Source organism: Ammospiza nelsoni, chromosome 3 (genome assembly GCF_027579445.1).
Source record: "Ammospiza nelsoni isolate bAmmNel1 chromosome 3, bAmmNel1.pri, whole genome shotgun sequence".
Lineage (NCBI taxonomy): Eukaryota > Metazoa > Chordata > Aves > Passeriformes > Passerellidae > Ammospiza > Ammospiza nelsoni.
The window spans coordinates 76,617,918-76,690,006 of record NC_080635.1 but is presented as its reverse complement, the minus strand read 5'-3'; the positions used below and the strand labels follow the sequence as shown (position 1 = coordinate 76,690,006).

Genomic DNA, 72,089 nt, shown 5'->3' with positions numbered 1-72,089 from the left:
TGCACAAAACTAGTACAGCTAAAACCCATTCTGCAGGTTCTGTGTGTGTAGCTTTCCTGGCACAGATGAAGGTGCTGCTGATATCCAGGGGTCCCAATCAAAATAATTTCTAGAGTTGGTAGTTCTGTAGGTGCTGTGGAGTATTGGGTAAAAATTACATTTTATCCTCAGCTCACACTGAAATCTTCCCTGTCTTCTATTTTTGCCTTTTTTATACAGTTATATAACTGAAGACCAAAAATAGGAGCCTGTATTTCTACAGACAACATAGTTCCACAGGGTTCAAGCATAAACTGTCCATATTTTGCCTTAGAATGCAGTGCTAGGTAAGTTCACATCCTGTTCTTTGATTAATTAGAGATACTCATTAAATAGAGCTATTCTGACTTGTTCCAAATTAGGAGATGTTTTGATATGGAGAAAAACTTCCTAAAAATTAGACACAGCATCCTTGAAGACTGATGAAGCAATATATTCCTCACAGTTGGCAGGGACAGTTTTTTGATTTAACATCTCTGCACATATAAAGCTCCTGTCCAAGAATACCCTAGAAGTGCAAAACAATACTTGTCCTAGGAAATTACCAACTTAGCATGAACGTTGTTGCAGGCATATCTGCCTATAAAAATAATAAAAAAAAAAAACCCTCAACAAAATAAACAAAAAAATCCATATTAATCCAAAATAATTAGCTTAAATGAATCTCTTAATGGAAAAATCAGTAATCAGTAGTTCACTGCCAGAAGGAAGGTGTGTAACAAAAGATTTGTAGGTGTCAATTTCTTCTCCCAAGGAAAAAAAGTCATGGCAAGTGGACTAGAGAATATTTCCAACACATTTTTAAGTAACAGCAATGTAAGAATGACTGAGAATGCAAGAAAAAGGCTCAGGTACATCTTGCTACTAAAAATGGTGCTGTTTTCCTGTTTTGTCTCAGACACATTCATGCTGGAGTTGACATTGCACATGGTATATGGGGAAGTGACAGGACACCTGGCTCAGGACAGTGAGCCACAGACTTTGTAAAGGCACCTTGCAATTGCACCCCAATAAACACTGAAAAACAGAAACAGAGTTAAAAATCTTGACAAGTGGGATATTCACAGGAAATAGGATTAAATATGATAGGAGTAAAGTACTGTACTTAAGAAATACAGATGTCCATTGTAGGCAACTTACAGGATTGCAATTCATCCTTTGGAGTTGGGTTTTTGTTTTGGGATTTTGTTGTATTGTTTTGGGGTTTTTTTGGTTGGGGTTTTTTTTCTGTTTTGTTGTTGCTGTTTTTTGAGGGTTTTTTGTTAGGGTTTTTTTTGGGAGAGGGGGGGTTGGTTTTTTGGGTTTTTTTTATGCCCATGGTGACTTCTGATTGCACCATCTTGATCCTGTACTTCTGTGCTACCTGTGTGGGTTTTGGGTTGTCTTTCCAGTTTGGTTATGATTAAGTAGTAGGGCAAAATAGAGAGAAGGCTGTCCCACAAGTCAGTGAGCTGATACTGAACCTGCTGCCAATGCTTACTGCACATAACACCTGTAGCAATCCCTGTGTTCTATATAATTGTTTCACCTACAGCCTCCAGCTTCTGCCTTTTCAAACAAGGCAGGAGACAAAACAAGCAAAAAATCTCCTCTCCCAAGCAAAAATCACAACCTAAATGACATGGTTAGGTGGCTTCACATCTCTCCTACTGTTTATCCAGAATTAAAGCTGACACTGATCTCTCCTCTGTTTTCAAGGGGACCTTACTCAGGTATAAACCTTGTGGAAGGGTTCAATTCAGCAGACATCTCAGCTGCCTTGTCTAGATATCATTCTATCTTTATATGAATTTGCTTTCATAGACATATGAATTTGCTTTATATTTCATTTGCTTTCAAAAACTGTACCTTCTATGCTTCAACAGGATACAATGAATATATAATTTCCATACTGCACTGCCCATGTTACCTTCCCACCATGAATGGAGCAATATTATATGTATCTAACAGATGAGATTTATCTTCTTAGGCTTTTACCAGAGGGATAACAATTTATTTTCCTAACTTTTAGATGAAAGAAAATGCTTGGTGTCTTTTTATTTTGAGAATTGCCTTCTGATGGGATTTAAATTACATAAAAGCATAAACAATATGCAAAAGAAGAGACTTGGGCTCCTCAGCCATGTTTACACAGGCGTCTGAGTGAGGAAACCCTTGTTCTGAGCCACACACATCATTCTCCATGGAATGTGGTTTGTAAAAAGCTGTGTTTTTCCCTCTTCCAACTCACTCTGAGGCCTTTCTGTGGTTTTTTCTGCTTTCCTCTCCTCCAGTTCTGTACACAGCCCATTTTTCTCCTTTTATTCTTAGTGCTGCTGTGTTCTGCTTCTTTCTTTGGCCTCTTTGCAGGATGTATCAGAGCTCGGATTCCCGCCTTTCAGCAGGAAGAGCAGCCTGCAGAGCAGAGGAACACACTGCAAGGTCAGCCCTGCCGGGGACAGAGCTCCTCCAAGCAGGTCCTGAGACCTTTGGCTGCTGGCAGCAAAGGGAGCCACAGGGCGGGGAACTCCACGGCGCAGCGTTCAGCCAGGGTCAGCCGTAACTCACATGGCCCTGGTTTCACTCACATCCATACTGAGAAAAAAAAACCAAAAAAACCCAACAAACCAAACCTAACCAAAGGAAAGAAAAAAAAAAAAAAAAGGAAGAGATCATAAAACGTGTTAATACTTAAGTTTGCTGCCAAAACATTGTTCTCAACAGTTTATGCTGAAAAGAGAGGAGACTTTTCATCCCCAGGTAAGATCAAGCACAGATGGAAGTGAGATAAAGAATGGGTCACAAAATTTTGCTGTTGTTTGGCATCTATGTTTATTAAATCTGTCATTATAACAATTAGATTTTCATTTGTTCTTGTCTTACCTATTTTGACTATCTGCTGATAAATATTATACAGCAGGAATATAGGAATGAGAGTAACATTTTACCCATATTCAATTATGCTACACTTCACCTTTCTCAGATTATATTTAATTAAAATTCATGGCTTTCACAAACCACTCATAGTTAAAGGGCAGTCAAATAAGGAAGAAAAACAAATGTAATCTCTGACTCCAGGGTATTCATGCAAGCCCTGTTAACCCGCTGATTAAATTATCCAGCCTTGCATAATTATTCCTGTTCTATGAACTGGTAAATAAAAGCAAAATGGTGGCTTTCCTCATGAGTCCCAGCACAAGGAGATCTTACCCACTAATTTCTACTGAAGCTCTAAAAATATTATTGTTAGAATGTTAGTATTTTGCCTTAACATTCATAAAGGTCAGTCAGGACTATTACATTTTAAATCAATTATGGTGTTCTGGCAGGGTACAAGAGATAACATCTAAGTGCTTCACATTTTAGACTCCATGGGAGTGGCTGTATTTTTCATCAGCTAGCTACATTTTTATTAAATATCACCTAATAATTAACCACTTCATTGGACATTTTTCTTGATACAAAAGAACAGATTATGGTGTTTGCTTAAAGGAATAACTACATAAAAAGTATAATGAAATACAAAACCTGTTGGATGAACCATTTTTTCCCCCACCCAACAGCTCTGTCTCCTTGAACCACTGCTACCTGGAGTAAGATGCAAACTGTCTACAAAAAAAGGCATCATCACTACTAATAAATTGAACTTGTGCAGTCTCTGGCCAGTGGGCTGACTTGCAGGATGTGGCTACAGCCACGTCCTTGCTCCACCTCTGCCTCCAAAACAACCCAGTCCCAACAGACAGAGCAAAGGCTCAAGCTGTACATAGACCTTGGTGGGTTCTCAGGTCACAGGTTGGGAGCATGGCTGAAGAGGCTCTCAGTCCTCACCCTGTGTCCTGTAGAGCTGGAATGTCTGCATTCCAGAAAGGCTGTTTGTTTATCCTGTCTAGATTTATCTAGACCACATTGCTCTAGCTGCTTACAGGCCACCAGTGTGGGGTAGTATCCAAAGCCTCATGGAGGCAAATGAACTTGATATTGCTGCTTCTTCTGTGCTTCTTCCTTCTCTTAAGGAAACTACTGCTTGGACATGGTCTGGCACAGTCTGTTATCTATGCAGGCTTGTTTTCACACCCCCACCTGACTTCTAAGGGCAGGCACATGACACCTCTCATTTGGAAGTAACTACACACTGTGCTAACCCAACCCATCAAATTCCTTTCAATGAAGTTCACCAGGCCCAATCTACCTGAAGATATTGCAATTAGCTAAAGCTGGGAAGCATGGAATCAATATTTAAGGATATTACTTGCAGTGTATGAGATAGCTCAGCTGGTCAGTGCAGGGTGTTAATAATACCACAATTGTGGGTTTGATCCCCATATGGGCCTTTCGCTTAAGAGCTGGATTTGATGATCCTTGTGGGACCCTTCCAACTCCAAATATTCTGTGATTCTGTGATACCTCCTACTTGGTGTGGAATAACAGTGAATAAACCCTAGCTAATGGACTGAGCAGCAAGTAGCACTGCAAAGCTCTTCTGTTACCAGGGTTCTGTTTTCTCATCTCAGTATTGTGCCACTGGAAGCATAATTCCTTTCCTTTCTCCATCCATTTTAATGCTTCCACATTTTTAATATTTTATGTTGAGAAAGTTTATTTCTCTATAAATATCTCCACTACTATCAATGTAGAAGTAGAGTACCTCTACCAAGTCAATGGTTATAGGAAACAGTCTCTGTTTTTAAGCATTCCAAAGAGCTGAACTGCTCTGCAATGTCTCAAGTTCACTGCCTAGTTCTAGAGGCTTTTTGTGGATCTTAAATATTTCCAGATCTCCCTGTCTCTGGTTGTTTGCATTCACCTCTCACATTCTGATTTCACTGTTTAAAGGGCAAGGAAAGTTTACTGAATGGAAAGACCTTGGAGTCTACAATATCAAACAGCAGAGTGACCTCAAAGGAAAACATATTTCATTAAAAAGAAAAAAGAGTTTCCTTGCAAATCCAGCTTGTTTTACCCACCCAGATCTGCCTTTTTGCTGCCTCTGTGGTGACACATGTTTTATATGAATCTATATTAAGATGAATTTTAACCTACAAATAACTAGATACAGCTATGCAGTAGGAGGGAATTCCTACAAGATGATGTAAGGTTTTTTAAGCAGTAAAATTAAAAATAGCACGTAAAACCTGACCAGTAGATTTGGATTTGAACCAAGGCAACACATTTGGGAAATATTATCAAGTTTATCAGGGGTAACATATCACAGAAAATCTGCTTCTGTTTATATGCCATTTATTATTCATTTTTGACATTTCCCTTTTTTCCTCAACCTTTTTTACCCCTAAGCAAATATATGTTAGACTTAAATGAAACGTGAGATAACGGACCAGTCTCTTAGTTTTCTTTCTCTATAAGACAAAAGCAGATCTGAGTAGAAGTAAAATAAAAAAGTTCTATGAAATCTAAGTACAAGGGAAAAAAAGTTGCCAGAGTAGGACTGGCAATAAGGGAGAAATCTGTCTCACAATGAAACCTCAGAAAAGATAATTGCCTAATAAGATTAAACTCAGGGCCAAACTGTCCTTCCCTATGCTGTCTTGCATTTCATGATGTATAAATAGCACATGAAAGCCTTTGCTTCATGTAACACACCACATGTGTGATAAAGGCTGTTTTTTATGTCTAGGACACTTACATTAATGGGATTATGCCAGCAGAGAGTTCTTTGCCCAGGGTTGGCAGCATGTTTGCAGTTTATAGTAATCAAGTCCAACTCAGGGAAAAATACAAGCAATAAAAGCAATTTCACTCTTATTAAACAATCCAGTCCCCCAACTTTAGTTTAAAAAAATTCTCACTTACACCATCACAATGAATTTTGAGAATGAGCTGTATGTTTGATCAGCTGCACCTGATCTGATCAAAACAAAGGCAATCATTACAAGTCAGCTTAAAGCTGGTCCAAAGTCAGAGAAGATTCATGCAGTCTTTCTACTGAAAGCAAGTTGAAGCTCAATTTTGAATTCTTTAGTAATTTTTTTTTCCATCAGTCAGTAGTGTGTAAATTTCTTGGATTCCAATGCAAAATATCAATATTTTTTGAAAGCTGTTAGTGAACCATGGTTTGTTTCAATGCTGAAATCTCTAGCTGAGCTGAATATTTACTATTCTTTGTTAGGATGAGGAAAAGTTTTGGAGTGGTTTCAGGAGCAAATCTTTTCTCTGTGTGCTCTAGAATTCACACTTAGACTTTGCTCTATCAGTAAACACTCCTTATATCTCAAAGAAAACAAACACAGTAATGGGCATAAAATGGGGAATATATTTGTTTTAAAATGCAAGCAAATCCCCAGAATATAATAATATAAATAGATGTTATTTATATTTATTGTTTAGTTTTATTTTAGTAAGTGCTGTTGTTTCTAGAATCTATGTGATAAAAAAGCTCTGCCATTTTGAGTTGCTGCACAGTGGCTGATGTAAATGCTTTGATTATCTATTGAATAGTTCCATTTGAACAATTATTTGTAATTAGAATTAAAAATTACTTGTAATTACAATTAAGATACTTGTTATTAAGACATACAATGAGTGCAGAATTGCACCCAGACCTTACTAAAGAAATGCTGGGTAACTCTCCACTACTGCAGCAGAGCAAAAAACTTGTGTTTTGGCAAATGTAAGGTAACATGTCTTAAAACGTGGTATTTAGAGGACATTTATTCTAAGTGGATACAGATGGAAGAGACCAGAGAGAGTAAGTCAAAGGTGTTCCTAGTAACCCAGTAAGGTTGAACTGCTGACCCCTGTTGAGGAAATTAGCATTGCTGGTGATGCTGTCAGGTAGCTGAGTGCTACTAGACAGAGAAGATGATTTATAAGCGCACATGAAGAAAAAGGTACAACTTGTAAGAGTGAAGAAGTTTTGCTTGACCTTTTTAAGGTTTATTTTCAGCTTGGCAATTTGAAAGCTAATGACTCAAACAGACTTTGAATCAGATCCTCAAAGATAAACTAAATTAGAATGAAAACCATGTCATTTATTTTATAATGCTGCTTGTGTTGTCTCCCTCTTGCTGTTGCAGAAATCCCAGAACAGGATAGCAACAGATACTGCTCAAAGCAAAAAAACTTTCAGATACTGAGAACACTTAGATGCTTTGATGCCCCTCTTGAAGATGAGTGTAAGAGCTGGCATTTAATTTAAGGTAATAGCCCATGTTCTCCACAGGCGACAGCGGAGAGACAGAGAATGATGCCCATGGGAGTCTCATGAGCTGCAACAAGAGCAAGTGCTGGTGCTGCACCAGGGTTGGGGCAACCCCTGGTGTCACTCCAGGCTGGCGGATGAGCAAACAGATCGCAGCAGCCTGGCTGAGAAGGACTTGGGGGTGCTGTGGGTGAGAGGCTGGACATGACCCAGCCATGTGCCCCTGCAGCCCAGAAAGCCAAATGTGCCCTGGGCTGCATCCAGAGCAGCGTGGGCAGCAGGGGAGGGAGGGGATTCTGCCCCTCTGCTCTGCCCTGCCCTGGTGAGACCCCACCTGCAGCCAGCCCTGGGTTCCCAGTCCAGAGGAGGCCACTGAGATTATTTGAGGGATGGAGTATCTCTTTTGTGAGGAAAAGCTGAGAGAATTGGGATTGCTCAGCCTGGAAAAGAGTAGGCTCTGGGATCATCTAAATGTGACCTTCCAGCATTGGAAGGGAGCCACCAAAAAAGATGGAGTTTTTACAAGAGCCTGAAGTGACAGGACAGGCAGGAATGGCTTCAGAGTAGGTTCAGTTTAGGTATTAGGAAGAAATTCTTTAATGTGAAGGGGGTGACACAGGTTGTCCAAAGAAGCTGTGGATGCCCCAGCCCTGGAAGTGTTCAGGGCCAGGTTGGATGAGGCTCTTGAGCAATCTGGTCTAGCAGGAGGTGTCCCTGAGCACTGCAAGGGGGTCAGAATTGCATGAACATTAATGTCCCTTCCAACTCAAACCACTCTATGATTTCTGGGGACAAATTAGTCTTCCCTAACACAAAGAACAAGGGTCTTTAGAGGTCTTTCTCTCCATACCCTTTGGAGGACTGAAAATGTGGTATAATTTGCTACCTCAAATATTTAAAACCTATGGGTCTTCCAAGTGCTCTGCCTTGAAATATCACATGACTAAGTTTGTAACACCTGTCACATGTATTTTCAAGATATTTGTGTCAGGCAAGATAAAAAAATCCATGCTTCAAACAGCCTATCAGGTTAATATCTATATAAGCAAAGCTGTGGAAGAACTGATCTATTTCAAATGGAGGCAAAAATACATTTCTAATTTTGAAAAGAGAATTTTAAAAAAATAAAATTAGAAAAATAAAAATTACTGCCATTAAAAAGAAGGCAAGAGGATGACATTTTAGGAACTCTGCTATCAGTATTATAACCATGAATTAGTTTCACTTTGCTCTTAAGATCAGGGAGGTAAATGACCTGACACTGCCATGTCTAGAACACTATCTTTCACTTTTATGCTTTTTGACCCATAAAGTCAATAGAAGATGTCCCAAAATTATTCCAGCATTAGTTTCCAATACAGTTGGATACAACTGAATGAAAGCCCCAGGAGAATTAACTTTTCACATACATGCAAAACCCCACGCTGACTTTGGCAAGGCCAAATCTCTGCTGTTCCCTGGGCCTTTTGTTTCATGTGGTAATGTTCTCACTAGTACCTGGCATGAAAATAATCTGAGTTAAATGGAAGCCAGTGCCTTTCAAAGCTAAACCCCACAATGTTTGCTTGTTAGACTGGCTAAATTTTATTAAGTATGGCATTTCAAATTGTACTTGGGGTCAAAGACAAATGAATTTTTTTTTTTCTTCTAATTTAATCAGTATGAAAGAACTGAGAAATCTCTAACTTTCCAACATGAACAGAGATCAGTTTCTTGGGCACCTATATCAAACTCTAACAAAATTGTTGTCTTTTCTCAGCTCAGTTACACTGTACCTCTTGATTTAAACTACTCACATACTCAGGCAATACCTGTAACAGTAAACCCTCAGTTTCTATTTGAAAAAAATAAAATACAAAAATACTTTTACTTGTTTATAAAATAATCTTGTCTCAGAAGTAATATTTTTCAACAAAATAATGTAAAGTAATTTTCATGTAGTATACATTTACTTTTGCTGATTCTATTTAACCTAAACATGCATCATTTTAAACTCTGGTTAATTATATAGTAAATGACAAGAATAAAAGAAAAAAAATTTGGTCTTATCTGTGTATCTAAATTAATTACAATTGTACAACATATAATCAGAACAGTGGGTCTCAATGTGAATCTGAAACCACTGAACAAAAGGAATCTTAAGCTTCAAATTTAATAAAGCAAATACCAATCTGACAGGCTGTGTAAAACAAATGTGGTATTCACTCTGTAGTTTCAAAACACAGCTGCAAACAGGCTAAGTCAGTGGTTACAAAAAAACTTTCATGTATAAGTATCATAAATATTACTATGAATGTATACCTGAATATGGGGAATTCAAAATTAATCAGAATATGTTAATTTAATTTGATACACAAAAAAATCACCACAAAATGCTTTAATTAGGTTGGTTATATACCACAACTTTTCTTTTCCCAAACTAAAAATTTCCCCAGAGATGTAATACCTGCTTCAGTCTTGTATTGATATAATTCAGTATCTCAGCAACTAGAACCACACTTACCTGTTCAGTAAATTAATCCTAGACACCTAATTCAAGTCTCCTGGAAGGCATCTTGTTTGGGAAGGTTTCTATTAAAGAGCCTTTGAGCTCTGCTGCTGCACATTATTTAAGCCTAAGTTTAATAGTCAAAGTGCCTGTAGTTAAACACAGCTTCATATGTAATACAAAAAAAAATTGCCTAAACAAAACCAAAACCAAACAAAAAGAAAACAAAACCAAAACAATCTCCAACTTACATGAAATGGATCCTCACAGGATGAGAATTATCACAAGCTGTAATAGCACTTTTGATTCAAGCCACATACAAATAGTCTAACCTTAAAGTTCTGGGAGCAATTTTAAAATGTGAAAAGGTATGTCAAGTTCTTAATAACCAAGTCTACATATTTACTTGCCAACAGCCAAAATATGCAAGACAAGAAAGTGATATTAATTCCAGCTCGAACCCAAATTAATATGTGCTGGAAAATAATGTTTCTTCCTCTTAAACTAGGGAACAGTGCTTGGCTGGTCTGTATTTTAACTATATCCTTATTTTCTAGAACACCTACTACATTGTTCATTTTAGCTTTATTTTCAAAGCAGTTCAGCACAGGAGATCTCTGCAAGACTATCATGTTACGCCATTGATCCTCACAAGGAGAAGACTCAATTTGCTCAGTAATAAGCAACCTGGGTCAAAGGCCACGACTGAGAAAAGACAAAGGGCATTGTTTACACCTGTGTCAATCAGAAAAAGCTCTATTGAAGTCCATTGAGTTATATTTGACTCAAATCCATATGAAAAACTTCTGTGTTTGCTGAATCTGGATTATGTGGCAGCCAGGAATTCACATTTATTAGTCTGTACCAGGAAGCATTACAGACTGCTACATTAAAATACTGGTTTGCTACACTGGCTTTTTAATCAAAACTGGGTTTTATTCTCTTATTGGCAATTCAAATTCATGTCACTGCTTCAGCCTGCTCACTTGCACTGTGTTACCTAGTGTGCTGCACAGTACGAAGTTATAGATTCTGTAATTTTGGATAAGGGAATTCATCTGAGGCAAGGAAACAGTAATTAGTGTCCTACATTTTAAAGAAAAAGAGCCAAAATTCTACCTCTTCCAACTATTTGCAACTACAAGCAAACTTTGGATATGCAAGACTTTGTATTTCTTGACCTTTGATGTTCAAAGAACACTTCTAACAGTCCAAAAACATTAAAAGCTATTTCTGACTACACAGCCACAAGATGATTTACAAAAAAGGCTTGGGAATTTCAATTTAGCTTGTTCAGGGAGCTGGCTGGAAGCATTGCATGGAATACAACCCCAGAGAGATTTGTCCAGGAGAACTGGCTTATTTTCAAGGACCACCTCCTCCAACTTCAAAAAGGTCTTTCCTGACAAGCATGAAACCAAGCAAAGATGGCATGGTTGGACTTAGGAAAGCTAAGGCCCTTCTGAAGTGAAATTTGGTGAAGGACATGAAAGTCAATAAAAAAGGGATTCTATAGGTATATTGGCATCAACTGGAAAGCTACAGAAAATGCCTGCTGCTAAATGGGCTATGGGACCAGTGACAAAGAATACAGAAAAGATCAAGGAATTCAGTGTCCACTCTGCCTCAGTCTTTTAATGGTAGGATTTGCTTTCAGGAATCCCAGGCCTCTGAAACCAGGAAGTCTGAAGCAAGAGAGACTTAACTCTGGGCAGATCATAGATCAGGGTGGGAAGACTTAAACAAGCCAGACCTACACAATCAGTGAGACATGATAGGATGCACCATAAATGTGGAGTGAGCTGGCTGATATCTTGTTTATCTTGACTTCAAGGCTTCTGGCGCTTTAACTTCCTCATAGGCAAACTGGTGAACTCTGGATGAGATAAACTGGCAGTGGGGTGTACTGAGAACTGGCTGCACCCTAAGCTCAAAGGAGATGTCATCAGCAGCACAAAATGCATCTTGACAGTCACTAGTGGTGCTCCCCTGCGGTTGTTACTGGGATCAATACTATTTAACACCTTCATAAATGAGCCAGAGGATGGGGCAGAATGACCCTCAGGAATTTTGCAGCTGATACAAGACTGGGAGGAGCTGTTGAGACACCAGATGGCTGTGCTGCCATTCAGAGGGACCTTGACAGACTGAGAAATGGACATCTGTACTGCTTTGGTTCAGATGTGGCATGAAAATGTGATGCACCATTTCCCAAATGGGAATCTACTGAAATGACACTGTATTGTCATAGGAATATATTGATTGCACCTAACTGATCAAGAAATAAATGGGGGAGGGGGAGGACAGATCATTTAATATGAAGAATTTATGTCTGACATTGTTTAATTCAGTATGTAAGAATGCAAGCAATTGCATACATTTATGTTCTACTTCCAGTTCAGATTTAGCTGAAATACAACAGAGAAAGCAACAGAGAGAGGACTTCTTGTTGGTTTGTAAATTTTAGTACACATGGAAAATGTAAGAAAATTTATCTGAGTGATGTGGTCTACCAGAGACCTGTAAATGCAATTTCAGAAGCTATCTTTCATGACAGCCACTCAGTAGCAGCAGAAAGCTTAGAAGTCATAAATCATGTTTCAAACACATTCTATTGTTCAAAGTGACAAATCATAGTCTTTCAAATTCATACAACCTTAAAATAGTATTTTCTTCCACCACAAGACTAGTAAAATTTCTTCTGAATCAAACTATTCACACCTATTTATGAGCATTCTGAAGTTTGAATATTATGAAGCTTAAATGTTTATCATACCACAAACATTTATTCTTACATAACAATGAGACAAAATAAGAAGAAGCATTGACAAAATGGAGATCAATAACTTTGATCTCCATTAGTCTATATGGATCTTCTTCCAAAAGCTATTCATTTGAATTTATCTTACAATTAAATGAATAATCCTCTGGTAACCTTATTGATTATAAACATAACCTGAGCTGGCCCCCACAGGTCAGGATGACTAATGTGAAGATATAAAAGTCAGAGAAGGGATTCATGCCCTCAGCAGTATCAACAATTCCCCTTGGCCATGATGACAAACAAGTGCTAATATATGTCAGAAAAACAGGATTTTTTAGGTGATGTGAGGTTATACTGTTGTAGCACACAAGTGAAACAAGTGCTTTTAGGACACATAAAGGTGAACCTATGATCCAAAACTTTAAATGAGGTATTTCTCAACCTGTTTATGTTGTCACTAAATATAGGGAGTCCCAAAGCTTACTGTACCAAATTTTTTATTATTTCAAACAAACTTCTGTACAAAAACATCAAAGCAGGCCAAGAAATCCCGTGACTTCACAAACAGCACATGACAACTCACAGAATGCTTTAAGGTTTACATTTTTATTATACAAGTGACAAATAGTTTTTCTCTGGGCTACTTAAAGATAAGACTTCATTGTTTGACAAAAAATTGCAGGTAAGCATATATTAACTTCAGTTACCAAAGCTCAACAGAATGGCCTGTCATCCACCTAATTTACCTAACTGGAAGTGACTATGAACAAAGCAGGATTTTCCCTAACATACATTTTAAAATGTCCCCCCATTAAAAATGGAGCCTGTAAACAGTGGATTTGCTACTGTGAAAAAAAGTGTGGTCATTGCTTTCAGAAAAAGAAAAAGATCTAATGTGAGTGAGTTCTACCTCTCTCCCCAACAACATCATAGCAACCGGCTGCTGCACCTGCAGGGGTGTGACATGAATGCTGGAGTTGTGGTGCTGTCCAGCATCAGGACATGCATGACATTGGCACCTGTGGGTTCTGATTGGGTCTGAGAAACCTCACAGGGGTTGCTCTGCCCAGAAATAAGCTCTCAATCCCTACTCCAGAGAACTTGTGACATTAATACTGTTTAAGGACTGAGTTCAAAGACACAGTTTGTCACAGTGCAGCCGAGTTCCAGCAGACCAAATGCATCTTCAAAGTCTTAAGGTAATGTTTTTAGAAGAGATGTGCATGAAAATTCCAGTGAAAGCACACAAACCCTGATTTATCTATATGGGGATAAGCAAATGCAAATCTGAATCTGTGCACAAGCACTGGAGTTTCCACACATACATGCAAGCAAAGTACACAAAATCAAACACATTTTCTGAACGTGACCTCTGCAAGAATATGTACAGCAACTGCAGACCACCCAGTAGACACACATAACAGAGCATGAGCACTTTGCTGCTTTTGGCAAAGTATTTCTATTCCATTAACTGGAACATTTACCAGAAAGTAAGAACAAACAACTCAGCAAGGAAGTTAACTTTTTGAAGTATCAATCACATCTCAAAAGCCAGTGAAGAGCAGTAAGCTGATAAATATTTCTGTGTTGATTCTGAGTCATCTAATGAATAACACTACCAGGAACTTAATGGAGTTCCTAAGAAAAGATCAGCTCTTAATTCTAAACCATCCCTAGTCTGATGCAGCTGATATGACACCAGGAAGTTTGCTACAGAAGAGTGTACTAGTTTAGATCAGCCAAAAAATTACTGGCTAAAGCTGTCTGGTAGTTAATGTTCACTGTGATATATTTACACTGACAAACCTTTTCCAGTTAAGTCAAGGCATTAGTATTTTCCCTTTCCTTTCTAAATCTAATAAAATTATACAGAATTTTCAAAATCTATCAATGATCTTTAAGCATATTTTCTCTTCATTTATACTGCATCTGAAAAAGGATATTAATTTCCTAGGCTGTTGAAAGGTACAAGTTATACTTAATTAAAAAGGTAAAATTACCTGTTTGAAATACATTTTTGGATGCCAGACAGCACATAATCCATAAAATCCACTTATTACAGGAAAGACAATGCATTTTGTGAGTAATGAACATTCAGGTATTCTCCTATTCATACTAGTTTGACAAGATCCTAAAACTGACCGAAAAACTGTGCACATGTTCTTCAAAACACACGAAATGAATTTTGCTTTCTCTTATATTAACTTTCTTCTTCTTTAAAGTTCCTTTTCTGTGGTACCTTTGACATTTCAGTTTGATTTCCATTTTGTCTTCACTACAACTTCTCTGATAGAGAAGGTGTTTAAAGATTAAAATGCACAGGTAAATTGTCTTAACTGAAGTATCTAAGTAAAAAAGTATTTTAAAAGTCAAAAGATAAAGGCTGGAATAAGAACTTAGGTTGTACTATATAAAGTCAGTCAGGTTATGAACAGATTTATATATTTTAGCAATGTGAAGAAAATGGTTATGTAAATACACACAAGTATTAACATCAAACTGTATTAAATTATGTAAACATACACATCTTCTGTGATCAATACAAACATCTACTTGTCTGTGGGTACTACTGCAGCATAGCTCGAATTTGTTTTGAAGTAGATTCATCATTCAGGTGTTTTGTAGTGAACCTAGAAATTACAAGTTAAAACAATAATTTACAAAATGAACAGAGACAGGAAAAGTCTGAACACTTGAGCCTGTTTTTGAAATCAGCACAGTTCAGTTACACAAAGGAGAAATTTACATGTTCCTCTACTGATCACTGGAATTTAACTGGCAAGAATCTGGTGCTCTTTATCTTCTAAATACCCTATGCAATAAATTATTCCCTGCTAAAAGGTGGAGAACTGTGGCTAAATCTTGTCTGGTATCTGTCTATGACATTGTCATAATCTTGGGTCAAAATTATCTCTTATTTTTTCTAGTTAAAAGCTTCAAAATAAGCAAAATAATGAAAAGACATAAGAAATATGGTAAATACTAAAATCACTTAGGAATCTAGACTGAATTTTGGCATAATCTATGACTTTAAGCAGTTTTCTTAAATATTCTGAGAGGACTGAAGAGCCTTAGTATTGTTTTTTTCCATTTAAATCCAGGCATTCTCCACTGTTTATGCTAATAGGGAGACTGATTATAACATAAGCTTGAAACACACTTGATACCTGTACATTTAACTCCACATCAACTTTAATTCAAAAGATAGGATAAGCAAGTGTAGATATGATAAGGAAGTGCAGCTCTCACTCTATCCAAGCATTCAACAGCTAGAGAACTCAAAACAGCTCTGAAAAACTTGGGTTTGACAACATTCTCAGCTTCAGAGAAGTATCAGACCCCTCAGTGTCTTCCTTCCCAGGACAGCACCATGAACAGGACTGGGATTTAGGATGCTGTTTTTTTGAAGCTGAGTAATTTAGCAAGATTAAAAAAAAAAAAACAGTCTTACTGAGATGGAAAGGGAGAGGGAGAAGGGAAGTACTTAGAGTTTGAGAAATAGAAATGACACTTCATTTCTAAAATGTTCTATAGATTCTGGGGTATTTTATATAGTAAATCTTAGCTAGGATATACTGTTTAAAATATTAACATTTGTTGTTTATTCAAATGAAATGAAATGGGAAGAAATTAATATTTAAAAACCCAGGTGATGAAGAGGAAACCTGAGAGGATAATCTTATTAATGCAATGCTCTAAAGTGAAGAATCTTAAATATAAAGAGATTGGGAGAAAAACAAAGAGGAATTTTCTATGGCTGAATCACACATACCTGAGAGCATTCAGAAGTCCTTCCACAGAGTCAGGTGGTTGTTCCTTTAAAACTTTTATGCATCCCTTCATCTGGGAACAGAAGCATGCCACTATTGAACAATAATATATGAATTGCACTAGCAGAAAACAAGGAAAAAATTCACCATATACAGGCAGGTTTCTTTTCTTACTGAGTGTTAATGCTGCTTTACATGACACAATAAAAGCATTACAACTTATTAAAAATTATCTCGAAGTTAAAAACTTAACTTTGGAGAAAATATCTACTTTAATAAGTGTTTGTAGAGTGTAAATTATGTATCAAGGGTCTATATTTTAACTTGCACACTGCTTCTTCAAGCCAAGTAAAAAAACACAAAAATCAAAACTATCTGATACAAGCTGAAAAAAAAGAGATTTTCTGAGTTCTGTATCATTGCTGTTAACTCTAAGAAGAGATGTTTCAACTCTGACTTATTTTTATATTTGCATACAAGGAAGTAATTTTCAGTATTCAGTTTTTAGTTGTGAACCTAACCAGCGACAACTTATTGTTTCATAACTAGTGGTTAAAAATTTAATCTAAGAAGTCCATGGTGTTGATTTTAACACCACACTAAATGAACATCTTTGTGGAGACTGTAAAAAACAGGCTGAAACTCTGTTCAAATTTACAAAAGGGGAAATGAAGCAGAAAAAGCAGGAGCAGAACTCATTTGACCCATTGTACAGACTCCCTAGCTGGTCAATAGAGAAACAAGGAATTCTTCTAACCTTTTCAGAATATATCTTCCCTAGTAGTACTTTTTTCTTCCCACTGCTATGAAGACACCAAATCTAGCTATTCAGAAATTAACCTAGATTAATTCCATCTTATTCAAAATGACAGACAAAGACAGCTGAGTCAAGATTTGAATCCTTTAATTTTCCGAGTCACATTGGAGTGCTAAATCTACATGTAGACATTTCTTTGCAGCTGAAGAGCACCTCTGCCTTATTAAGGAAGCAGATGATGAAACACATAATTTAAGTCAGGGTCCCAGCAAAAAACAGTTAGAAAATGTAGCTCAGCATCCCTGACAGGGAGCAGCCCAACAAACACTGCTCACTGCTCAGCTGGTTCATTTCTACCTGGAAAATGTAACTAGCTTTGCAAATACCAGATCAGATGAGATTGTCAGGCTAGCACCATGTGTTCTGAAGTGACACAGTTATTTTTCCTAAATTAGAGAAGCTCAAGTCTATGTGCACATCACTCAGTACTGGTTTACATGCCCCAGCAGGTCTGATCAGACCAGACCAAGTCAAAGGGGATAAAAATTCAAACAATTATTTTTCATTTCTGTTACAATCAGAATACCTAAACCAAGTAGGATAATGCTGGGGTTTAGGATTCTTCCTTTTGTTTCTTTCTCTCATGGAATTTTTCTCCCCTATGTGTTGCTAGGAGACAATAACGACTGCATACTCAAGAGAGACAAAAGTTGCCACAGCTCAGGGGAGGAGTGCAGCTGGCTACTCTCTCTTTTTACCCCGGTGTTTCTCTGGGAAGAGCAGACACAACGAAAACTGGATTGGGAAAAAGGGGCTGGGTGCAGCCCCCAGCTCTCTTGTACTCTGGGCATTCAGAGGGGAGAGAGGCTGCAGTCGCTGTGGGGAGAATTCATCACCATTGCAGGGCTCCATCTCCTGCTGCCTTTATTCTACTGCGAGTGGAGCTCTGCTCTGAAGAGTGGCTGTTGCACTGGGACCTTACGAACACCTCACCTTATTAACACCCCACCTAAGCAAAAAAAGTACTCTTCCCCATCTGCTGTGGCTGCCCGGCCCCTCCGTTCTTTCGGCTGCACTGTAGCCCTGCACTCCCTGCCCTTCAGGACACGCTGCGGTTCCAGCTACAGCTGCAGAGTTTCTCATACAACTCCTCCCTCCACCATGCCAGGACTTGTGCTCCTTCCTGCCATTCCAGCTTGCCGCTCCCGAGGAGCTGCTGGGGCAGTGGGATCGCTGTCCCTGGGGCTTTGTACAGATCGCTTTTTACCCTCCCGCCATTGCCATGTGCTCCCGAGCCCGCCCCACAGCGCCCCCTGCAGCCGCGGGGGAATCACCGCGCCCGCCCCACAGCGCCCCCTGCAGCCGCGGGGGAATCACCACACCCGCCCTGCCCGCCGGGAGCCAGCAGCGCCCCTGCCGGCCGTGCCCGGAACTGCACCCAAGGGAACAGGGCTTGGAGAGCAGGAACTGTTTGTTGGGTTTTCTGGGATTTTTCTTTTGTTTGTTTTTGCTGCCATTGTTGTTGTTTGCTTGCCTTGTTATACACATTCATACTAGTAAAGAACTGTTATTGCTTTCCCCGTATCTTTGCCTTGCACTTAATTTCAAAGTTATAATAATTCAGAGAGAAGGGGTCATATTTTCCATTCCAAGGGAGGTTCCTGCCTTCCTTGGCAGACACCTGTCTTTCAAACCAAGACAGACGTCTAAGCTAGGAGACTGTCATTAAGAGCTTAAAATACAGCCTCCAATCTTGAAAGAGTAAGGAAAGGGTAATATATTCTACTGTCCCTGAAATTATCTTGAAATGGCTTGAATGGCTGAAGTGAATAGTTTGGAGAAAAGAATTGTTTACCACAGTAAAACAAACTCATAATCTGAAATGTTAGGAGATTTTTTGAATTAAAAAAAAATGATGGAGCTAATTACGCAAATCAAGATTTGGGACCATGTACTCATTTTTTAAAATTGAGTCGTATGTCTCCTGCCTCCCATTTACACCTACCTAACTTTCCTGCACGATGACGGGGCTTTAGGATAAACGTGAGAAACAAAGTACACCCAATGTACATTTGATCCTATCAGAATTTCATTTGTGTTGCCTCTGTAAGCAAGAGACTGAACCAGCATTCAAGAAATCTGCATTCAAGTCCCAGGCTCTATCTGTTTCATGACCTTGAGCAACTCTATTCACCTCTGTGAAAAATCTTTCCCTCTGTAGAGAGCCAAAGAGGAGATGTGGCAAAATTCTGGTATCCACAGATGCAAAATGCTAAGGAAGACCCAGTGTCATGGAGAGCAATAATATTTGGTTTTTTCCTTCTCTTTTGAAAAAGTCTCTCATGTAAATCGAAAGACTTGGCATCTTTTTCATTATTAAAAGCTTATTTCTGCTGAAAGAAGTGGTGTGTGAGATTTAGGTTTGTAAAAACATGTAGAAAAGACAAGAGTATTCTTTTCATGTGTGCCTGCAATTTCTAAAATGGAAAAATAAGACTGATGTCTCTGTGACTGGCCATGCCAAAGATAAAACTGAAGGGTCATTATCAACATTACAACAGTAACATTTCAGTTCTGTTACTTCAGATGTCAGACAAAGCAGAGACAACATTGAATATCTACTTTTTACAAGAGAACTACTGCCAAAGATGAGCATTTCAGCATCGATATACTACATGATTAAAAAAGAAATTATGACCACAGAACATATTCCACGCTAAGTGTAATATAAAATTATTTTAGCCTAACTATACAGTTGGCAAAAAAGCAGAGGTAACTGAGAAAAATTATTATCTGTGTCTGTAAAAAAATAAAAAGCTAAAAAGCTGGTCAAAACTGATGTATTGAAGAGCACAAGTGAAGACAAATTCTAAACTGCCATTCAAAAGTAATTAAAATTATTTCTACCAAGCATAAGCTTGTGCTGAAAAAGAGCTGCAGACTAGTACTCAAACCTACAGAGTATTAAAGAAAGACTTCTCTTACATCAATCTTTGATGTCTTTGAGAAAGCTCCCACAGGATGAACATGATCGTACAGGATAATAACTCCCACCATCACTCGCATGCAGAACATAAGGGTCTCTTCACTGGTGAATCTACTCCTGTACTCTCTGCAAGACAGAACAAAAGAAATAAACATTCCAGACCTTTTACTAGACAATTTAAAAAACTATACTGGGAGTGCGTGAAATCTGAACCAAAAGTATATTTTAAGGTTGTAGATGCACATTAGTAGGACACTGAATATCAGTGAATTCTGTAAGCCTGTGCCAATTTACAGGAATGGTTAGAGAGTAGATAGATGTAAATCTCTCGTCATACCCATGCACAGCTGAGATCCTCAAAATCTACATAGAAAACTTAATGAAATATAATGCAGACTGATCTGAAATACTCCAGTTTAATCACAGAAACACCACATGCCAGGACCTCAAAGGAAAGCCACTGCTTTTGCTTAAATTACTACTTTGGAATAGTCCAGTGGAACCCAAGTTCAGCAGCTGGAAAGTTCAGGGTTTCACCAAGATGGATTTTACCAGTCATGCTCTCTCTCTCTCTCTCTCTCTCTTTCTCTGTGTATGTATTGGAGTACCTCTCAGTCTACAATAACTTCAACTTTTATTCTTCCACAGCATTGTAACATGAACAGACTTAAAGGTGATAGAAGTTTTGATGTGAAAATGCCTCATTATCCCACAATTAGAATTAAATATCAGATAATCTTCTAGATGACTCACAACTTTTTTCTCTCCTTTTGCCAAAAAAAGAGCTGACTCGTAAGGCTACTTTTCAATTACCACTTCTATGATGTCTCAAGACTGTGAGATGAGTCCTACCCCTACAGACACTCCTCCAGAATCTTCATGAAAAAGCACAAACCTCAGGAGTTCTACCCTTTACATGGCTCCATGAACAAATGACTCATAGGCAGAAAGACTACCTTGACTCTATCTTATATGTGTTTTCCAGTTGAAGAGACATCTAACCTAAAATATACTCCACTAAATGCAGAGCAAAATAAAGAACCCTACTGGCTATTATTGCCTACACTAGCAGATATGAACACAATTGTACAGCTGAATACATTTATATGAATGAAAATTCATACAGCTGACTTTTTTCCTATCTAGAATAAGATGGCTGCATCAAAAAAAATTCTACTTAAATGATCCTTGAAATAGCCCCTGTGTATCTGCTAAAGTACTGCCTGGAAGAGGCAAAATCTTGCCCTCTGTGTGCTAATAACTGAGCAGCATGGGCAAGCAGGAGGCCTTTTGCCCTGGTTAGACAAGACACAGACACTGAAGCCTGAGAGTACATAAGATTATTACACTGTATTTTAACCTTTTGTGAAATGCAGGCTGACCATGTAAGCTCTCCCCAATAGAACTCAACACTGACTAATGAAAGATGTCATAAGGTGGTAAGAACACGAGGCATGGCTTTCTAACACCAGGCCATACTTTTTATACAAAAGAAGTAACAACTTAAGGCAAAGATACAGGAATTCACTTGGAAAAGAATGTATTATCCCAGGTGGCTAATTAAAATATAAGTTCTATCATACAAACCCCCCAAGATTTAAGATAAAACTTACGGCGTTTCCAACATGACTTTACAAACACTGGCCATAGTACTTAGACAGTCCGTTGTATTTTCAATTGGTAATGTTTTGTTCTGGAAGGGTAAGAAAAAGGCAGTGTTCAGTAAACTGTCTTGTAAAATTAAAATCAAGAATGTCTGTGTTAGACCTTTCTTCCCCTTTACATACTTCTGATACAAAATGTGTCGTTGCATTACTGAGGGTTTTCAGCATTGGTGTGGCCTCTGCATAGAACAGGGACATCCTATTGGCCATTTCATTGTTCACTTCATTCTCAATGTCTAGCTGATAAAAACAGGAGAAAAAATAGTCAGTAAAGCTCTTTAAAATCTTGCCAGCAGCAAGAAAAAGATGCACTACATGATCATGTCATAAAGCAGATTTTTACTTGAATAGTCCTCTTTAATCACTTCATCCGGACTGCTGATTAACACTCAGTGTGAAGGAAAGAACATGACAGCTACTGAATCAAAAGCAAAAACATTACCAAAAATGGCATAAATGCATCCTGATAGATAAATACCTCACTGCATGCAGCACACCAGAGTTTATTTACTTACATGCATGTTATTTATTCTGTTGCGACTTATTGTCCGCCTGTAATAACTGAAGTCATTCTGAATTGCAGGGTTTCTCATCTTCCAGGAAGAGAAACAGAAAATAATCAGTTTTGGTTCAAAATACACAGCAACAATCAACATATACAGAAAGACTTTATTAACCTTAAGTTCATCAAAACGAAGAGTAAAATGTAAGATTTCTGCAAACTCTTTTGCTAGAGCCTGTTCCCGTTCCAGGTGCTGAGTTGGAGTGTAGGGAGGGCATGTCAAGGATTCCAGTAAACTCTGCAGGGCTTTCTCTGAATAAAAATCAGAAGCACAAATTGTAGTCAGTCCACACCAAGTTTTAACAACATATCTAAAAATACTGCATTTGAAGGAAAGAAACCCTCCAAACATGCCAAGCCCTAAAGATTTTTTTTTTACTATTCTGAAGTGAGAAGCATTAATTAAAGACACCTGCCTCTTCAGGCTCTGCCATTTCTCTCCATTTTGTATGACTGAATTATTTTCCATTTTTGTCACCCTTTATCTGGGATCCTTATCAAAAATTCTAGAGGAGGCATTTTTCTTGCATTCAGATATTCAACACTTTCATCCTCCTCAATTAGCCATCAGCTCAGTATAAAGATTATTCTGGCATCTCTGTTACTAAAAGTGTACTCTTGGGCAGTGATAGCAATATAAATCAGCTTCTGTGCCTGTAATTACAAGCATAACTCAAAAAGTGAAAGACATAGTTAGAAGATGTTGTAGAAGAAACCCCCTGCACTAGGAGCCCTCTCTCTTCATACATGTATTTTCATTCCAGTGTCCTAATTCAAAGAGTAATTACATCACCTTCTGTGTTTGTTGGGATGACAAAGCCAGTGTACAACACATCCAACTTTGGATTTTCACCCTCTGAGAGAGTTTATTGATACACTTTCCCCATTATCCCTGCTCTTAAAAAGTCTCAAAATATGACTAGCTTACACTCCTTTAAAGCTCCAGGGGATCCAAATTACAAAAAATAAATTGCATTAATCCAACATGGACCGGAGAAGTGCAGAAAAGTGACAGGAAATAAGAGACAAACAGCATAGATTTATCATGTTTTTTTGCTTGTATGCTATTTAGGTAATATAGACAAACTAACAAAATATGAAATTAAGATTAAAGAGATGCCTTGATAAATGCAATTACTGTTAAATGTCCATTGATATCAAACAGAAATGATAATAACTCTGTAAGTCCTTTAAAAAGTTTGTGGAAAGACAAAATTTCCTCTTTCATTATATATAGAGAACATATAAAATGGAGATAATAAAACAGGGCTCACCTAATCTGAGTGAAAACTCATAAAAGCGCTTTAGCCTTACAACCAGGGGGCAGACTGAATTCCATGCTTTTTCTTGCAGCTGGATATCATTGGGATTTTGTATTGCCTGAAATGAAAATATTACTGTAAAGACCTGTGATAAATAAATAACAAGCAAGAGGTGGTTTGGAATTTTCTTACATTATTTTAAAAAGTATTGTAAAACATAGAAGGATTCTGAGAAATTACATTGCAAAGGATTAAAAAAAATACCATGTTTTTCACCTTCCCTCTCCCCCTGTAACGTACTGTTTCAAAATCATTCATTACAGCGAACCACTGACACATAGAAATATGTTCTAACATATTCTTTTGGGAGCGAAACTACTGTAAAAACATCAGGTAAAACCTTTTGTGTAACTAGTGGTTGCAAAAGTTGTCTTTTTTTTCAGGTTTTAATGCGTTTGAACACTTCAACATGTTGAGGTTTTTAAGTAAGCAACATGTCACACTAAGAGTACCCACAAATCTGATGCAGGAAAAGTTTTGGTCACCTGAGTAAAATTCTAAGTTACAGTTCAGAAGTGTACTTCAGGACCAGCTTCAGAGAATAAGATGCCTCTAAAGTCGATGGGAAGTTATAATTTCTGAGGTTCATTATTCCACGTACAGAACAGAACTATCTGTATCATGTATTTCTGACAGCTGAGTATTACTTCTTCCATGTCCTCAAATTTGACTTCTGCCATGAGATACATGAAACAAGGTATATGAAATGGTGTTTCTTGAAGTGAAAAATAGTTAACTAATTACTAACAGAAAACCAGAAAGAAGTTCCAACCACCACCATTTAATGATTTCAAGCTAGAGCTTCATACTGAAGGTTATGCATAATCTGGTATGTATTTTATAAATACATTTTAAGGAGATTTTCACTTCAGTTCATAGAATGTGCTTGGATAGAGAACAGAAGCAAGGAACACATCAAGTTTTGCCTGATTTTGCTTCTCAAGAATTGTCATTAACAAACATACATCTCTAATTTCTTGTCCAGCTCCTTTGTAAGCCTGAAGGTCTGCAAGCATGCTTTCTGAGTCCTGTAAAACTGCACTGATCTGGTTCCAGACCTCCCTTTCTCCATCCGTGGGCTGTGCATCTAAGAAAGAGAAAAGCAAAACGCACCAAGTCAAAAGGAAGCTGCAGTACAAATGGCAAGATTACACAGTTCTACTTAACAATACCATATGCAGCTTGAGTATGTGTAACTCCATTCTGATGTAGCTTTTTTCCAAATATACAATTATACAGCCATTCTGCTAACATCCAAGCTTCTGCTTTTTATAGCAAGGAAGGAAGAACAGTACAGTTTTTGTATGCTCTGGCTCATAATGCCTCTTCTCATAATGCAGCATTTTAAAGAGCAGCAGTATCATAAAGCAATGTTATTGGAAAATAGGATAATGCACCAGTCCCTCTCTTTCATGAGCTCCATGGCTCAATTACAAAGAATTGCTCACTTTTCTTGCAGCTTGGGGATAAAATCAGGCCTTTCAATAGATAGAGCAGTAGGATATTGCTCCACTTTGACTTCCCTCCAGGCTTCCTCAACCAGGGTAATTTATTTCTCCTTTTGTAGAACAGATACAGTACTATTAAAAATAATTTTTTCTTATGTATGTCAGGGATCATTCCTGCCACTAAAATAAATCCAGCTCTGCCAGTTATCAGTTTTCAGGGTGTGAGTGACCTGTAGACCTTTACTGTTGAGAGAAATGACATTTGAAATTAGATCAATTATCCTATTCAAATCTCTTCCTATGGGATTTACACAGCAGTATGACACCAGGGAGTTATGTTATCCCCGGAACACTGACACATTAGACAAGGTAGAGATTTTCTGTCTTCTTTTGCTTTAAAACATAAAGATGACAGGCACTGACCAAAGACTGGATGACCTACATATGGGATTGGAGTCTATATGTGAAGGGACAATGAGAGCTCTACGGAGACACAACTATTTCTTCCCTTAGATTCTTCTTAGCCTCTAAAGGTAGAATGTTAATTTTTATGAAAGAAAAAAATCACCTTGAAGTTGAATCTTAGAACTTAAAGACTATTTGTTTGAATTAAAAGCAGTGAGGTAAGTTCAGTTCAAAACTCACCAACTAGGATGAGCTACTGTATTAATGTCTACATTAATAGACAAGGAATATTAAAAACACCTATTCTATTTAGGTTGTCTCACTCTCCTTAAGAAAACTGACAGAATTTTCTACCCATGTATCAGTATGGGATTAATTTATCCAGTCCCCATTAGAAACAAATGAACTGGTTCACACTGGAGTATATGGAAAACAGGCATTCTCTCCATGGTGTTTCAGGATAATTTGTTTAAATGTATGAAGTTACCTATGGACCTCGCACAAACACGACACAAATGTAAACTAGATTTACATGTCTGTTGCTTCAAAGCAACTCATACTTAAAACCCTTCCCATACTCCTATGGTACCATGAGTTCCAAGAGACTGGGCACATAATACTGACTAGACTTTCCTTTTGTTCTGAAGTTTTCCTTTCTCTCATTTAAAAAGTTAAAATAAATATAAACTGAGTTTACTTAGCTGGGTTTTATAGTCAAAATATTTCATCTAGCTAAAAAATTCCACTATCCTTCAAAAAGTGAGGGAAAGGAGCACCAAAGGGAAAAACTCCCCACAGGAAGATCCCATCTGGGACGTGGCTGTTGAACTGACCCATCACTCACTTTAAATTTACAGTGTTCCAGACTGGTTCTTTCCTCAAGCTGCAAGAAATCTCAGGTACACACCGTAAGGGGTTTACCATCTTGTGATAAAGAAGCAAAACAGAGAACTCTTCTGACTTTAATGAGGAAAGCAGTGATCCTGAGAAACAGTTTCACACCATACAACAACAGAGCAGGGGAAGGTGGGAGTCACATAAAAATCAGTATCTATATTTTATTAGTTAAGATAATGAAAATAACATTTCAGCGAATACTAACACAAAAAAGAATAAATAACTTGTTAGTGCAGTTCATGAATGTCAAATTTGCATGTGCAGGTAACCTGAAGCATCTTGTTTAACCTTGTTGGTTAACAAGGTACTTCTATGTTAATTTTTACAACTTATTTGCTTTAAAAGTACTAGTGCTTAAGGGGGATGCAAATGCTATAGACTGCCCAGCACTTTAAGACTTCAAAAAGGCCTTTAGTAACATCTTTTATTGTAAGTCTTTTTCAAAAGTTCCCAATTCATCTTTTAGAAGTTGGTGGAAGGAGGAATATTTGAAACTCATTGAGCTTTCTGTAGTATCCCAGCACCTGGAGATAGAGTAGGAGCAAGAGCCAGGTAGGTGTGTGGAAGAGGGAAAGAAAGGGAAGGGAGAGGAAGAGGGCTGCAAAGGCTCCAGAGCAGCAGGCTTAGCTTGCACTTGCAGAAGCAGTTTACATTTATGTTGGAAGTATTTAGCTTAAAAAGAAAGGTACAGAGGATGATTCAGGCTTCTTTTTTTTTTTAAACATGCATTTATTTGTGAAATAGAAGTTATGCAAACAGATGTTCTGATAAGACCATGGCCATTTTTCAAAAGGGATTTTACAAGAAGATCCTGCCAAAAATGGTCCACTAAAATAACTGAAATGGATCACTTTGAAAACAATTTCATCTTACTGTCAACAACAACAATAATAATAGCAGCAGCAACAACTAAAAGGAATTGAGACTTCTTCATGACATATTTTGACTTTTAGAACTGACTTGCTATGTCAATGAAACCAAAGCTTGTTTCTCTGCTCTGAATTAAACAATGCCAGTCCTGAACCATGGTGTGGAATCACTGGTTGGCCGTGCTCACCTCTTATCCCCACACTGCCCGAGAAGCAGCAAGAGCTTCAGAAACCGGAGCCCATTTATAACTGAAACCACTCCCACTGGCCAACCCACGTGAATGCAAACCCCCTCAGTAGCAAGTTACCATAATGGCCAGACTCACTGCATTTCAAGGCTGAGTTTTTAGAATGCTCAGGATTAGCAATCAGAGCATTCTGTCTTTAGACAAAATAGAAAACCCTTTTACCTCCCTTTGGACAGATGTTTCTGATGTGAACCCTAAACCAAACACCTACATGAATCCTGTATCAAATTAATGCAAGAGTCAGATGAGGCCTGAATCTCCCATATACAGATTCTACCAGCAAAATTTGAAAATTATAAATCTGGAAAGAAATACACTTCCACTGGCTCATCAGAAATAACCAGGACATGGTAATTCATCCATTCCAATGAACACATGCTCTTTTTCACATTTACACATGGCCTATGCCATGTTTTGGATGGAACTTCAGACTTCAGAAAGAACAAGAGGAAACCTGGAGCGACTACAGTTCATTTGTGGATGCATTAAGAATTTCAGGTGAATGCTGGGGCATGAAAGTGGGGTCATGATTATTTTCTTAGCAAAATACTTGTCATTTGTTTCAGAAAAACCCTCCTAACAGAGTTAGTTAGGGTTAGTTATCTACCTCATCCTTCACCAGATGTGCATTAGAAACATAGAAACTTCTAGATAGGTAAAACATTAGTATTCATAGGATAAGACTAAATATAGAAAGGATGTGATGCCTTTACCAATACCAAATGAAGTACAAAAATACTTCAGTAATCAATTTTAATGAAGAAAGAACAGTACTATGAAGAGTACTAGCAACAGGACTACAAGAAGCACTTCCAACTCACACACCCTTTCTGAATCTGAGAACTTTATTCCACCCCTTTGGTGGTTAAGAAGATTCCTACTGAGGCTGGTTAGTTCTTCCATTACAGTGAATGTAGAATCATATTTGTTGTAAAAATACCATGCCCTTCTGGCCTCCACAGCATAGCAAAAGAAAGTGAGTTAAACAAGAGCTTTCATGGGTTCTGCTTTCAGCTTTCACTGCTGAGCATGGCAAATAATTCCTCAGTCAGCAAGTTAGAGTGCAGTATACATATTTAACTGCATAATGCTGAAGTCCTATTTCAGATTTTGTCACCATGACAATGACATTTCCATGCCAATCTGGGACAAAATTAAAAGAAAAGCTCAGAAATGAGCAAAGGCATTATAATTACAGTGAGTAATGCACTTTTGAGGGTACCAGAACCTGCTCCACTCCATACATTAACGAATCCCCAGCACTGGATAGAAACTGTACCCTATCCAGGCTACATGGGATTTTTGAATTTCGTTCTGTCTGTACTAGCTAGAATAAAGTGAAGCTCACAAAACTGTTAATTCTGGCTCCAGGCAGGGTGCTGTGCCAGGGAGATCAGTGCCTGGGTTCAGCTCTGTGGTGGATGGGGGATGGACACACAGCACCTCTCTGGCTGAGCAGCAGTTTCTGCCTCAGGGCATTCCACAGCTCAGGAACTGAGTGCAACCTCCCACAGGCTGGACCCAGATTATATCCTCAGCCTTGCTGCCTGAGCAACAAGAGTATTAATTAATAGCCTATTATGTGAAAAGTGGGCAGTTGCTCTGCTGCCAGACACATTCTAATAATAGACCATTTTAATGGTACATGAATAATAACTGAAAATTTCATTAATCTTTCTGGGGATATGGGGAATCCTAGAAAATAAGATTCTTGGAGGGGATGAGATAGATTTAACTAGGCTCAAGTGAAATCCACCTAGCTAAGAGTAAAAAAAAAAAAAAGAACCTGCTCACATTAAGGATAAAAAACATCTTATAAAAAGTATTTGAGGAGAGGATGGAACTGTAGGTGTCACTTAAGGACATCTTTGAATAATCTATAAGCATAGTCTTTTAGATTCAAGTTAAATTGTTGCCTCAACTTTCAAATTATTTCCAAGAATTCATGTGGAATTATTTGTTTACTTTGCCTGAAATGGCAGTGATTTGACAACAAATTTTCTGCAAAAAAGAGCAATTTTAAGATGGTAGAGAAAGAACTCAAATACCCAGAAATAATTTATCTGCAACTAATTTAAATAAGGTCAACATTTAAAGTACAAAACAGCTCTTGAACTGACAAAACTGACAAATCCATTTCAAGAGAATTTGATGTGAAATCCCGAAAGCCACAGACTCTCAAGACTTGCCACTGTCAAGATTTGCCAGGCACTCACTTTTCCTAACATGACTTTCAAGCTGAGCACTAAGAAGGAATTAAGGTAAAGTAAATGATATATAATCAAACCAAGAGATAGTAGCTTGATTAAAAATACTCCCATCAAGATCCAAGTGTAAAAAGCAAAATGGTGCACTTTCTAATAAGGATGAAATTATTTTTCTCTATTTAAACCTTTCAGTAGACCTTAAAAAAGAGTAATTTGGCTGAATGCATTAATTCTGCAATACCCCTTTAAAGAAAAGGTCTTTCCACCTGCATGGAGAATGTTATTCTCCACACAGACCCAGCATAACTGCCCAACTCTAAAATGAGTACTGGGGAGCAAACAGAACTGCATTTGCTATACAACATTAAGTGAAATTAATGCTGGATTCAAGTTTTTTCAAGTATGACCATGGAGTTGCAAAACTTGATTTCCAGTTTGAAGAATAATGTTAGGTGTCAAAAAGAATTGCAAGTGACAATGTGGACACCAGCATGAAAATAGGGGAAAAGAGACGATGTAAAACTTTTTCTTTTTTCTGTTTTTTTTTTAGTGGACAGCTAATGAAAAAACCCACAGAAATGAAAAAGCAAGATGCTGATGCAAATAATGAATACAGTAAACACATCAGCTCAGCACACCTGTCATCCTCTGAATGGCCAAGTGTAGTGACCATGTTCGCCCATGAGCTCAAAGCCACACGTCCAGCAAGGCCACACCAGACTCTGCTCCATGTCCACTCACTCAGAGTGTCCTTTTTCACTGTACAATAGCCAGCTACAGGAGACCAAAGCACAAAACTACAGCCCTTTTTTTAGTCACATCCCTTTGAGCCACAACAGATTTTTGTGCCACTAAAAACCTCTGGGACTGTACTTTGTGAGAAAAACTTTTAAACTTTCACTTACAAGCATGAAATTCTCTGAAATTTGGAGTTGACAGTTTTGTTCCTCTCCAGGTAGGTGTGCCTGACTAGTGTGCCCTAACCACTGGCACCTCCTGTGGGACAGGGTACTTCATTCAGTTCTTGGCCACGTGCTTTTGGAAATAAAAACAACCTTCACTGCCAAGGCAACAAATTTGGTATTTCCCCCTCTCACCACCCCCTCTACCAAGGCTCCCCACTGCCAGGGCAGCTGTTTCCTGCCAAGCCTGCAGCCTGGGTCAGGAACACTTGCTCGCCAACAAGGACACAATGGGGCTGATTAAACCTGTAAGCTCAGGGCAGCTGAAAGTTTTCACAATAGCTTGGCAAAGCCACAGAGCACTGCCAAGGCCCTCAAAAGTTTGGTCGAAAAAAATTAAGTGGTGATTTAGATAGAGGTTTGACATCCTGGGGTGACAGCAAAGTTTTACAAATTATATAGACAGAGAAGAAGGGATAGGGCTCCTCCTAAACCCAAACTAACCAATTAACTTTTTTTTCATATTTTAAAACTAATTTTTCATAATGAGGTAATTAAACTCTAGATGAGAAGATTAAGGTTTGTGCACAGTTCTAGTCATACATTCTAGCTCTCATCTAAGAATGCATGTTTGAACAATTTCATCAGATTTAAACATGCTTATAACATGCCAGTTACTTCTTTCAGAAAATAATTCAGGAATAAATTATTAAAGAACAAAACTATTTCAAGATGACAAAATATGTGTCTAATCACCTGAAATGCTCTTTTAAACCATGCTACAAAAGGAAAATATTTTAAAAACACTAGATTTTCTCAAAACTTTTTGGTTGGGTTATTTTTTTTTTCTTTTTAGAACGGAGGTATTAAGAGAGAAAACGTCACAAACTGTGTGTTTCAAATAAAATACATTTCATGTATGTGGTGAAGACAGATTTAACCCATATTAAAGGATTTGGTGACACTGTCTAGAAGTAGATGCAGGGAAACTGTAGTCAGCAAAAGCGAAAACAGCTTTGGATCAAATATGGATGTGACAAGAGAACTGGAATGGGAAACGCTGTTCTGCAACTGATAACCATGCCTGATAACTGATAATCATTTAGAGAGATGCAATCAAGCACATACACTTTGACCATTTCACTATTTTTTAGAAACTATAAACCCAGCTAAATCATCACCAAACCAAGCAAAAATAGTTCCACCTCCATTGCTTTTTTCCCCAGCTTTTTATTTCCACATGTATTTCTATTCAAGAAAGAATCATAATTTTTTTAACCCTGATTTGTTAAAGAAAGCTGAGGTTGAGTTCATTCATATGTAAGTTTAACAATGGTTCATAAATGTTTTGAATTTAATTCAAGATAGGGTTTTACTTGCATATCTGCCTCTCTGCCCTTTTCTCTGCTCAGAATAAAGTAATTTTGTATGGTTTTATAAATATCAGAAAGTAATATTCTACTGAAGTGTAATTTGATTTGTTTGCAAATCCCTTTTGAATTGCTTTATGATGCATAAGCACATGCAGTTTATTAGAAAATAAGCAAAGAAGGCAAGCCAGGCAAGAAGCTTTGCTCACTTTCAAAGTCAAGGAAAAAATTTGGCCCCTGATCAAGCTCTGTGCAAGTGAGAACTTTTAAAAGATTTCCCATTTGGTTCCTGAAAAATAGAAAAGGAAGAGAAAAGGAGTCCTGAGTGAACAAATTATTTTAGAGACAAGGACTTGGACAGACTGGTTGTGCTGGAAAATACACACTGTAAGCAATCAGATTTTAAAAGTTTTTCCTCAGTTTGCTGCTAAGTCAAGGAAAAGATTTTCTCATCGTCTTGTAATTGTTTGAACTTACTTTCAAAATCCAGGAAAAAATGTGGATAGTTTTCAATTTCCCTGGTAAGGACCTTAAGAAGATTACCCATCCCAGCAAACCTAGTAAATGCAACAAAATCATAAACAGTTATACATGTAAACTCAGAATACTACAGTTAAGAGCTTGACACAGTCTGCATCATAAAATCAACATTTTGGCAAGTTCTGGACCATGAGAAACATTTTGATGGTCAATTCTGTGATATTTATGCAGGAAGAGGAAGACCTCAGATAAACACAGAAATAATTCTGTTTGACAAATTGGAATTTAAACATCAGGATAACATCCTACTGTATAAACAGATATTTATGAATTTATTCACTTAGCAAGAGAAATAAACTCAGAGCTATATCTCTATTTGTTAATTCCCTAAATTGCTGGACTCCAGATTACTTAAAACCATTTCAAATTAAAAACTGACATCTTAACACTTGTCTTAGATCTTCAGCAAAAATCCATGTCATTTTAAGAAAATAACTCACTATAAGGAAAAAAAAAATCTAGTTGTTTCCAGTCAGTAAGATTTATAACAAGTTTACTACAAAATTCTATCAAAAAGGACAGCTAAAAAGCTTTTTAGCTTTTAAAAGTGTAAGCATGCATTTAAAAAAAAAAAAAAAAGAGAGTAAAAAGGGGAGGTTTGAACCTTTTTATCTGTTACTCCTATCTTTTATCATCTTGGAATTCTTTGCATTTCAAGTTATGAACAACTTCCAAAAGGAAAAGTGACTAGTTCTTAAAAAAGCAAGTCTCCACAGAAGATAAAAAGGAAAGAGATTTGAAAAAAGGTTCTTTTGCCAGTACAGTCTTTAGAAGGTAAGTTATTCTAACACCGTGTAGAAGAAGAGCTTTCTTGGTCAAACTTAAACTTGCTCTCAGAAGACAGAAAAATTAAACCATGAAAAGCACGTATCAGGATAAAGAGATCTGCCTGGAGGGATGTAGAAAAATGTAATTTTAGATTTAAAACACAGATTGAAAACTGATTTTTGCCTCAAAGAGAAATATTCTCATTACTTTAAACCACGGCTCTTGGGGATCACATCTGATGTTCATCTGTGATTCAGTTTAACTCTTTTCCCACTTAAGAAATCAGACCACAAAAAATTATTCTAAGCATGTACATGGCTGATACTCCACATAAGGACAAAAAGCTTTTTTCAAGTTTTCCCACAAGCATTTCAGTAGGAAAAGAATCATCAACCCCAATTTCTATGTGCATATAAAGGATGTATTTCTACATTAGTAAAACCTAGGAAAGTAATGTGAGGCTTGGAGATTTCAAAGCAGCCACAGTCATAACATAAAATGATATAAATTTAATCAATAGTCTGTTCAGAACATGCAGTTTCATGTAAGCAAGGCTTTTGTTAAATAAATGGCTTTGTTTTGCATTAAATACATCTTCAAAGTTTTCTCTCCAGAACAAATCCAGTGAGCAGACTGTCAAGCTCTTCCTAATTAGCAACATCTTGCATATACAAAATTGAAACACAAAGAAACATTTTCCATTATTCATAAAGTTACATTCATTACATGCAGGAAAAATATTTACACTTTTACTCTCAGAACAAAATCAGCACCTTATACACCGAGTTTGACTTTCTGATTAGCCTACAAAGGGGAAAAACATGCAAACAGAGCAAAATAAATTTTATACAGTGTTAAAAACTTCTATCTTCAATAATTTAATATTTTCATCACACTGGTATAATACATTTTATCAGCATCAGCTAGGAGAAACACGATAAAGTACACACATTTATTTTCCTTTTCATAACCTTGGAAAAAAAAATTATGTAATAGCATCACAATTGACATGACTGATTCAGCTTGGATTCTTCACCTTCAACTCTTTTTAAGCCATAACTTACCTCATCGCCTTCAATCTTCAGAGAGTACCCAAGCATTTCTTCTGCTGCCAAAGCTTGCACTGCATCCAGAACTGGTTTAGCTGATAGCATGCTTCGAACAGCGAGGAAGCCTTTGTGCCAAAAACCTGAGGATACGCTCCCTCATTTGCATGGAGTCGCTTGGGGTCATGTGCCCAAGATCTGCCTCTGATCCTTCTTAAACAAGTACAGCACATCTCGGCTTGGGAGATTTCTGAGTGCTTTTCCAGAACTTTTGTTACATTTCCTAGCTTGTTTTTTACATTATTCCCTCTCCTTCAATCCCTGTGTGGAAACTGATCCAGCTATTCAGGTCACAAGTATGGAACAGAAGCCTACCACTAACTTATTATACTCACACATGTTCATGCAGGTGACATTTTCCAGTGATCCTGGAGGCTCTGGTTTGACACCACCCATTTTCAAAGCACACCAACCCCAAAAATAGTCGTTTTCAACATCAACATCCAGAAAAACATGGTTGAGGCAGCTGCTAAACACGTTTTAATTATTTTTTATATTATTTCTTAATGGTTTCCTAAAAAACGAAACTAAAAGCAACATCTGGTTCCATGAAACTTACACTTTCAAGTGTAATTCATCATTCAACACTAAATTTTAGTTTCAAATTAAAAGGCAAAACTTAAAGGAAGTGCTAATAAAATGCAAATCTTTGCCTCAAACTGTATTATTTTATTCTGCATAGCCTGCTGCTTCCCAGTACTTGGCTCTTTCAAACTGTCTTTCCTCAAAAACTCTAATAACATATTCCAAACCTCAGGAACTGAAAGCCACCTCCAGGATAATTTTAATGAGATTTCAAAGTAACTAACAGCACACATTCTGAGCAGGTCTATATATATATCCTGTGATTGCAAGAGAAATGCAAATAACAGCTGATGTACAGAAGCAAATCATAAAGGTTTAACATAGTAGCATAAAACCCTATTTCATTAAACCGGAAAGCATTTTATTTTACTTACTGTAAAATCAGTTTAAATGTTGAACTGAGACTCAATGCATATATAAAAATATTGCTGATGCTGCACCACTAAATGCTAGCAGCTTCTCCTTAGTGTTTGAATCTCTTAAAATTCCAACTTGTAACTATGCTTTAAAAACTATGACATGTTGACAACGATGTCTGCATTTTTCCCTATTGTTTTCCAAACCATTAAAGCTTACCCTAAGATATTATGTAAGCATATAGAAAATAGTTTTTAAGCTATTGTTGACATTTTAAAGCTCATTGCTTAATTTTTGATGCTCAACATTTAATTAGTAGCACAGAGACATAAATAAACCATAATCCAGCAATGAACAGGAAGGTACATTTAGCATTTTGCATTTTATTTACCATTATCCAGTAGTGGGTTTTAAAACTTGAGCTTTGAACAAAATATCACAGGCTGCTTTTTCAACAAATAACTGTGTTCCTAAGATTCCACTGATTTAGTTTCCATGTTCTAGAGGTATTACCTTGTATGGGAAAATAAATTCCTTCTACCCCACTAAAGCAATCAGTTTATTTCTGAATTGTGATATATAAAATACTATCTCCCCCAAAAAAATCAGAATTCAACCCCACAAATCTGCCACGGATTTTACATACATGTACTGAAAGTATATTGAAATATATCTATTATATGCTTAAATCCACTTTTGAAAATACAGTAAGTGTTCCCAAACTGCGTATTACTAACTGAAGACTGAATATCATGTTATTCAACACTTCTTTAAAATTTTGGTTTACACTGTTTTAAGCAACTACCCAATTCTCAAGCGTGGAGTTTTGTACCCCTTTCAAGTAACAGCTACAGTACTATACAAACTGCTAGAGAAGTACTGATTGATTTCTTCTCTTACAGGACTAATTTAATCAGTATCAATCCAAAACCAGCAGCAGCACTGCAGCACACTGAAGATTTAACAGAGAGACAAAGCTTTAAAACTTTGTGTTAGTGAAAAAGGACACATTCACCAGCTCAAGCCTTTGCAGCTCATCAGTGCTCCTTTGCCAGATAATATTTCCTAAATCTGTCTGCTCACATAAACATGGTCTGAAAGGCTTTTGTCAAAATGAGCTGGATCAGCAAATACCTACTGCTTAACCCCATTTAGATCATCCTAACGAAAGCAAGGCTTCTGCATGTTTTCATGAGCAGCTCCACTGGGAGTTTCAGGAGAAAGGCTCTCAAGCTCAGGAGTGGCAATGGATGATTCAGAATGATGACTTCTAGTGGCACACCTAAGTGGGTAGAGACAGGAGGCATCCAGTCCACAGTCTGAGGGAAATGTACTAAGCACATCAGCATCATTAAGATACTGGAACTGACCTTACTGCATGAATAATTAATTGCGGCTTCAAAAATATACCAGAATCTGATAAAACTCAAGACCTCTCAGATCAAAAGTATGATTTCAAATCACTGTGATATTCACGCATACAGTTTGTCTAAGTGCTTGTAAGGAAACAGAAGTGCAAGATTCAAAAAATTATCTTGGGGAAACTGGCTGCTCATGGCCTGGACAGGTACACAGGGTGAAAAAAACATGGTGGTGAATGGAGTTTGATCCAAATGGTGGCTGGACACCAGTGGTGTTCCCCAGGGCTCAGTACTGGGGCCAGTCCCAGTCAATATATTTACCAGGGACCTGGATTTGTAGTTGTGAGGCCACACCTCAAGTGCTGCGTCCAGTTCTGAGCCCCTCACTACAAGAAAGGCATGAGGGGCTGGAGCGTGTCCAGAGCAGGGCAGGGAGCTGGGGAAGGCTCTGGGACACAAGTCTGATGAGGGGCGGCTGAGGGAGCTGGGGGTGTTTGCCTGGAGAAAAGGAGGCTCAGTGGAGACCTTAACGCTCTGAACAACCACCTGAAAGATGGCTGGAGGCAGGGGGGTTTGGTCTTTTGGTCTCTTCTCCCAGACAACTGGTGTCAGGATGACAGGACATGGCCTCGAGCTACACCAGTGGAGGCCCACGTTGGATACCAGGAAGGATTTCCTCAAGGAAAGAGTGGTTAAACACAGGAACAGACTGGCCAGGGAGGTGGTGGAGTCACCACTCCAAAAGTGTTCAAGAAACAACTGGATATGGTACTTGGCACTAGTTGGCATGATGGTGCTCAATCAGAGGTTGGACTCGATAATCTTGGAGCTCTTTTCCAACCTCAATGATTCTGTGATCAACTCTCAGTCAGTTCACAGACAACACCAAGTTGGGCAGGAGTGCTGACCTGCTGGAGGGCAGGAAGGCTCTGCAGGGGGATCTGGACAGGCTGGACTGATGCTGAGGCCAATGGTGTGAGGTTCAACAAGGCCAAGTGCTGGGTCCTGCCCTTGGGCCACAACAACCCCTGCAGTGCTACAGGCTGGGGAAGAGCAGCTGGAAAGTGGCCAAGAGGAAAACAACCTGGGGGTGCTGGTCAGCAGCAGCTGAGCATGAGCCAGGCGGACCAGCAAAGTGGTGACGGACAATAAGACGAGGAAACTGGCCTTAAGTTGCACCAGGGAGGTTTAGATTGGATATTAGGAAAAATTTCTTTTCTGAGAGGGCAGTCAAGCACTGGCACAAGCTGCCGGGGGAAGTGGGTAAGCCAACATCTCTGGAGGTATTTAAAAGACTTGTAGATGTCGTGCTCAGGGACATGGTGGGTTTGGCAGGATCAGATCAACATCTGAACTCAATGAACTCAGAGATCTTTTCCAACCTAAATGATTCTATGTTTTTATTACTTCTTCCCATCAAATTCCACAGTAGGTTTCTTTTCAATAATCTCTTCAATTTTTCTTAAAGTTGAGAATATTTGCATGGATATGGTATTATTACTGTCTTCAGCTGTTTTACTGCTAAGTGTTTAAATCTTATAAATGGCAGTTGCATTGATAAAGAAAAACATAACACCTGATATTTAATATATTTAATATATAACTGATATTTAGTCTCAGTTCTGCAAATACAATCAGTTTGCAAAAATGGTATTACTTCTCTACAGTATTTTCAACTTATTTTTATTCTAAAAATAAGTTTAAAAATGTACAGTTATACTAAGAAAAAAGTAAAAATAGTCACCATACATTTGTGTTGAGGTGATAATTGCACAAAACCTCCAAAGATATTTGATAATGAAGTATGTACAGTATTCTCTAGAAAAGCACATACAAAAACATAACCAAACTCTTTCCAGAAAGCAAGGCATATTCATTTTCCAGAAAAATGAAATTATCCCCAATGCTGGCCTTTTAACACTGGATTTATAAGGTTTTCATAATACAAATAACATACATAAAGAGCATTAACTGGCAACCTATACACAAGCAAAGAAAAATCAGCGCCACACATTCCTTAGGCAGGTAAGTATAAACAGACAAAAAGAAACCCCAACAAAACTCAAAGCCAGAAAACAGCTATAAAGAAGTGAAAAGTAGAATAAGAGAAGAAAGTTGCTCAAGGTGAAAATAACTCAAGATAAAAGAATCATTCCCTCTTTGAACAAACATTTTATTAAAATTCCTAGTTAAGGAACACTTCTAGCCAAGAGCTTTTGGTGTTAACTGATACGCAGATTGCAGGACACAATTAAAACCTACAAAAAAGTGATGCAAGTCAAAGGGATTTAATAAATGGGTTGTAATGACTTTCAAAAGTCATGTCTTTCAGTAATCATAAAATGTTTAAAGAGTTGGCCAACATTAATGCCTGTAGCCTCAAGGATTACAGAGCTTGGCTTGTGGTTTCTCTAAAATTAAAAGTATAAAAAGAAAAAATCACCTTAGATGAACCTAAAACCTGTCCAGCAGGGGGATTTTTCTATACGCCAACCCTCACACCTGAATTTACTTTGAACAGAACTCCTGTATATTTTCAGAGTCTAAAATGTCAGAGCAGCCATCATGAAAGAATGAAAACCAGGCATCCAAAACATCTGGATTTTGATTCATATGTCATAATAAAAAACAAAACAAAACACAAACCAGACAAACAACAAAACACCAACAAAAACGTAGAATGGAATCCAATTAAGCAATTAGAGTAAAATTACATTTGAATTTAAGAAAGCTGCACTTTGATCCTTCTGCCTGAGCAGAGAGTAACTAGAGTAACCTAGTCTGAACAGATGCTTTACACAAACCAGGGACACAATTCCTCTGTACACAACAAATGGAGCCTCTATCAATTTTCACAGCAGGGAGACATCTTTAGAAGACACAGGACAGGTTTGGATAGTTTGTGTGTTTCTTCCTTCAAAATAAAATCACTATATATTGTTCCAAGTGGAGTTTTACTTAGTTCCTCCAATATCTTTGTAAGAGAGCCACACTACAATTTTCCTCTTAAAAAGTTTTCTTGTCCTCATCATCTCCCACCAAATTCACAGTGGGAAAAGAAATAAGCCATCTTAGAATCCATTCAGTTTTGGAAATCTAATGATGTGAACATCTGAACATGATGAGAAGGTATCTGGTTTCAATATTTGTGAATATAATAAGTGAAAAATCTATGCTAGATCAGGTAAGAATTAGAATCAGGACTTTTGGGTGAAAATTCAGAAACAGAAAACAAAAAGTTTCTGGTCCTTTCCACCTATAAATGACTGCTGATCATTCAGTCTTCTGCCTATGCCATACAGAGTATTTTTATTATACACACAGAAAATCCAATGCAAGTGTCTGAAAGACAGGATGAGAACCATCATATTCTAGTTCTCTGGGCAACTATGGTAAAAACTTTCCTCAAAGTGATTTTATTTTACAGTTATTTCTTGTGCCAGTTGATAACAGGAGTAAGTCTTTACATGCTAGCTTTCTTTTTCTATTTTACTTCTCATTTTAACACATAAATGCCAAAACAGCACATCTAATCTTAGTAAGTCAAACATAAATCCTACTGGGGACTGGATTTCTTTGTGCACACTTCCTAGTGATCTGCTCTGAATGTGTCACTATGTAGGATATAATGCATTTTGCCATTTTGTATGTATGGTTTGGAGGGTAATAATTTAGAAGATATGGATCAGAGCAGTCTTTACAAGTATGGTTTCCTAGGAAAGGGAAAAGAAGGTAAAGAATATCTTAAAATACTAAAAGGACAATTAATTCAATCAAAGATATTGACCTTAGTGGAATTAAGAAAGCTATGGCTGGCAATAGTTACCAACAGCTCAAGATTTGGGGAATTAGAAATGAAATGTGGATCTTTCTAGGGATTTGCTGCTTTTAGTTTAAAAATTAGTCATAGTGGTCCTATTTAATATCTCCTTACAAAAATAAGAAAACTTGCTGACCTATTACAAGGCTATTACAAAGCTGCTGATGGATAACAAGAGTTCCACTAGAAAAAAAAAATCAAAATCCACCTTAAATAAATTGGAGGATAATGTATACTTTTAAGATGTACTTAAAATTTCAGAAAAAGATAAAACAAAAACTTCTATGTGTGTCTCGGTGAGGGGAAAAAAAGAAACAACAGGTACCATCCCAAAACAGTAACTTGAGAGACCACATAACCCAGGCAAGTGCTTAAGAAGGTTCTGCTGAAGTATGGAGGCATACAAGTAACAGAATGGGGCAAGAAGCTTCAGGAGCATTAATTAACCATGCATCTCTACAAGCTTCTGGAGTAATAAAAGTCCTTTTGAGAGGCTATTACTGACTTCTATGGTAGTTATGGGGAGAATTAACCGAATATAAGGATGGAAACATGAGAAATTAAAAATAGAGGAGGTTACTAAACAAGGAGAAAACAGCAAATTAAACTGATTTCACAAAAGCTGTTTCAGTACTCTCAGGTACCTGGAAGGACAGGTCTCTTGGAAATTTGATTTAATGGATAAGGGAGTGCAAGAAACTTAGCAGAAAATACACAACAGGTTATTCGGATGAACGAGAGAGACAAAACTGAGGCTCAGGAATCAATACACCTGCATAACCATAGGGCAGAATTGAAAAAATATACAGAGGGAACTTGGACAAAGCACTGGAGATGAGCAAAATGTTATTTACTACCATAAATTTGCTAGAACACTGAAAATCTGAAAAAGTAGCTGTCAGCAGTTTACTGGCAAAAATAAGATGATGGTATTCTTAAACAGTATTTGTTGTATAGATCTGGTTTTGTTCAATACTTTTAATTAGTGACAGGCAGAGAAGAAGAAAATACCCTTTTAAAATATGCACTAAGCTAGAAGGCAATGAAAATATTCTGGAAAACAGTATTGTAATTCAAAATACTTTAATAAACTAGAGATACTATCCAGAAGACATTCCATAAATACATATGTAAATTATTCCACTCAATGATAAAAAGAAATCAATCCCACAGAGCTAGACAGACTGGTAAGCAGAAAGACCAAGGAAAAATATTTAATCATTATACTGGACTATAAATTAAACATAAGGCAGGTTAGAAAGGTGCTAAACTCTGGAATTTTTCAATGTCTGCTCTCACAGTCAAGTTAAGGGAGGAGGAGACTGAATATTGAACAATAAAAGGTTTTCTCCAAAACATTAGCTTAACCTGCAAGTATGCAGGAGTTACTGAAAAGTATAAATTTCAATAAAATGCCTCCTTTCTTTCTTAATTAATTCTGTGTCATTTTTTTAAATCCTCCTGATATTATTTTGTTAGTGCACATACTTTCAAATTAAAGACTCAATTCATTAAGGCATACGGAGCAGAATGGGTTTGTGGCATTTTTCTGCAAAAGAGCCTGCCTGGAAAACTGTGTTAATAGACAAGCACATTAGGCCTCTTAATGATGCAAGCACAAAGAGATTCTTAATTCTGCATTGTGCCTAATACTTTAAGAAGCACATTCCCGAGTAAATCTATTTTCAAATAATGTGTTTTACTTACACTGATTAGCAAACAAGCCTTGTGCCTCAACATGAGCTGCTAAAACCACTGCAACTTTTCTGAGTATATTAACAATTCTGTCATTTGCCTGAAATGACAAACAGGGAAGGACTAGTATGGATGGTGCAGAATTAAAACCATCCTTTTAATTAAAAATTAGATTTCTTGTAAGTGTAAATGAAAATTGAAAGCATGTACTGACCCTGGCAGGCTCTGCAGTAATTAATTCAAATCACTCCTGGAAGCCATTCCTAGTATAGTAATGAAATTTGCACAATAACTTTTTATTAAGACAGTAAAATGGATGCACGGTAGTGACTTTATACCCTACTCTCACTTTCCTGTAGGTATGTATGTACTGCTGACTGACCAGTGCGGATGGTGGCTGCTCCCAGACCCATCCATGCCCATCGGTTCCCCGCCCTGGGAGGCGCACAGGCCTGCAGAGGCTCATTATTCCTCAGCCATTACCCACCATCCATTATCCTTTATCCACGACCCATTATCCATGGAATGCGGAGCGCGGCCGGGACGGTGTGGGAGCGCCCCCTGCTGCCGCACGGCCGCCACCGCACCGCCCCAGGCTTTGGAACAGCTCCGGCGAGGCAGATCAGCCCACAGCCCGCCCGGGGTATCCAGAGCCCCTCCCGGCCATCCACAGCCCCTGTGGGTGATCCACAGCCCCTCCCGGCCATCCGCAGCCCCTCCGGGCCATCCATAGCCCCTGTGGGTGATCCACAGCCCCTCCTGGCTATTCACAGCCCCTCCCGGGCCATCCATAGCCCCTGTGGGTGATCCACAGCCCCTCCTGGCTATTCACAGCCCCTCCCGGGCCATCCATAGCCCCTGTGGGTGATCCACAGCCCCTCCGGGCCATTCACAGCCCCTCCGGGCCATCCACAGCCCCTCCGGGCCATCCACAGCCCCCCTGGGCAATCCACAGCCCGTCAGGGTGATTCACAGCCCCTGTGGGCGATCCACAGCTCTTCAGGGCAATCTACAGCCCCTCTGAGTGATCCACAGCCCCTGTGGGACAACCACAGCCCTTCAGGACAATCCACAGCCTCCCTGGGCAATCCACAGCTCCCCAGGGTGATCCACAGCCCCTTAGGGCAATCTGCTCCCCCACAGAGAAGTTCTTTCTCATGTTTAGGTGAAACTTCCTGTGCATCAGTTTCTGCCCATTGCCTGTTGTCCTACTGCTGGGCACCACCAGAGAGCTTGGTCCATCCTCTTGACACCCTCCTTTTCACACACATTGACGGGGGGTCTACTCTCACTTTTCTCCTCTCCGAGTTAAACAGCCCCTGCTCCCTCAGCCTTTCCTTATAAATGAGGTGCATCAGTTCCCTGACTGTCTCCACAACTCATGTTCCCACCTAAAGAAAGGCCATGGAGCCCTCACAGCAGTTGAAATCAGCCCAACAGTACCAACCTCCCTCTGCACGATCAGCCAGCAGTTCTGCATGGGCTCCAGCTCCAGGGCATGACCTTCTCCTCTACTCTTGCAGCTCAAACAAAACCCAAATTAATCCAGACAATGTAATAACCACATTTCAGAACTAATACCTGCATTAGAAATCAAATCATACTGCTTTCCTTTTCTTCTGGCTGAAACTCAGAATTTAGCTTAAAAGTAACTGTGACTGCATCTGAAATGATCAGAAGTGTCATTTCCACTCAAAGGCTGAGTGGAACACACATGGGGGCTGCTCAGGCTTAGCAGGGTGAGATCCCGAGGCTGGTGAGGGTTCTCAGCAGGGCATCGCCGCCTGGCATCTGCCATGTGCCACATCAGCTCTGGCACCAGTACAACTGGTACAGAAACACTGGCTTTATTTACACTTTATCAAGAAGGATGGATTAACATTATTTCTTTTGAATTCAAGAAGCAGCTTAGAAGCTGAGAATGAAGAAATGGTTTTGTAGTCTGAAAAAAAGAGATACACATGATGAGATCTCTAATTTTGAAATGCCAGTTACCTGCTACCAAAAAAGGAGGGAAGCAGTCACATCCAAGACTTCCTTACTGCCTTTGCTGAATCCCATTTCAAAGACAAATCATGCCTTGTAGAACTAGGAACTATACAAGATATATTATATTTAGGTTTAGAGCAAAATTTAAAATTTTACTTTGGCATAACCCTGTCTCATTTTGACTTGTAACTAACTTGCCATCACACTTAGAGATGACAGAAGTCACATCTAAAATAATGACATCCTTGAAAAGGTACTACCCATTAGTTTCTGAGAACATTCCAAATTATAAATAACTATTTAAATAGGAAATGTAAAAACATTTTAAAACTTTGTTGAAAAACTTAAATTTTGTAAAAAGTAAACATGCAGACATGCAAACACCGACTGCGTGCATGTACAGAGGGACTTGAAAATGAGCTTGCTTAACCAAGAACTCAAAACTGGCTGCTTATTACAGAAAAAAAAGTTAGATACATCCAGATTACAACTGTAACCAAATCAAAAGATTAAACCCATTGACTTAACTAAAGCTTTCTGTTTGGTGACTGAGAGCCATCTATGGGCAGGGGGAATGCCTGGATGACTTCAGCTGCATTAAGAAGAATCCTACAGCTCAGGTTCCTCTTATCTCATAACCTATGATGATGTGAGTTCTCTGGAGGATGGCAGAAGGCAGATAAAACCCTGCAATTATTCCTAATTTCATTGTAAACAAATGGAAGATAAGAAATTTTCTAAAAAATATTGTTACTCACAACATCAAGTCTTTGCATTGTCTTTCAATCTTCATTGTTAATTTAACCAGCCCGTAATACAGCAGTAAAACATGTCTGGAAATTGAATTGTGGTTTATCTTCCTCTGAGCCAATTACTATTTTAGTTGCAAATTATTCAACTGATTTACTAATAAAAAGAGCATACAGAAAAGCCCGAGAGATTAGGTAAAAAATACATAGTGATTGAAAATTATCAGGGTTGTTGGAAAATAATGGAAATTTACTGAAGTAAAAAAAAAAGTTAAAAGAACAGAGTTCACAGACTAAAAAGAAATTGAAAGACCTAAATCGTACACATTTCAGAAGTCAAAATTTTTTTCCATTAAAAACAGCCTTTAAATTGCAAAAAGGATATCTTTTTGTATAGACTAGATTTTTTTTTAAACACTAACATTAGAAAAAAAATTATACAATATAGATTATATATGTATATATGTATTGGTATCAGACAAAAGATAGAATTTTATACATTTACATTTTGTATCAAATATACCAAGTTATTAATATTACCATCCAAACTACTTAGCAAAAAAAGAATTTATATTTAAAAATATATTCAGGAAATTATAACTTTCACTGACAGTGGTAGAATATACATTTGGTGTCTATCTCACCTTTCAGATCTTCCAAAGGAGAATTACAGGATCACAGAATATTGGGAGTTGGAAGGGACCCACGAGGACCATCGAGTCCTGCCCTGAAGTGAATGGCCCATGTGGGGGATCAAACACCCAACCTGGGCATTATCAGCACCCTGCTCTCACCAGATATTTGAAGTGTGAAGAAGTCCAATTACAGCAGAGCCTATCCCACTCCCATTTTGGATACATCAAACAAAACATATTCACTATTTTCTTCGAATCAGTTCTTGAACTATCAGCTTGTTCCACGTTCGCTGAGTCACCAACCAAAAGGGCTAAAGCAAAGCATTTCCTAAACCACCAAAATTATCACCTTACTATCAATTAATATTTCATTAACCTAAAGAATCAGTGCAAAGTGACCAAGACTGTTGTTTAATGTTTCAAATCACATTAAATATGCAATTAAGATCCTTATTTTTCCTCTAAGTTCAAAATTCTGTAATAAATATTTCCGACGTTTTAACAAATTTAATTTAAAAAATGAACTAGCAGTAAGAAACTTCCTAAAATATACCTGATAATTAAGTTTCTTGAAAACATGCTATAGTCAACATATTCTAGGCAGGAGGAAAACTCCAATATACAAATTAAGAGAGAAGCTGTCTGGCACCTGATTTGGCTTTGGAACAGGCTGCAGTTAAGGCAGATATCCACTAAGTGGCATTAGCAACCCAAACACCTAATTTTGACAAAAAATAATCATAATACAGAACACTTTATCTCCCACAAACAAATTGATGGAAAACATTTCCTTTGAATGATTCATTTTATTCAATTTTGTTATAAGCTTTGGCATAATTCCAAACAGCATTGGCAATTTCCTTTTCAGATCAAGACATCTGCAAATATTTATCAGGATGGTCTGATTAAAAATAAAACAATCATGACAAATGCATTAAACAAAGCAACTAAAATATGGGAGCAATGTGACATCAAATTAAGACACATAAAATTACAGCAAGATATTTTAAAAGTATTTGGGGTTTCAGAAGTGCTGTAAATCAGCAAGCCTGTTGTAAAGTGCAAAAGTACAAAAGTCACACCAAATATTTACTTTACACAAGCCTTTAAAAAAAAAAATAATTCTAATAATTTAGATATACTGATGCTACCTGATTCTAGGGAGTGTAAAAGATTATGACAACTGGGAAAGTAAGAAAACGACTACACTAATTAAGAATTTGTTTTCAAAATATTAATTAATGGTTAACAACGGTATATATAGGGTTCTGAAAATTGTTTACTGGAAAAACGCCTTTAGGAACAATATGAACACCAGAGAAAAGTATTAGAACAGAATGCTCATTTTAAAATAGCTTTCCCCTATTCCTATTGTTTGTCTCTGGTCTTTTATCACTGTCAGTTTGTTCATACATAAACAGCTCATGAATTTAAAGGGGGTGGAAAAGTCAGTACTACTGTATACAAGATTACAGAAAAATTAAATGAGCAAGTACTTCCATCTCTCTGCCTCATCAAAGTATATATTTTAAGCTTGTGAAATATCCTATATATGCACTCAAAATTCTCAGCATACTTCAATGCTACAAGGAGTAAGACATTCCTTTTCCTTTTTTTTTAAGTGATTTTTAAGTGATTTTTTTCTCCTCACTGGCCACAGAGGAATTGCATTAGGACATAGTCCTTTTTCCCTACATCCGCCTACGACAAACATTTGCTGCAAGTCAGCGACTCCAAAACCAAATTGTTTACAATTAACTCAAAAAGCCATTAAAAAATTGTTTCTTTGTTCCAGTTGGAAAGAGAGAGAGCCAGATGTGTGGCTTGTTGATCTTGCTCTTTGCTGACCTCTGAGTGTAGGAAGAACTGCAGCTGAGGAAGGAAGTCAGCAAGTTGTGTTAATGAAGGTGAACATTGCAAAAAAGGGCTTGCAATTTTTTTCATTAAAAAAATGTATTTGAAAGACTTTTTATTAAAAAAGAGATAGTACAAGGCCTTATTTTTTCCTGTGGATGAAGAATTTGAGCCTTTGTTTCACAAGAATTAACTGAGTTTGTGTCCTTTGCTATTTTGAAAAATGTTACCCTTAATTTCAAAAACTTCATGAAGTTTCACTGAGGCGCCTGTAAATTAGCAGACAACTCATAATTAACAGCTGCTGGAAAACCATCATTCTTTGAGGATGTAAAACTCAGGAAAAGCCTTTTAATTTTAGGTTCTGAGTCACAGTCTAGCACTACCGACCAAAAACTGGCATAAAGCTGAATTCCAGATTGAGAGTGTGCCCAGTTCTTGGGAAAGCACATCTGCCCAACAATGCAAGGCAATCCCAACAATTACCACAGTATTTTTCTTCACAGTTCTCCCTGAAACACGTTTATGCATTGTATCTGTAAAATACCTGGCAATGAATTAACTAGAGGTCTGTGTTAAAAACTTCATTACGTGGTACTCCTCATAACCGTACAGAACATGTCTGTACAAGATACTCTGTGAGATAAAAACAGGCTCAAAAACTGAACGGCAGTAGGTGTGAAACGTTATCAACTTGTTTATAAACTTTTAATAACTTTCTAAAATAATGTTTGAAATGCATTCTGAAATTCTACAACCACAGTGCTCCTCTTTTTATCAAGATACCTGAGATGTTAGTAAGTTATCATGGCCTAAGGTAAACTAAGGACACATTTGTGTGTGAAGTACAAATTCACTCCAGAGATTCAACTTCAGATATTAATTCTGGCACTCAACATCAATGCTTAAGCAGTTAGTGAAGACTGCTTTAGACATCCAACTTAATTGTCTGGATTAGGCTAAATGTTTGATCTTAGTCTCCCTGCATTGCTAACTTCATCTTTAACACTTCACACTACTTTTGGTGGAAAATGATGCCTAATTCTTGTCAAGCAGTTACTACTTTAAGAACATATTTACCATGTAAAGACCTGAATATAATCACAGTTCATCTTCCAACTGTCTATTATGATATTATTTAAGAAACTTTCCAAAGTATTCTTAGAAAACAGGAAATTGAAAATGAAAAACAGTTTACTCCCTTCCCACCCCATATTCTCCTGCTCCCAAGGTCATTAAAAAAAAAAACCAACAGTAACAGATCACCATATACATGTATACACAAAACACTTCTGAAAACAGTTATACTATTATTTAATCTGATAGGGACATTCAAACTCTGGAGAACTAAAGCAATAATTCATGTCAAATTTTTCAAAAGTAAGGAATACTGGCCATTTTAAAAACAGTCTACAAGATTCAATTTTCCTTTTTGCACTGACAGAAATGAAAACCTTATCATGTAAAGTTCCCAGCACAGCTCAAACAGCTCACACTTCAGAACACAAAAAATTGCTTCTGCTGTATTAGTATTTAGAATTTAGTATTGGCTTTTCACTTTTATATTAAGATTTGATCTTCAGAACTTTTCCTTTTAGAAACAAAAAAAAATCTTATATTTAGTTAGTCTGAAAAAAAATATTTTTAAGATCAGTAAAGTCATATTTGAGGGCTTCATTTTGAAAAAAGTCTTAACTATAAAAGGTCTAACAGCCAACAGCTAGGACTTCAAACATATATCAGGTAAAAAAAAAACTAACTAATTTTCTTACCAGATGTAATTACAATCAGTTTATTACCTTCTACCAATGAACTTAATAAAAACAGTTAATCATGCTATAGTAGTATTAACTTTACATGGAATAATATTAAGTAGTGCATAATTTAACAAATCTTTATTTCCTCATTTCACTGCCCTTTTTTCCTCCCCATTTCCTGTTTTCTTCTGTCTCATCAAGAGTATTCATCTCCACTCCTACCATTTTTCTTTTTATTTTTTCTTTTCCTTCTACTTGTCCTGTCTCTAAGATTTCCCTTCACCTCCTCTCAGTCCCAGACACTGGAATGGATAAATCCATGCTGAACACCTGGATTTCAGATTCTCTCCTCTCTGGATCAGGATCATCCTGGGCCATTAATCTTAGTTGAAATGCTATTATAAAATTTAATAGGTATGTCATTTGCATAATTCCTATTTCAACTCCCATATGACTGTAACCAAATAGGAGATTGGAAGCTCTTTTAACAGAGAAAGTAAAACTTAGAAATAAAAGATGCAAAATAGGTTTGCTGGTTGTGTACACAGTCCTTACAAGTTCACATCAGTAGTTTAAAACACAGAGAATCATTTTCTACCCTGTAGAAATTGTCAAAGCTCTGATTGCAGTCTTTCATCTTAAGTCTCTCCTGCCACCCCTCCCATCCACCTCCTCCCTTGGACCTGGGTTTGTTGACCCATCCACTGAAATAAAACAGGAATATTGCTGTCTTTCAGCTATGCTGGTTCCACATCCTTTGTAACCTTAAACTGATTAACCTCTACACTTTCCACCTCTGCAGGTGGCTTTATTTCTTTTGAACAAACCTCCACATGATCAGCAAACACCTTTATTTTGACAGACTGCCCTGACTCCGCCTGGGTACTGTGAACCTGCTTTGACAGAAACCCAGTCAGGCTCCTGCTGTGTTGGGCTTGTTTTCACCTGCAAGTGGAAGTTTTTGTGGTCTTTTGCCCACAGCACCACTTGTTGGATGCCCCTCACAGCAAGCTGAATTAATGACAGAATTCACTGGTACTAAAGCAGGGTTAACTCAGAGAATCCTTTCTATACTCAGTGCCTTCCACCTCTCTGAGAAGCCACTGGATCAAAGCCACCATCTTCCAACAGTACGGTTAAGATACCACTGCCTTTCAGATTTTAGGTGTTACATGCTGCAAGCAGTCCAGGTCAGATGTCCTGTCTGCTTCACACTTCCCAGGAATCCAGGAAGGGCTGGCAAACAGCACTGTTTGGGTCACAACCAGAACCAATGTCCGTGAATCTCAGCCCTGAAGCCCTGCTCACAACTCAGCTGCATGTGAAATGTGACAGAGATGTCCCTTCTGGTCCCTATAGTCTTTGTAGAAAGCACGAGAAGCTGGACTGGCACAACCTCTAGTATTTCACTAAGAAGTAGTTTGTTTCCAGTGACACATTTTCTTTTAATTACATCTACAGATCAAAACCTTCTAGTTCATTTCTATCACCCCGCTGCTTCCCCCTCAGCTATTGAAGTTTGCAGCTGTTCACAACCTCTTCATAGTCCTTCTCATGTATCCTTTTCTTGGAGCAGAGAGAAATAAGAAGTTTAAAGCCAATGAAATGATTTGTTACTGCAGGTACTGGCACTGATTCCCTTGTGTTGATACCAGTACTTGTGTGAATCCGCAGTGAGCTGATGCAGAGGCCTAAACTGACAGAAGAGTAATCCTCCGGGAAGCCTTTGCAATCCCACAGATTTTCAGCAGCAAATTCCCTAAACCACTACATCCTGCTGAGTGAAGGTGTTGATGCAAGAGAAGGGGCAGACAGCACTCAGCTAACTCCTCAAGGTGGCAATGAGCTAACAGAACAACTATACATCTGATCACAAAATAAAGTCCTGTACATGTATTGACCATACAGAGTGGCTGGTGTGGTCTCTCTCAGGGAACAAAGACATTTCGGACAAATGAGCACTTAAAATCTCAAGTTACATTGGACTCATTCAACAAATACATAAACAGTGCATAAAGCAAAGTCCAGCATACTGCACTCTTCAGCTTTCTCACAACTCACATATAAAAGGAAGAGGGTACTTAACACAAACCCACAGTTATGTCTTACCTAGAAATAAAGTGGTTCCAATTCACATGCAAAACTCCAAAGAGGCGATGCTAAACATTCAACGTCCGTCTGTCATGAAAAACATTCAAGATTACACTTGGGGTCAGTTTCGCTCTTCCCTATCTCAATTTTGCAATAAAACTTTCTAGTTTAAAAAAGAAATTTCCATGAGAAATGGAGGTTATTCTATTGAAAGTGAGATTTGTAACATCCAAAAATTTTTGTAGTCATATCATTAAATACTGCAGCTGGGTTGAAATGATCAGGTATTCAAACTAAATTTTATATCATATAATTCTGCTGAATAGATGCAGAAGATAAGTTAGATTTTATAACGAGCTGTTGCCAAGACTAGTACAGCCAAAGGAAAATAATGTGCACTGATAGTGGTATGCATTATATTAAGAATTAAAAGATATAATAATGAAATCATGGAAATGGAATACATTTCCAAAACATTTAGCAATTTAGTATAAAGGCTATATTTATTTAAAGCAATATTTATAATGAAAAAAAGTCCAGTTCTAAGCAGTTCTAAGTTCAGAAATTAATTTTCCAATCTTTTGAAACTACTGAAATAAAGAATGTAATTTAAATGTGCAATAGTGATCATTTCATTTTCCAAGTGTTGGGGCAGGGGACGTCACTAGAAAAACAAGGAGACCAGGTGCTTCATAAGGTTCTATACAGACAGCTATTTTAATGTTACTTTTTCAACTCTCTAAATAAAATAACTTAAGAGAGATGCAAGCTTGCTCCCAGAATAAAGGTGAAAGTAATAAGGAAAATAAGTCCACTACAGAAAAGTTTGGAAGTGAACTTCAATTTCAACCATAACCTTAATAATGGTAATAGAGCTCCCCAAACACTTTTCCCAAATATTGAGTTTCACTATCCTCATAGCCTCAGAGGTCAAGCCATCCCATCCATAAATCAGCTTAATTCAGCTTCATTAGGTTTTGGCTTTGAAAAACACATGGTTGTGTTTCTGCAGCTATATTTATAAATATGTGACTAAAAACTTGGTTTAATCTAATTATCGACTTTTATTCATTTAATTTCAAAATAGTAACCTTGATTGCTGCCTAAAGAGGAATTATCTCTCGAAACTCATGTGGTACAGTGCAGATTGGGTTTTTTTCCCTAAAAATACATTCCTTACTGCAAATTGTAACAATTCCTTAAAAAAGCAGATTATATCAAAATGTAATACTAATTTCCCAAGTAGAACACCCACACAGGGAACTAATTAGGAATTGCTCCTCTGTGTAAACAAATCTTTGTACCAATTAGTAGCTGGTCAAGTCAGGCAACTCCCTCTCTCTAGGGGAAAAACAATTTTTTTTTTTAGCATTGATTTATTTTGCTTCTGGCTGCAAATTCTCTCCAGTTCTGTAGCAATGCATGGTATTTACAACTTGTATTTCAGACACTTTGATGGGAACTCGGTCAAGATCTGGAAAAAAAAATGGTAGCAGAAGACCCATAAAAATCACAGAACCAGGACTTCAAACGGGACGTGAACAAATCCTGCTCTCTCCCTAAGCCAATTCTGTCCCAAGGGTTTAGACAGACCAGAACAATAACAGTGAAATGACTCAAAACAAACAGTGGAGTAAATGAAAAAAGTACATGGGAAGAAGAATTCTCAATTGTTGTTCTATAACAAGAAAAGCAAACAAATAAAAACCTCAAGGCGAGAATATTATGCCCAGATAGCATTCTGAAAGCATCAGTGAGGTGCAACAGCAAAACTGCATAAAGGATGGTATTCAATGAGGGCTGAGCATTCATTTATCATTGATGATGTTCAAATCTGCTCCACAGCTGTTCTGTGCAAGTCTGAAAGGATGAAAGGACCAGAGGTGACTCTTACCTTGTTGAAGATGATCCAGAGCCTTCCCAATACTTAAACAGAGGCTGCAATCTGTGGATTTTAAAATTTATTTAAAAGGATCGTTATTAATGAAACTGCTTTAATTAATGAGTAAAAATCAGAAAAGTTACTTAAATGCTTTCAATGGAGAATAACTTCCATTTTTTCAAAAGCAAAGAGTACTCTGCAAGGTGTCTTCTACTGTGCATTGCTTCCAGAGCCAAAGGTCAATTAATCTCACACTAGTGCACACCGGGGTAGTGAAGGACTGCTGCAGGGCAGGGAAAGGACTGGCACAGAACCCAGACACCCACCCATTCCCACAGAGCAGTGATGGAGTACGAGACAACTCCTGACCCTCCAGTGCTACAGGGCTGCAAAAATCAGCTCTACATACCTCTGTTTAGTACAGCATTTACTGCTTGAAGATGTAAGAAAACATGTCCCCTTCCCTCTTGACCCAACAACAAAAATCACAGGTCTGAAAGACTCTGGAATTCCAGCACTAGTTACATTTATATAGAAAATGTAAAAAAAAAACCCCTAAATTTTGGAAAGAAAACCCCAGCAACTATCAAGGAGAACCTCCTGTTCATCTGAGTTATAAAACTACAAAACCGTTGCAACTTATACAGAATAGCTATCCCTCATAATAGCATAACTCAGGTAGTAGCTAGGACTGAACTAGATTTTTAATCAAATACAACATTCTGGAAGTCTGCTTTTTAATATATTAAAAAAAATTCTCAGATAGCTAAATTTTGTTCACTATAAAAAAAAGAAACACAAAATCAAACGGGATATAAAAACAACGTCAGTGTAATTTACAGGGTTAATGTGATTAGCAGGTATGAAATGGGCATTAAAAAAAAGACTACAAACAGATGCCAAAAACCATTTATTATCTGTGAGTAATAACTGCATGGAATGGGCTGCAAGGCAAGTTCACTGAGGTATAACACTTGGATTGAGAGAGATGCCATTGAGTGAGAAAGCCAAAGCCAATGCCATGGGTGGGAAGGAGGACAAACTACTCTGAAAAGTTTAGTTTCCAGTTTGGTATCTTTAAAATATTCCTTTAAAAGTGGAGATAAACATCCCAAGACTGGTATCAGTTTTCCACAGGAAAGCTGAGGGAGGGAAGAGGAACAACACTTTAATAACTTCAGAAAAAAACTAAGTATCAAGACACTTTCTTACAGCACTGTAACTTAACCACAGCATGAAGAAATGTATTTATGAGCAACCACTCTTGTTCTTGGGAGAACTGGGAGTCAGAAAGAAAGGAAAGTGATCATTTCTTAAACACCAGCCTGACAAAAATGGACTGAAGTAAATAAGGCTGAAGTAAATAAGGCACCCTGAAACTCTAGTAAAATGTTGCTCAAAGGAAAGGGTATTAGCAAGGAGGCAAACCATAATATATATTAACACAGAAGAGAAGATCCTCTTTTACTATTTTGGGAAGCTACAGCAAGTCAATTTATCTCTAGTTAAAATGCATTTATACAGTGAAACACAGGAGTCAGTTCGGTTCCCTTAGCATAGTAGTCTGGGGGACCTGCTGGGAGTAAAGCTTATTATCCTCCCAGGGATTTGAGCAGTCGTAGTTCACAACCAATTTGACTTAAGGAAAAACACAGCTGCTATTTTGAAGGTTTCCTGCTGTGTAAGAAATAATTAAGGCTGTACGATCAGTATTCAACAAAGCATAAATAGCAGAGATGCTAAATTAATTCTATTTGGAAATAAGGAGTTAAGAGAAGCTACATTACAGAATGGACTACATAATGTTCAAAGGCAAAAAGAGGAGAGTTAAATGAGAGGAAGCGTGTGTCAGAGGCCAAACTCTCTATCCTAACTACGCAACCACAACATTATTTCATGTTTTAGAAGTCCTTTACTCAAGAAGTAGAAAGTACAAGTTCCAAAACAAAGCAACGAGTTTTATTCTGATTTAAAATACAAAATCAAAAAAAGGAGAAGCAACTGAACACACTTATCAATGTAAAAACTGAAAAAACCACAGACTCGTTAAAAACTCTACTACCAATCTGGTAATATTTCTATCTTACGCAAAAAAAATGCAAGAGATGGCAATGGCAATCCCAGTAATTCCGGGCAGTTCATCCTTAGAGCATCCTGACCTGAGCTTTGATGCTCACCCCACACAACCCTCAAAGCACAAACTGCAGCAGGAATTGCCAGCCCAGGAATGGCACTGTCCGTGTGGGCACTAGGAGGTCAGTTTCTGATCACTGGAGCACAGCCAGCTGGAGGAACGCATGACAAGAAGCCCATGCCATCCCAAGAGCTATTCCTGATGTCCTGTAGGAGCGGGGTGGTGAGACAGATGGCCGAGCCCCACGGACTAGAGTCAACCCCCGAGTTGTCTGTCGGACCAGACACTGTTAAGTCATTAGGATGCTAATAGCTTTAACACTGCTTAAAGGAAAAAAAACACCCACACTCAAAACTTCACACCCTACAGTTTTTGCTAAATAGAAGGTTAGACTTGCACCTCCTAGACAGGAGGCAAACAGACAATTAGAAGAGGGCTGAGACATCTGCTGAAGACAGGGATTCTCCAGGGAAAAGCTAAGGATCATGACAACTCAGGTTTGCACTAGCACTGCTCCTTTAGCTAACAGAAAGCAAAGCTTAGGTTAGGGATAAGTTTTACTCTACTGCCAGGATTTACATCCTCTGGTTGAGAACATTGTAGATGCCATCTGCTTAATACTCAGGTTATTAATTTTGATTTAAAATGCCAGGCCATAATTCTTCAAATATCTATATATTTTTAAACAATTGCTTTCAAAATGGCTGATTATACTTGTGTATTCTCTGGGGCTTGTCTTATAAAACAAATATGAAACTCAATTATTCCATGATTTTAAGTTGCTCTGGCTCATTTTTCCAGCTTCCCAGACAGCTTCTGACTGCCGGGCTTGAAAGAATTGTTCTTCTACCTTCCTAAGCACACACTGACAATGCTGCTACTGCCTCCCTAAAGAAGCTGCTGAATCCCAGCTTCCTGGAAAGCAGGATCTGTGGCCACATATATGTCAAAAAAATAAAACAGACCAGGGCACACAGCCACATTCTGGGCTTGGAACCAGCAAACACGTTACAGCTTGTAGCTGGACAACTAAAATCCTACTCCTCCATACAGCCCAGCCAGATCCAAACAGACTTTTGGAAACAGTCCATCGTCCCTCCCAACCCCAGAACTATGCTTGGGCATTATCTGGGAGAGTGTTAGCTGGCATAGAACAAAACTGTGTCATGAGCAGGACTAAAAATGTAACAGTAGAGTTGCATGCCATACCCACTCCTTATTTAGTTCCTGCTATGAACATGCATCACAAATACAGTACTCAGTTGTTTCTGGAGAACATCACTTTTATTAGTTAATATGGAAGTTAATTCCATAAACGGCCAAATGTGTTTCAGAATTAACAGATCACCCTTGCCTAGGTGGCTGTTGCTTTCAAATCAGGGAAACAGAATCACAAAATCATGTAATATCTGAGCATTTGTGTTTCCACAATGAGTATCATATGCAGCACACGAGAAAATCTGCACTCTCTAGGTTTTGGAGCTTTTTAATGTGTTCAGATGGACTGAACATGAGCATCTGATTTCTTAATTTCGGCAGGCCTGGACTGCTGCCAGTACCACATTAGTCCTGATTGTCAGCTGGTATAGAATGGGCATAGCTCTATCAACTGCATTCCAATGCACAGCTGAGATTCTGCTTCTCCAAACTTCACCCACACAGGAGTGATGGGCAAGGAAGAAATTCATCTTACAAGATCAGCGTTCTAGGAACAAATCTGTGGATTTATTTCAATAATTCACAAAGTTATATATGTCTTCACAAGTTTGTTTTTTTACATCTAAGTCAGAATTCCCAAATTAATTACTTTTTAAAAATTCATGCAAACCTGAATTGAAAGCATTTACCCTTATTTTGCACAAAAAGGAACACGAGCAAGAAGTTGTTGTAAAGACAAGAGAGGCATATAAAACTTTCCAAAGGAAAACACAACTACCGTGGTGCAAATATGGACATAAATATTGTACTTGGCAAGAATTACTGTGTGTGAAACTTTGTATAGATGTGATTATGCAGTGTCACAGGGGACTGAAAAATCATTCTGACAATACAAAAACATACAACCCTTTCACAACTGCTGACCCACAGATCATCATCCTCAGTGCCAACTCCTCACCTTGGAGTCTTAAGTGCAGTGGCACTGTGTACTGGGTTTCCGTGGCCAGGTTTTGGTAGGGGGGAGGGCAGTGAAGGGGAACAGGATGGGATGATACAACTTGCCACTGGCCAAGGCCGACCCCATCAGTGATGGTGGCAGCACCTCTGGCATAACTGACTTAAGAAGGGGGAAAAATCTGCTGCAGAAGAGCAGCTGAAGAGGAAGTGAGAACATGAGCACAATAGCCCTGCAGACCCAAGGCCAGTGCAGAAGGAGGGGCAGGAGGTGCTCCAGGTGCTGGAGCAGATTCCCCTACAGCCCCTGGTGCAGCCCGTGGAGAGGCAGCTGTGCCCCTGCAACCCATGGAGGACCATGGGGGAGCAGAGATCCACCTGCAGCCCATGGAGAGGCAGCTGTGCCCACAGAGCCCATGAAGGACCATGGGGAGCAGAGATCCACCTGCAGCCCATGGAGAGGCAGCTGTGCCCACAGAGCCCATGAAGGACCATGGGGAGCAGAGATCCACCTGCAGCCCATGGAGAGGCAGCTGTGCCCCTGCAGCCCATGAAGGACCATGGGGAGCAGAGATCCACCTGCAGCTCATGGAGGACCCCACAGTGGAGCTGTGGGTGCCTGAAGGAGGCTGTGACCCTGTGAGAAGCCTACCCTGGAACAGGCTCCTGGTAGGACCTGTGGCCTATGGAGAGAGGAGCCCAAACTGGAGGAGATTTGCTGGTAGCACTTGTGACCCCATGGGGGACCCATGCTGGAACAGCCTGTTCCTGAGGGACTGCATCCCTTGGGAGGGTCCACACTAGAACACTTCATGAAAAACTGCAGGCCATGGGAAGGACTCAAATTAGAAAAGTTTATGAAGAACTGTCTCCTGTGAGAGGGGGCCCATGCTGGAGAAGAGAAAGAACGTCAGGAGGAAGGAGTGGCAGAGGTGGGCTGAACTGACTGCAACCTCTGTTCTCCTTCTTCTCTCATTTTTGAGGGAAAGAAGTAGAAAAATTGACAGTGAAGTTGAGCACAGGAAGAAGAGTGTGGTGGGAAGAAGGTGTTTTAAGATTTGGGTTTATTTCTCAATATCCTACTCTGATATGACTGGTAGTAAGTTAAACTAATTTCCCCAGGTGGAGTCTGTTTTGCCCATGACAGTCACTGATGAGGGATCTCTCTCTCTACCCTTATCTCAAGCCACAAGCTTTTCATTATGTTTTCTGTTCTCTGCCAGCTGAGGAGCGCAGTGACAGAGCAGCTTTGGTGGGCACCTGCCATCCAACCAGGGTCAACCCACGGCAATATTGACAAAACTGCTTATTACTCTGTAAAATCTTGAGCACCCATTTATAACTGTTGCAATACCAGCTGCCTATCTGGTCCAGTGAGTCCACCTAATAATCTACCTAATAACCATCTGCTCCAGCCTAATAGTCCCACACTGGTTTACCTGTGAATACTTTAACTGTAGTGCCTTCAACTACAGGTACAATTTCAGTCTTCCAAAGAGATGAAAAGATGACAAATACATCTCAACAATGACATCAACGCTCAACTAAAGACCATCACTCCAATAAACCACAAAACTGTCTGATCTTTCAAGAAAAACTACCAGAAGTCTACAACACAATAAAAACCCACCCACATACATGAACTAACAAATTTATTAAATCCCAGTGATGATAACACTGTAGGCATGAGAAAGACATCTGTTTTTCACAGATCTTGGCCTACATCCTAGCTCTGATGTAAAAAAAAAAAACAAAAAAAAAAAAAAAACCCAAAAAAAAAAAAAAAAAAAAAAACAAAAAAAAAACAAAAAAAAACCCCAACAGCTAGGGAAAAAGAGATTACTTTAGATCCATAATTAGTATGGTCCTTTTGCTCTCTCCCCAGGATACCTACAGTGATAGTAGAAAAGGGTGATGTTAGGAAATGTAGGAAATGACTGTTCATTAGTAAGATCTCAATTTTCTCCAGATCCCTTTGGACTCCTTGACAAACTGCTTCACTTTGTATGAAAGGAAATGTTTGGGTCGAAGATCTCCATAACTGTCAAAGAACCAAGTCTGGTTTGCACAGATATTCTGCTGTGATTTCTAAAACTTCTTGTTTTGGACTGAGCAAGAAGAGAGACAGCTGATTTGTATGTTGCCATGTCAAATCACTTCACAGCATCAGTAAATAAAGGGAACAGCAAGGCTGACTAAACCCAAGCTGATCAATACTGTGAATCATTGACTCAGAGATGGCTTTGAACACACACAGGACTTTAGCAGGCAGCATGGTTGGGAGTTGACCATCCTGGTGCTTGCTGAGCACTCTGATGCAGAATCAGTACCCCACCAAACACCATCTAGTAACCCATGCCAGAAACTGGGTGGAACTCATTCAGAGCTGCTAATGCCTTAGCTCTGTGGAGGAACTGTGACCCTCATCAGTGGGAGGGCTGTGCTTTTTGTCACAATATGCCAAAGAAAGGCAGGCAATTCTTGCTTTGCTGTAAAAGAGAGTCACTGAGAGACTGCAGAGTAAGAGAGCTCAAGGACTTTGTGAAAAGGCACAGAGTGGTCCAGATTTGATCTGTGAGCAAATCTTCAGAGAATCACCTAATTAGTCTGCTTTCTGGAAAAACCGGAGATGAAGCTTTTTAACAGTGCAAAATTAGGCAATGAATTCAGGCATGTCTACCTACAGTCACTGGCACAAGATGGGAGAATACCACATACAGTCATTCCTCAACAACCAGCAGGAAACTGTCTGCAAGTTTGGAGGACAGCCTAATCCCTAAGAACTGAAGTTATCTCCTTCCAAACTCATTTATATCCCTTCCCTTCAGAATCTCTCATCCATGGAAAAGCAAAAGAAAAAAAAAAAAAAAAGAAGTTATTACAAGAATTAAATGTCTGATTGCAATGTCAGTTGAAGGAAATACTACAACATACTTTGCTAGTAATACCACAGAAATAAACACAGAAAGCACAATGTTTTGTATCATGTACAAGAAACAAAGCTACCTGAATAACTTCCCCCCCCACCACTCCCTCCCTCTGGCCCCAACCTCATCTTGTGATTCTCTCTAAAGAGAGTCATATGGCAGCACTTTTCTCCTTTTATGGGCAAAAAAAAAGGATAAAGGAAGTCAGCAGCTGAGCGGGACTGCAGTGCCACATGAATTCAGCAGCTCAGAGCTGTGCTGCTCCTCTTGCATCCCTACCTCAGTGCATTATGAATAGGTACTCTCAGAGAGGGACACCATGAATCAACATCCACTTAATGCATATATAATTACATGTCACTGAGTGTTTCACACTGAACTCGTCACCACAGAATGTATTAAAAACCAAAGGATAGAAGGCATGTAATATATTTGCATTTGCTTATCTACCATCTCCTTCCTTTGTGTGAATGTCCTGTCAATAGCAGGCGAACCTCTTTGGGAAACTGCTGTAGTGATAGTATGACAGTGAGCAGCAATTAAAATTATAGTACTTTCTGCTGCAAGAATTTCCACATGTTCCACACTGCCCCAGTGCCTACCACCCACACCCACGCCGGTGCTTTTCACCAGCAGCTCTATAAAAAAAAAATCGGGGAAAGTTACTAATAATCCAGTTTAGCTAATTTGGTGCTTTTTTTGAGAGCGAGAACTGTGTAAATTTCATTAGCTCAATGTAGGAAAAGGTAAATGACACACAAAATTCCCTATGTATCGAGAATAAAAGCCTTATTGTTATTTTGTCAATGGAAAGAAAGGAATCATTGTTTCTGCCTCAATAACTGATACTAGACAATATGAGGACTCACATCCATAACAGCTACAGTATTGAGAAATTATATAGAAACCCACCTCCTCTCCATGAACAGGTGATGGGATCCAGAACTTGTAAGTACTCCCACCTCCCACCCAAGCACAGGCGGCAGGATCCATCAGCCAGAGAACCACAGCCTGCACATGGTCACGGACAGAACACCTGCTGTGGGTACTGGAACACACCTGTCAGCCTTACAGGTACCACCACTGAGTCAGAGCCACCCTGCCTTCCTCCAGCTTTTTATGCATGCTCATTCTGAGTTATATGTGACTATTACAACTTAATTTGACTACTAGAACTTGACTGCTTTGTTTGGAAGTGATGCTGAAAACAACTGAATTTAATTACATGAGCTAGGCTCGCTGGGTCACAACCCACACACTTCAAAGCTAAAATGTAGATAAGCATTTCCAGGGTCACAGGCCCTGTCCTTAAAACTTTTTTTGGTTTTTTTTTTTGGCTTTTTTTTTAGGAAGGAAGCAGTCTCTCTGGTTATCAGATCATTATAAGGTCAGATCAGAGGGCCAAAACAACAGAGTTCAGTAAGGAGTTTAAAATAATCCCATCATTTTTTGAAGTCTAGCACTACTCTTGCATGAAACATGGAATTTGTTAAATACATGTATACATGTATATTTCTTATTGTTAAAGATTAACTATTTACTCCTTAGAAGCTTTCAAGTGTTAACTACAGTGTATTTAATTCTCTATTGACAAATGTTATTTCTTTATAAACACTGACTTTTTATTTAAAAAGTAGTATTTAAAATCTGTAGGTGTCCCTTTGCCTTATGAATAAATTAGAAGACACTGAATAACAGCAACCAACAAAGTACAAACACTTTATTACAATTGTGGTGACTCAGACTGTCAGGATTTGGCAGCCCACAGTGTTCCTCAGCAGCAGAACAAAAGGGGATTTTTTTTTGGCAGTTTTACTTCTAGTTCAGTAAAGGACAACATGATACTGTCTGTGCCTTAATGAATCAAAATCTCTGCAAAACAAAGGCATAAGTAGTCAGACCCCAATCATTTTCAGGCTCACAGTATAAAACTGGACAAACATATTATCTATACATCTAGGACCTCTAATATGTGTGATATGACCTTGTCTTTCTGGGAAAAAAATAAAATAAATAAAAGCAGGAAGATTATCTAGCTACAGAAATACAAATCAGTTCTACAGGCAACACAGTCCCAAAATACTTCAAGATCAGGAAATATTTTCTGTTTTCCTGTTGAATACAAGAGACATTGATAAAAAATTCTAAGTGGATTTTTTAACAACTTCACTAACTAAAAACATAAACCCCAAAGACCTAAGTATTGCACTATAATAACACAATCTGTAATGTATTCAGAGCATAAAATACATTTTAAGGGCGACTCATTTTCCAGCACCCCCATCATGATCTCATCTGGAGCAGCAAAACCATCCCTGCAGTAAGTGGTATTACAGAGCCCTGCTGCAGCACAGCCTTGGGAGAGGGAAGCATTCCAGTCAGTCCTACAGGGCTTTTATGCTTTAATAATACAAAAATAAGGAAAAGAGTTACAAGATATCAGAACCCATTTCCTCTGCCACCATCCCATTCTTAGGGAGAGGATTACAGGCTTATTTCCAGAAGCTTCTAAAGATGCCAACGTCCATCATGAAATCTGGATTTGAAGAAGTTGCCAACTGCCTACAGATGATCCTTGAAGCAAAATACTGCAATTACAGAGCAATACAGTACAGACTGTGTGTATGTGGGTGGGACAAAGTACAACTGAGACAAAATTAGACTGTTCCTGGAGATAAAACATAACAAATTTAACAATCTAGCCTTCTCAAATCTAAACAGATCTCATCAACTCTGAGAAATGTTACCGAATTTTCCCCTTGCCATTACTTCCTCCTCAGTTTCCTCAGTATTATAGCAATCCCCTCTGAAAAATTAGGACCAACAGATCACACATGCGAAATAAATATTACTGTATGTCTCCCATGGAGGCTATTTAAATACAATTCTGGAATCAATTTACTGGAGATAGAATCATAAGGACCAGTTACCAGAGAGAATTTTCCTTCTTCTCCAAAACCAATTCTGCTCTGTAAGTGGCACCATCACTCAGCATTCTGATAACAGCTAAAAAAAACAGTAATGAATTTTTGCCCCACAGCTCCATACCATTATTAATATGCATGAGAGAAACCAGAGGATGAACCTTCTCCCCTCTTTCCAGAAAGCCATTAACTCAAGCTAACCTTCCAGATTTTATCTGGGGCAGTTGCAAAATGAAAATTATAATGATCAAGCTAGGTATTAAATACACTCACAATAAGAAAATAAAACAGAAACCAGGTTTGCTCTGAAATATCCTTGAAAAACATGAAAACAACCCTTTCCTCCCACACACAGCTTAGGCAACAACACTCCTAGGACACTACTGGGCTCTGTTCAGTTGCAGAAGCAAATAATACTGAGATGTTTTGAAATATCCCAGTAGGTGCTCCAGGACATGGGTCTTCTGGCCTCCTTGTGCCTGCTAACCAAGTATAGATGCAACAGCTGTTGCAAAGCATCTCATCAAGGACAAAACATTTACCCTGGACAACTGAATCAAACCAGACTCAAACTGCATCCTAAAACCAAAAGACTTTCTCCAGAAGTCCTCAGTCTTGCCAAAGTCTGGCCTTCATCCCTTCAAAATCTACACTCTTCCTAGATTTACTTATCCATATAAGTCTAGAAACCAAGTTGGACTCACAAGAGAATTTTGAGCATGGCTGCAACAAATTTGGGTATAGAAGGGAAAGTAAGATAACTGGGATAGCAAGCAGGAAGCCACCTAACCTAATAGGTAAGAAAGTTGTGAAGGCTGTTCCTGGAAGCTCAAGAGGTACCTATGTTATTAAAAAGGGTTGTAAAACCCTCAGGGCTCTCTAGAAGCAAGATACATTCCTTTCACAAGCTCCTGAGGAAAGGAGTCATGCAATTTTGAAGTTTCGGATGAGAGGGCAGGAGCATGCTCTCAAGCACCATGGAGCTATTTAACAGCATCAGGAAAGCAACCACAGAGGAAGGAGAAGTGGGGGGCAGGCTCCTCTCAGGTTGAGAGACTGCCTCCCAGCCACATCTCTGCACACCAGGGTAGAGCCCTAAACCACAGGCTATTGTCTGTCCTAAGACTATTCCTGCAGAAGTTCTGAAATGGAAATATATTTACTGGATTAAAGAATGAAACACCCATAGAAACCAGATTTCCCTCACCTGAACGCCTTAATCACAGGGCAGGAGTCTAGGCCTCTTGCCTAATTACTGGTTTTATTTTTTTTTTTTCAGAGGTTGCAGGTGAAATAAAGGACAGCTTATGACACTCTGCTTGTTTCGGTCTTTTGGGAAGAGGGTGATGTGAGCTCAAGGTGCTTAAAGCTAAAAAGGACAGAGAATAAAGTGTCATACTTAATGAATGTGTGATGCAACTAATGCACCATAAAACATGAAGAGGAGAGAGATTAACATAATTGCAAATGCTTTTACTCAAGTTTGAGTAAATAGATTACACTTATTTCTTAGCAAAACAAGCTTTTCTAATCCTGAGGGAACATTCCCATCTCTGGATGCCAAAGGCAGTGAGGCAGGAGAGAGATTCCACTCTCCAGAACAGTCTCAGTGGTTAACAGCTATGGATGGATGCAGAACTGTGCATCTCATTTTCTTCACAGTAAAAAATGTAGAAAAGTGTGCTTTCAGACATGGGTTTTTGGACCATCAACCTCAGCTTTGAGGCATCTAGTTGTAAAATAGGCCACTCAAATAATTTATGAACTCAGGCAGCAATACAGCAGAGAGAAGAATTTTCCCCCCTCGACAAATCCCATAAATTAGATATAAGAAAGCTTCTAACAACTATTTAAACTTTAAGTTAAACCTATGTGTATCAGAGAGATACAGGACAGTACAGAATGACTTTTATCTAAAATGTCAGTTTAAGTCTACACATTCCCTTAAAAACACCAAACCACCTCCACAGTGTTTTTATATCGTGAGAACTTGCACTCTGTCATCCTGAGCTCATCACAGACAAATGGGATCAAACTGAACATTTCAGCATGCTCCATGCCACATTCTAATCACGACAACTCCCATGCTGAATGCATGTTATGGAGGCTCTTCACCAGGCCTGAGGAACACAGGTTCATTAATCACATTTAATAACCCAAGACTTGAACCAAACCAGACTGGCACTTTTGATAGGCACGCTTAACACCACAATCTGCACTGCTACTGGAACCTTCAAAATTAATGTTTCACACATTATAAACATTGCAAATTCCTTATACAGATTTACTCAAAGATAAAACTAGAACTTATGCATTAGCTTCACCTTTTGCACTGCTGGTCATCCAAACCATGTTAAAATCTGTCAACTCGTCCACAATGAAAAGCACTACCGAAGTACTGTCATGGACAGGAACAAAAAAAGGTAATATGCACAAAGAAGTCCCTCAGAGCCCTGGTTTTCTAGTCTATTGACAAGTTCATAAATTAGACAACAGTATTTCAGTTGTTAGCATGCCAAAGTAACCATTCCTGAGTTAAGGCTGAGTGATGTTTAACTAAATCTCATGGCTGGTATCTTCATGTTGGCATCATTTCTAAACATTTTAAACCTACTAAAATACTAAATAAAATAAAATACTAAATATAAATCTTTCAAGCACTTGTGTGTCAGTGCTGCACTGGCTGAGTCCTGAAAGGTTATGTCCTATACCTATTACTGTTATTTTTTTTCTGTAGGATCAGCTGCTGCTACCAGTTTAAATCAAGAACTTGTATTGAGCAGTATGTAAAGATAGAAAATAAGACACGTTTTTCATTTTAATTGAAAGCAGGGATTGGAATTCTGTCTAAGTAGAAGAATGGCAAATTCCAGGTACTTCATAACAATTAGGACCTCTACAGCTCAAATCATTCAGATTGCTCTTGTCATCATTCACACGAGTGCAGAGCAGCTTCTATTACAATTTTAATTTAAACAACAAAATTCAAATTTATGACTGCATTTTTTGCAGCTCTCAAACTGCCCCATATATTAAACATTTTAATTCATGCCTCTCAAACTGTTTTCTCTGATTTAGTGTTACTGTTTTGCATTCCTAGATAACATGAGTAGAAAGCACTGCTAAAAGAATGATTGATAATACTGAAATGGATCCAAAGACATACTGAATTCAGTACAGAGGAAACACTAACATGTTTGGCTGCTTCAAATTAACATACATTGTTAGCATTCATACACCCCTATCCACTGACATTATAGGTCCCAATAAAATACCCTGTTTGTCTCCAGGGATTTTAATGGGAGACTTAATGATGTCTGGATCATATACAGGGCTTAGACATAGAATAGTATTTTCCTAGTTTGCATAAAATGTGAATTGAATGATTAACTTCATATGCTACTGCATGTAATATACAACTAGTGCTCAAGAATGTCAGTAATTCTACAAAAAATATTCTACTTTCTCCAAAAACTCTAATTGGAACGGCATTTGGAAGTAGATAAAAATATGATAAACAGATCTTACTTATAGTACCTGTACATCTACGAAATATTATTTATGTCAAAGTACAGAAATGGTTATTCATCTGCATAACATATAGCATTTAAGCTCGTTTTGTATATCACACAATGTGGAAATCTGCAACATACTGCACATGCAAATCCTCAATGCCTTTGTAAGGCTGCCATACTGCTGAGGACCAGATATTTCAGCCTGACAAAACAGCGTCAAAAGTGATGTCATGAGGACAAGCTAAGCACACTAACAATGAATTATTTTCTCAGCACTGTAAAATTCACTGTAGACTCACTGTCATGGCAAAATGACATCTGACGACAGTAATTATGCAATAATATCCAAGATGATCGCCATTTTTCCTTTCTGACTTAATCAAGGGGGTTTCATTCTAATTACTGATATACACTGTCTTTTCAATCGCTTGTGGTTTGTTTATTTTCAGTTTTTAAGAACAGAAGTTCTTGGGGGAAAAATCAAAGCATCACTGCAAAAGCAGCACAGGAGGGTACTGAAGAAGTACAGAACAGAATACAGCAAAATATTGCACAGTCTTTGAGAAACCATGTAAGTAACTCAGAGAGCCTTGCTTATACTTGCCATAGTTTACACTGAGTGAAACTTTAAAGACCAGCAGTTAAACTATACTACAGCAGTTTAAGTTGAAGAATAAAATTCTTAGAATTTTATTAATGGTTGCTACTCTATGCTCTTTATAAAATTAAGTCAAACCTTTCATGATATTCCCATAACCTGTAATTTATTTTCATTAAAACATTTATTTTAAAGTGTACCATAGGAAACAGTAGGGGTTTATAATTAATTTTTAATTTGGGCCTGGTGAGTTGGAAGATTGGGGGTATTACAGAAGAGTAGAAAAGAGACTTAAATTTACAAGGTTTATTTTTAAAATTACTTTTAAAAAGTATATTGCTGATGTAACAGTCTTCCTTACATGTTACAGAAATACGAAAGTTACCATAACAGAGAAAAAGGAAGTATCAGCTCAGTTCTTCCCTGTGTAACAGGAGTTGGGGTATTTTTGTAGAGCTGTGCTGAGCATGTGAAAATCTCTGCCCACAAGGCAACCTCATGTCACGACAGCATTTCATTCCAAACCCCCCCCCACTGCCAAAGTAATTTTAATTTTTTTATGGCCTTGCAGATGATCATAACAGAAGAAGCAAAGCAAAGATATCTCTGTCCCCCTTAACCCACCCTTTCTCCAAACATATATAAACTGACTTTAGAACTGGTAACAAAAATGCAGTGTAAAGATGGTCAGTATGGCAATTAGAGACCAGGAACAGGCTGGAAATCAACTCACATCACCACCCTCGGCAAGTTATTAGCAGCACCACTGAAAGCGTGTGCAGTTAAGAGCCTCGCTGTGTTGCCAGTGAATTACGGAGCATTCGATTCTACACAGTAGCACAATGTGTTACTGAGCCCTTAGCAAAACAAACCCCAGATAAAGATAAATAAAACTAAACGGTCTTGGAATCAAATGAAGAGAAAAACAGTAATAGGAATAACAGATGCAAGCGTGCTATCTGTTCGCTGTAACACCTCCCAACATGGACAGCAATTTAAACGAGATGAAAGCAGCATTACAGAGCCTTTCATCTCCTGTCTAGGTACATCCCTCTGGAAACACCACGCTTATGGCACCCTGCAATCACCAGCAGCTGGAATAGAAAGTTTTCGGTGTAATCAAAGTTTGAAGCCTAATCTCCCTATGCCCCCCGCCCTCCCCGCCGCACTCAGCGCAGGCAGGCACAGCGACGCGCGGTCTGACCGACAGCCCGGGCCGGCGCGGGGCTCCCGGGCCCAGCCGCGGGCACGGCCGGCTCCGCCAGGGCGCTGCTCGTCCCTGCAGCCGCGGCGGCTCCGGCATCCACCGGCCGGCACCGAAAACCCGGAGACGTCCACCGGGGAGAGCCCAGTGGCCGGGGAAGCGCCTGCCCGGCTCGGCGAGGCCAATCGGGAATCTCAGCTCGGGCTCGCACCGCACCCGATGCCTCTCCAAGCGGGGCTGGGGGCGAAGCCAGCCCCCGGCGCTCCCCGCCCCGGGGCCGCGGGCAGCGCTCCGGGGCCGGCGCTTCCCAGGCAACAGTTGGCCGTGTCCCTCCCGCCACCGCCCGCAGCCCCCACGGTGCGAGGGGCAGGGGCACCTCGGGGCCGGGGAGCGGGCACAAAGGCGGCTGAGCAGGCTCAGAGGGCGAGGGGAGCGGGGAGATTCCGGGGCTGCAGCGCGCCGTCCCCGCCCCGCCGCGATGCGGGGGCGCCGAGAGAAGGAGCAGCAGAGGCGGCTCAGCCTCCACCCCGCGCAGCCCCGGGCTCCGCCGTCTCTCCCCGCTCTTACCTGGGCCGCCCGTCGCCGCTGGCCGCCGCAGGTACCCTCGTCCATCCCCCGCCGCCGCCTCCGAATCAGCCGCCGGCGCTGCGGCGCGGCCCAGCCCGCCCGGCCCAGCGCGACGCTGGCAGAGCCGCCCCGCCCCGCGGTGGCTGCGTGCGGCTCCCGCCGGCGGCCGCCCCGGGCGCGGCTCCCCGGACCCGCCTCCCGCCGCCGCGGGGCGAGGCGCCCTCCGATGGGGATGGGGATGGAGACAGGGATGCGTCTCCCACCCCGTGCGGACCGTACACGGACACCCTCTGGCTCCCCAGGCGGCGGGTCGGGGCGCCGGGCTGTCCGCTCGGCGGGATCAGGGCAGGGTGCGTGTGACTGTCACCCGCGCTGCGCCCCGCCCGGGGACATCGGCGCTGCCCCAAACCCTCCCCGTTCCGCAGGCATCCCATCCCCCTCTCTCCGGTGGCCTCTGTTGTGGGGTGGGGGGAAGTGGGACGGGACGGTTTCCGTGTGATTCTGCGACTCTGAACCCTGGAGTTCGGAACTTCACATACATTTTTTTTGTGTTTCTGGCTTTGCAGAAGGCAGCGCTTCCTCAAGACGTCAAAACTAGATCTGAGCCCATTCACAGCTCGTGAAAATACTTTGTACTTCCTCTTGCTGTGCTGAGGGTTAAATGAGGTTAAAGTCGCCAGAATGGCTGTGCAGCACTTGGTTTCTCCCTTCCCCAAAAGCCAGTCTGTGCGTCATTTAGAGTGAGAAAGCAAGAAAAGAGAAACAAAACAAAAAGTGGCAATATTAGAAGTACAGTACAGAAATACCTCCTCAATTGTTCAAAGAGCTTTGCTTGCTGAGTTCTTTAAATGTGAGAAATGCTGTGATGCTGACCACAAAGCCATCACAGCTCCGTGCCAGTGAACCCGAGAGTTCACAGCTGCGTTCTGCCTCGGGCAAATATGTTGAGGAGAGCTGTGTGCTCAGAGAGGTGTGATTCTCATGAATAAGGCAAGTTTTGGAGCGCTGCGAAGTGGAGTGGTTTGGTGAAGCTGTGAACGTGTAGGACCTGCTGCTGCTGCTTTGACCTTCTGGCCTGTCACTCCCTCTGAGCAAGCAGTCCAAAGCAGCATCACTTTCATGATTTAACTTCTGCCCTTTACCCAGGCTTGATCCAGATGTCCTTGAATTGTTCTTTTTTTGGTCTGAAAATTCCAAATTGTCTAGTTAGAAAATAATTCAAGTGACATACTTAGTCTATTAAAAGGCTGTGTCTCTGCTGCTGTACCACATTTAGTATAGCTACCCTTGCAGCACCCAGCTTAGTAGAACACTGAGCTGCTGGCTTGCATTTTTTACCCACAAGTCTCAAAGTACCTTTTAAAATAAGTAAATAGCATTGCTCCACTTTCAAGCGGGAAGAACAGTCACATGGAAAACTGGAACCAGGAGAAAGAACTGAACCTCAGATTCCCAGCTAGCAACGTAATGTCCCCTTTTAATTATTTTTCTGGGGCATGCATTCTGACTGCTTTTATAATGGTTGTGTCTTGAACTGGATGCTTTTACAAAAGGAGAGGCAGCTGTCACCCATCTTTTGGAAATATCCTAAGTCTATGACTGCATGCTATGTATGCTTTCAAGTTGTCTGTACTGAATACATCAAGGACTTTGCCGGGAGAATATTTTTATTCTGCATACAGGTAATATTTAGGAGTTAGAAAAATCCATCTTTTAAATCCCGCCAAATAAAGGGACTGGTAGATATTGGTGAAATGAACTGTAGAACACCTACATGTAGTGTCGCATACTACCATAAGACTGAAGTTGATCAGCCTGTAGGGGAAATGGCAGGCGAGTGATAGATTTCAGATTCTCAGCTTTGGACAATGACGTTAGAGACCAGGAAAAAATTATTTAACTGCCTACTGGCTTAGTAGCCAGGCCACAGCTGTCTGTGTGAACTGCTATCTTGGTGCTTGTGTGAGACAAAATCAGTTTGCAGCACATTGGGTAGGGATTAGATTCCTCGGTAATTTCTTATCACATGGACTCTGTGAGTGATCTCACATATCAGCCAGTATTTCTTTGAAAAGATTCAGGATACCCATGATTTTCTGTCTTATCTCTGCTAGCCCCATCCCTAAATACCTCAAGCACTAACACCTAAACTTTCTCAGGTTAAAGGATGTGCTTGCATTTACACTGGCGAATTGTGCCTCTAAATTTTGTGCCATAAATTTGGGTATGCAGACACCCCTATTTCTCAGACATTATTTAGGTGTCTAATCTTATATTACAGGCAGTGCTAAAGTCCAGGTCTGGTGCTTTCATGAAGTAGTTTCAACATCACAAGAAGAAGGTAGGCGTCTAAAATCAGTTCTCTGGTGAGCAATGCAATGGGCCAGCCAGTAACAGTCTGGTTATCACAGCTGAAAGCTAGCCCGGTCCTGATCCACGGGTGGGATAAGCACAAACATCCAGAGATTTTGAAGTTACCCTTGGGTATCTTGCCTTATTTTCTACTCATCTTCCAGAAGCACCTGTAGGTCCTGTGACCTGTAGATGTAGGTCAGAATGCCCATTGCTACCTACGTGAATCTGTCATCACTGCAGTGGAAATTTAAGTCACTTAGCTAAAGACACCTGCTGACAGACATCCAAAACTTAGAAGTCTGAATCTCACACTGAATCCCATCCAAACTGATTTGCAGTCTGAAATCCGAGGGGATTTTTACACATTTTATTTCATGGTTATGACATAACCAGTTGTCATGGCTCAACTGGGACATTGGAGCATAGCAGCAATCTCTGGATTTTTTTAGGTGCTGGTCTTATAACATCTGGTGAAATTTGAATGGTGACATAAATTCTTTTTTTAAACAGAAATGATTCATAGAAGTCATCTGCAATACTGGTAAATACTTGTATTTTTATCTACCTGGAACAGTGCTGTTTAGTCTTTTGTAGAGTATGGTGCCTTTCAAGTCCTGAAACTCGTTGCTTTATGCAGAATTGCCTTCAAAATCACCTGGATGCAACCAGCAGTCTCTGAACAGATGGGCAAGTGACTTTTCAGCTTTTGATGTTTAACTTGCTAAGCA

At 39.0% G+C, this 72,089-nt stretch overlaps 1 protein-coding gene across 3 annotated transcripts; it reads right to left on the bottom strand.

Annotated features, from left to right (window-relative positions):
- Positions 1-12,909: 12,909 nt before the first annotated feature.
- CYRIA (CYFIP related Rac1 interactor A) lies at positions 12,910-69,173 on the bottom strand. 3 transcript variants are annotated; one of them, XM_059468082.1, is made up of 14 exons: positions 69,007-69,173; positions 53,038-53,088; positions 51,162-51,230; positions 32,314-32,393; positions 32,046-32,125; positions 24,456-24,577; positions 23,443-23,548; positions 22,284-22,420; positions 22,122-22,199; positions 21,730-21,846; positions 21,556-21,635; positions 19,942-20,068; positions 16,202-16,272; positions 12,910-15,059 (listed from the first exon to the last, which is right to left on the bottom strand). In XM_059468082.1, exons 5-14 carry the CDS (start codon positions 32,116-32,118, stop codon positions 14,996-14,998), a joined length of 975 nt encoding a protein of 324 aa, XP_059324065.1. In that variant the 5' UTR covers positions 32,119-32,125; positions 32,314-32,393; positions 51,162-51,230; positions 53,038-53,088; positions 69,007-69,173; the 3' UTR covers positions 12,910-14,995. The 3 variants fall into 3 exon arrangements, with proteins under 3 accessions (XP_059324065.1, XP_059324066.1, XP_059324064.1); XM_059468083.1 differs by lacking the exon at positions 32,046-32,125; XM_059468081.1 differs by lacking the exon at positions 32,314-32,393.
- Between the last annotated feature and the right edge of the window lie 2,916 nt (positions 69,174-72,089).

Coding starts and splice junctions, on each gene's coding strand:
- CYRIA (XM_059468082.1), bottom strand. CDS start 32,118: ATGGGAAATCTTTTAAAAGTTCTCACTTGCACAGAGCTTGATCAGGGG. Junction 22,200..22,283: donor TTCGTTTTGATGAACTTAAG/GTTAATAAAGTC, acceptor TCTTCCTGGAAG/ATGAGAAACCCTGCAATTCA. Junction 21,847..22,121: donor ACAGAATAAATAACATGCAT/GTAAGTAAATAA, acceptor TGTTTTTATCAG/CTAGACATTGAGAATGAAGT.